The 69,483-nt window shown below is 59.1% G+C and overlaps 1 protein-coding gene across 7 annotated transcripts; it reads right to left on the bottom strand.

Annotated features, from left to right (window-relative positions):
- Positions 1-33,793: 33,793 nt before the first annotated feature.
- On the bottom strand, positions 33,794-63,713 carry TLE3 (TLE family member 3, transcriptional corepressor). 7 transcript variants are annotated; one of them, XM_063413032.1, is made up of 21 exons: positions 63,572-63,713; positions 62,990-63,135; positions 62,747-62,847; positions 62,603-62,666; positions 61,704-61,748; positions 53,551-53,613; positions 53,129-53,233; positions 47,579-47,783; positions 46,339-46,355; positions 43,849-43,968; positions 43,399-43,449; positions 43,118-43,273; positions 42,896-43,028; positions 41,919-42,115; positions 41,023-41,099; positions 40,195-40,444; positions 39,290-39,537; positions 38,368-38,515; positions 37,694-37,844; positions 36,563-36,639; positions 33,794-36,011 (listed from the first exon to the last, which is right to left on the bottom strand). In XM_063413032.1, the coding sequence occupies exons 2-21, from the start codon at positions 63,011-63,013 to the stop codon at positions 35,904-35,906; spliced, it is 2,340 nt and encodes a 779-aa protein (XP_063269102.1). In that variant the 5' UTR covers positions 63,014-63,135; positions 63,572-63,713; the 3' UTR covers positions 33,794-35,903. The 7 variants fall into 7 exon arrangements, with proteins under 7 accessions (XP_063269102.1, XP_063269104.1, XP_063269103.1 ...); XM_063413034.1 differs by having other exon boundaries at positions 41,934-42,115; XM_063413033.1 differs by having other exon boundaries at positions 47,579-47,780.
- Between the last annotated feature and the right edge of the window lie 5,770 nt (positions 63,714-69,483).

Raw genomic sequence — 69,483 nt, 5'->3', positions numbered from 1 at the left:
AGTGTCCAACCTGACCTGGGACACTGCCAGGGATCCAGGGGCAGCCACAGCTGCTCTGGGAATTCCAGCCCAGCCCCTCCCCACCCTCTCGGGGGACAATTCCTGCCCAAATCCCATCCAGCCCTGACTTCTGGCCGTGGGAGCCATTCCCTGTGTCCTGTCCCTTGTCCCCAGCCCCTCTCCAGCTCTCCTGGAGCCCCTTCAGGCCCTGGCAGGGGCTCTGAGCTCTCCCTGGATCCTTCCCCTCTCCAGGTGAACATTCCCAGCTCTCCCAGCCTGGCTCCAGAGGAATTCCAGCCCTGGGAGCAGCTCCGTGGCCTCCTCTGGAATTGCTCCAGCAGCTCCAGCTCCTGCTGGCGTTGGGATCCAGAGCTGGAGGTCTCCCCTGAGGGAGCAGATGGGGACAATCCCCATTCCTGTTTCCCAGACCGTGGGATGATCCCGAGAGATCCCCCGGGGCTCAGCGCTGCTGAGGCTGCTCCTGCTTCCAGCGCCCTCAGGAGTGACGGGGACAGAGGGTTCAGGATGAGCTCGATGCCACCTTGTCCCCTCGGGTGCCACCAAACCGCTGCAGGGGGGACACTGCCACCCTGGGCTCCCCCAGCTCCCCCTCCCGCCGTATCCCGGAGAAACGGCAGGGAAGCGGCTCCCCAGGATCCCTGCTCTGCATTCCCTGGATAAAACCGGGAGGGTGGGACACCTGTGGCTTCAAGGAGCAGCTCCCCCGGCCTCCTCCTGGCACAGCTGCGTTTTTAATCAGCTTTTTTAAAAAAAATTTAATTTTCAGCCTCTTTCTTCTCCTGTTTCTTCTCCTGGCGTTTTTATCTCCACTTTGGATGCACAAATCCCGACTATTTTGTTCCCGGAGTCAGCGGGATGATCAAGGGGTTTGCAGCCTCCTGAATTATTCACGATATCGGAGTTCCTCACTAAATATTTTTGCTTCCAGCCTGTCAGGGAGAAGATCACAGGAATATTTTGTTCATTCCAAGATCCCTCTCCGAGCGCCGGTGATTGGAAAAGCGCTCCTGTCATTTCCAGGGGGGCTCGTTAAGGGAGGGGCTCGTCGTTAATTAGAGCAGGGGCGATGTCATTGTCACCCCCAGGGTGGCTTTGGGGACACGGGGCTGGCTGGGAACTTTCTCCAGGGCTTGGAGAGGGAACGGGGTTGTCCCAGTGCTGTTGGACCGGGGTGGGGCGGTGGGAAGTCACCCCACGTGTCCCTGGGTGAAGGTGGCAGTGCCACCCCGCCAGACAAGGGGACACTGACGGAGTGTCCTGGGCTGGGGACCCTCAGCTCATCCCCCATTCCCGGGAGGGATGAAATCCCAAAATCCTGGAATTGGGGGCTGGAAGCGGCCTCTGCCCAGGCAGGGTCACCCGGAGCAGGTGACACAGGGACACATCCAGGTGGATTTGGAGGGGCTCTGGAGAGGGGGACAATGGTGTGGCCTCGGTGGGACAATGGCGTGGCCTTGGTGGGACAATGGCATGGCCCTGGTGGGACAATGATGTGTCCCCAGTGGGACAATGGCATGTCCCTGGTGGGATAATGGCGTGTCCCTGGAGGGACGGTGGCATCTCCTTGGAGGGATGGTGGCATGTCCTTGATGGGATGGTGCCATGTCCTTGGTGGGACCATGGAATGCCCCTGGTGGGATTTGGTGGGGCAGTGGCACTCTTCTGGTGGGACAATGGAAAGTCCCTGGTGGGACAGTGACATGTTCTTGGTGGGACATTGGAATGTCCTTCATGGGACAATGGAAAGTCCCTGGTGGGACAATGGAATGTCCTTCATGGGACAATGGAAAGTCCCTGGTGGGACAATGGAATGTCCTTCATGGGACAATGGAAAGTCCCTGGTGGGACAATGGAAAGTCCTTCATGGGACAATGGAATGTCCTCGGTGGGACAGTGACACACCCCCGGAGCTGCTGCCACACCCCACCAGTGCCTGGCCCTTCCCCACCGGCATTTTTTGGGATTTGCGGTGGTTCTTCCCAAACTCTCCCATCCCCGACCGCTCCGAGGTCTCCGATGTGGAACCTGCTCCCGTTCCTCCGGAGGGGCACCGCGGCTCCTCCTCCCGCCGTTCCCTTTCCACGCGCGGCGTTCCGGGGCTCCACATTGTCACCGTCACCCGACCTCTTCTTGTGGTTACATCATAAAAATTCCCGGGATCTTGGACGCACCCGGGAATATTTGCATATGCACATCCCTCGTTTTCGCGGCACAGCCTGGCTGCCAGATGGGAAAACCGACGGAGCCTCCAACATTTATCCTCCACTCCGCCGCTTTCCTGCGCCGGGAGCCGCAGCGGGAACGGGGAGGTTTTCCAGCCCTGGGACACTTTCACAGGGATCGGGGAAAAGGGGAGGGAAAACCACACGGAATCAATTAAAGGCTGCTTCCCGACGTTTAACGGTGCGGAAAAGATTCCTTTGTGCGCCCTTGGAAAAACGGGATTGTGGCTGCAGAAATCCCTTTTTCCTTGGATTTCACCCTGTGCCCGGCACACGGATTGGGTGCCCCGAACCCCACGGCCCACGCCAGGATTTATCCCAAAGGACTGGAGAGGTTTTGGGGGGAAAAACAATTTTCCTTGGGAACATGGGACAGGAATTCTGATTTTTAAATATTTTTTCCAAGCCCAGATTTCAGTATTTGGGGTATAATGGTGGTTTTGGGGTATAATGGTGTTTTTTGGGGCATAATGGTGTTTTTTGGGATTTAATGGTGATTTTTAAGTGTATGAAGGTGGGGTGTTAAGAGATAACGATGCTTTTGGGGGTATAATGGTGTTTTTGGGGATATAATGGTATTTTTTGGGATAAGATGATTTTTTGGGGTATAATGATGCTTTTTAGGGCGTAATGATGGGATTTAGGGTACAGTGATGGTTTTTAGGATGCTGTGATTTTTTAGGGGTATAAGGATGAGTTTTAAGATGTGATGGTGATTTTTAGAGTGAAGTTGTGGGGTTTAGGGTACAACGATGTTCTTTGGGCTCCAATGATACTTTTAGGGTGCAATGTTGATATTTTGGAGTGTAGAAATGATTTTTTTTGGCATCTATACAATTTTTTTGAGCCTAATGATGCATTTTAGGACTTTTAGAGGATGAAGCTCCTTTTGGGGTGTCACGGTGCCATTTTGGGGGTGCATTGAAGGGCACAATGAATTTTTTAGGATATAATGATGATTTTTGGGATCTAGAAGTGTTGCCCCACATCCCTAAGACAGTCTGGGATCTCTTCCACGTCGGAGGGCTTGTAAGGGATTAATCACCCACCCTAATTAATTTGGAACATCCCAAATTATCCGGGCGGAACAGCAGGAAAACAACACGGCCTCCAAGCAGAGCCTCATTCCAGGAATCCGTTGTCTGCTCATTCCTTAAAGCTCCGACGGCAAAAACTGGGATCCACATGTCCCTAAACGGTTCCCGATGACGCGCAACGGGAATTTTCCGGCGTTATTCCGGAAATGTCACGACAAGGGCCCTTCCGCTGGGATTAATTGGCTCCTAAGTGGTTGCACGTGTTGTGTTTGGAGTGCTCGGATCCCAGGAATGCTGCTGGAGGCGGGAATTCCGGGCTCAGGGAAGGGATTGATCCGGCTCCGAAGGGCAGAGTGCAGTTTTCAAGGAATGGGATTGGAGCATCCAAAAAATAGGCTGAAAAAAAAGAAAATTAAAAATGTGATTTTAGGGGTAAAAAGGTGGTTTGGTGTTTTTTTCCTAAAAATCCAGCTGGATTTTTAAAGCAAGTTACAGATTTTATTTTGAGTTTTTTTAACTTTTCTAGGATTTTTCAGGATTGTGGAGCCATCCAGGGTCTGGAAATCCAGGAGCACCAGAGTTTTCCTGGAAGGTGGGGAGCTGGGAAGGTTCATGGAGCCAAGAACAGCGACAGGGCCTTGACAGAAATTCTGGGAGCATGAGGAATCCACGATGATCCATGAAATCCTGGAGGACAAATTTAAAAAAAGGGGAAAATGCGTGCATGGAGTGGGATTTGCTCCGTTTTCCACAGGGGTTTGGAAGGTGCTTGTCCCATGCTTGTCCTTCCCTCAGCACTAAAAGGATTTCCAAAGTCTCCAAAGGCTTCCAAAAGTGATGGAAGCTTCCTCTGCCTCCAAAGGTCCGGCTGGGAATTGCTGCATCCCCCAGAAAAAATCAGGAGGAATTCAGGTAAATCTGTGACGCTCACACCGATATTCCCAGAGCTCTGCACATCCCAAACGATCCCAAATGGATCCTCAGCGCTCCCAGCTGGATGTGTTCCCTCTGCCCTGAGGGAATTGTGCCGGGAGGGGGTCCCTGCTCATCCAGGTGCCCTGGGAAGGACGGGAGGAGGCTGCAGCCGCTTCTTCCCGAGCCGGTCGCAGCCGACTGCAGCAATTTTCCAGCTGAAAGGAAAGCTGTGAAAACTCCTCACGGATCACGGGAGGCACGGCTGCAATTCCCGCTCCAGTGCTCCGGGGATTTATCTCTTGTTTTAAAAGGGGAAAAAAAAAAAAAGAGAAAGGCAAAGCTCCCTCTGGAGTTCCAAAGTCAGGAGAGCGCGGACTCAAGGTCGGATTCAGCCTCGGCCCATCCAACCAAAACCTCCCATTATTTCCCTGAGCTGTTTAAAATCAGGAATTCTGCAGGGAAGAGTTCTCCTCTCCCTCAGCCAGGCAAAAACCACGGAACAGAAATAAAGTGGGTGCAGAGTGTCCCTGTTCCCAGCCCTGGGAAGGGCACTGGGATTGCATGGAAAATCCCAGCAGCAGCTCCCGAGGATCCGTAGGGAATGCGGCGGGCACGGAGGGCTCTGGCCGTGGCACTGGGACAGCTCCAGGAGGGTCCTGGCCCCTCAAGGGCACCAGGAGTGGCCCTGTCCCCTGAGCGTTCCCATCCCTGCTGGAAGGGCATGGATGAGCCACCTCCGTGTGTCCCTTCCAGCCTGGAATCTGCCTCTTCCCACAAATCCATCCCTCGGAGCCAGGAATTCCCTGGGCACGGGGACAGCCCATGGACAGAACGAGGCACAGCCAAATTCCCATTTTCCTGTGGGATTGCAGAGAATCCTGGAAGGGTTTGGGATCCTGGAATGTTCCCAAAGCTGATCCTGTCCCCCCCTGCCATGACAGGGACAGCTCCCACTATTCCAGGTTGCTCCAAGCCCCATCCAATCCGGAATATTTCCAGGGATGGGGCATCAGAGTTGATCCACTGCCACATTTCCAGCAGCTTTGGGACCCTCCCAAACTTTCTGACATCCACAGGAAATATTTTTCCCCTAGCTGGAATTCCAGGGGACAAAGCTGGGGGGAGGAATCCCCACCTGAGCTGCCGGGGGGTGACAGGGACACAGATCCTGGAGCCGAGGGATCCCAGCTGGCAGAGCTGAGGGAAACTCCAATTCCAAGGAAACCTCAATTCCAAGGAATACTCCCCTTCCCTGCCCATTCCAGGGGCAATTTCCACCCTGCTCCGGGAAAGCAGTGGCTCAGAGCGAGCCAAATTCCGATTGTTGTTCCTCCTGTGCCAGGAGCTGGAGTTCGGGAGCTATTCCCGGCATTCCAGCCCCTTCCCAGCCTGACAGCCGCTCTTCCTTCCCAGAAATTATCCCTCACTCATGGCTCCAGTCCTCTCCCTGCTCCAGCTTTGGGAAGGAGCGAGCTCTGAGCTGTTCCAATGAAGATCTCCCTGGAGCTGGCGGTGGGAATAGCTGGAATGTGGAGCTGCAGCTCCAGGCCTCAGCTGTTTCTTTTCGAGCTGTCACTGGAAAATTCCAGAGGCTGAAGATGATATTTTTAACGTGGCGGCGCTGAGGGAGAGAGATCCGGATTATCCCGACCCACCTTGGGCTGGGAGCGGGGACGGGACAGGGCTGCTGCTCCGTGTCAGAGGCCTGAGCCATTCCCAGCTCCCAAAAATTGTCCTGCCCCTCCCAAATCCCGGCTGCTCGGGGAGGTGAAGGTCTGGAATGTCTTGAGCAGCTCATCCCGGGCTCATTCCCAGCAGGAAGGAGGGAATTGTCCCCGCTGTGTCCCCCTCAGGTGAGGCCCCACCTGCAGAGCTGCTCCAGCTCTGACCCAACACCAGGACCTGGAGCTGCTGGAGCAATTCCAGAGGAGAATCGCTCCCAGGGCTGGAATTCCTCTGGAGCCAGGCTGGGAGAGCTGGGAATGTTCACCTGGAGAAGGGAAGGATCCAGGGAGAGCTCAGAGCCCCTGCCAGGGCCTGAAGGGGCTCCAGGAGAGGGACTGGGGACAAGGGACAGAGGGACAGGACACAGGGAATGGCTCCCACTGCCAGAGGGCAGGGATGGGTGGGATTTTGGGAAGGGATTCCTGGCTGGGCTGGAATTCCCAGAGCAGCTGTGGCTGCCCCTGGATCCCTGGCAGTGCCCAGGCCAGGCTGGAGCAGCCTGGGGCAGTGGGAGGTGTCCCTGCCATGGCAGGGGTGGGATGGGATGGGGTTTAAGGGTTTAAGGTCCCTTCCCACCCCAAACCCTTCCAGAATTCTGGAATTCCACGCCCAGGCGGGAGGCGGGGCTCGGCCCGGGATTGAGTTGTCTCGGGATCCTTTGGGAGCAGCTCCAGCCCCGCTGCCGTGACCCGACCCGGGGGTGCCGTCAGCGAAAATAAATCTGCCTAATCCCGAGGAATGAGCGGGAGCGGCGGCAGCTCCGGGGAGATTAGAGCCGGGAGTTTTGCGTTACAGCGCTTGGAAGGGCCGGGATTTACTTGGAAACCGAATCCCGTTAATTAGCATTCTGCTAATGGCAGCCCTGGATAAATATAGCGGCCCCTGGTCCCAGCGCCAGGCGCGGGTTGGCAAATTTAGATCGGGATATCGGAGCCATTAACGCCTCTCCGCGGGAAGCTGTTCCCGGCGGGAGCAGGGATTCTCCCGAGCCAATCCCTCTTCCCAGCGCCCTCGGCCACGCGGCTCCCCAGAAACGTGCTCGGATCTGTGAGAATTCCAGCCCAGCCAAGGGTCGGGACAATGGGATATCCTGGGACAAGCGGATCCGTCGGGATGTGCTCCCGGCTCGGGCGTGTCCCGTCCTTCTGGGGTGGATTTGTCCGGAGCGTTCCTCAGGCGATCCTGGAGCTTCTCCAGGGTTCTGTCAACTCTGGGCACATCCAAGGGTGGGAAAGGGAGTTTGGGAATTTTGGAGAGCTCTAATGATGGTTTGGTGCTGATTGACCCCTAATTTAGGGGTGGTTATTGGCCTGATTACCCACCCCCACCCCAGCCGCCAGCAGGAGAAGGGAACACATTCCCATAAAACCTGAGGGGACGGAATTCCAGCATGGAAGGAGCACAGAACTGGGGCCATTCCCGAGAATCCACTGTCTGCATTCTTCCTGGAATTGTGGATGGGATCTCAGAAGGAATTGTTCCCTGTGAGGGTGGGGAGGGGCTGGGATGGAATTCCCAGAGCAGCTGTGGCTGCCCCTGGATCCCTGGAAGTGCCCAAGACCAGGCTGGAGCAGCCTGGGATGGGATGGGATGGGATGGGATGGGATGGGATGGGATGGGATGGGATGGGATGGGATGGGATGGGATGGGATGGGATGGGATGGGATGGGATTTAAGGTCCCTTCCCACCCAAAACCATTCCAGGTTTCCATGAAATGCTGATCCCTCTCCCAGACCAATGAGTGGGACTGGGAGCAGTGGCCCGGCAGGAGCCATTGGCATCCCAGGACAGCATTCCCGTGGTGTTTGGGCCCTGGGATGGAGCCACAAGGAAACCGCACATCCCCTTGGCCTTGGCTCCATCCTGGATTTTCACTGGATCACGGTCACTGGGATTAAAGAGCCTCCCCATTCCCTGGAGCCATTCCAGGCCCGCTGCGGTGTTGGGTCATTCCCACCTCTCCAAGACCCAGCCTGGGAGTGGGAGCATCACTGGACTGGGATAAAAACCTGGGAAAACACCGTGTTTCCCCACAGGGGGTCAGGATCCAGGCAGATCCCACGGGATCCTGGCCTGAGCATCCCTTCCCTGTGGGATAAACCCCGGGGATCCCTCTCTGGGCTCCGAGGGCTCCAAAAACATGGAATAAACTCCGGGAGGAGGGAAAAACACTCGGAGCGCGTGGAGCCAGGAGGGAGAGTTTGGACAGCAAATTCTGGAGGTTTTTTTTGCAGCTGGGAGGTTTCATTCCTCATAAAAGCTGCACTTGGCTCACGGATTGGGAATAACACTTATCTCATGGACGGAGCCAGACGTGTGTCAGCCACATTCCAGGGGCACGGATTGCCCGGCGTTATTCCCACCTCCGATTTTGGGAGTGGGGTTTTTAGCCAGCCTTGAAACCCCAAAGCAGATGCAGGTGGCAGCCAAAGGATTTTGGAATGTTCTCAATCCATGAAATCATAAATTAAATAGGGAAGAGCCTCGGGAGCTGCGGGAAAACTTGGGATCAGCATTGGGAAATGCAGTCGATGGGAGCAAAAATAAACTTTTCTTTTTTGTCTTTTTTTTTCATTCAAAAAGGAGGCATGGGGGTGGAAGGATTCCCGATCCTAAAAATGTCCAGGGTGATTTGTTCCTCAGAGCCGGGCAGCTGGAGGCAGCTTTGGATGGAATCCTCCTCCCAGGAAAGGGAAGCAGAGGGAAAAACCCTCCGAGGAGGAAAGGCTTTAATGAGCTGCGAAGCCCTGATCACCCACGGAGAGCCGAGATTAATTAGGAGCTGCTGAAAGCCGGGCTCAATTAGGAGCCTAAGCCGCTCCCGAGGTGTGCGCAGGCTCCGAGGAGGGCCGGGATTGCCGCTGGATTCCCTCCCTTGGATTCCCGAGATGGAAAACGAGGCCGTGCCCACTAAACCCGGCCCAGCTCCTCCCGGTGTCCCGGCTCCTCCCGGTATTCCCTGTCCCTTTGGAATGCGCTGCCCGGGGGACCGGGAATGAGGCTGGGAATGAGGGATGCTCTGGAGAAGAGCCTGCGTTGGATTCCCGGCTGGATTTCCGCATCTCCAGCATCCTCAGGGGTTCCCTGCCTGCCCGGAGCCCGCCCTGGCTCCATCCTCAGCATCACCCCAGATCCCGGGGTGAGATCCCAGGGATCCATCGGGATCCAGGGTGCAGCAGCCCAGGAGGGAGGAGCGGAGCCCCGATGTCCCCGTGGATCCCGGGGCTCCGGCAGCTCCTGTGCCCAGGTTTCCCTCGGTGGTCCAGGGCTGGGTTTGGGTGGCCACAACATCCCAGACCACAGATTCCCGCTTCTTTGGAGCAGAGGATTATGGAATTCTGGGATGGTTTGGGCTGGGAAGGGAAATTAGAGCTCACCCAGTGCCACCCCTGCCATGGCAGGGACACCTCTCGCTGTCCCAGCCTGCTCCAAGCCTGGCCTTGGACATTCCAGGGATCCAGGGGCAGCCACAGCTCCTCTGGGAATTCTATTCCAGCCCTGCCACCTTCCCAGGGGACAATTCCCTCCCAGTCTCCCACCCATCCCTGCCCCCTGGCAGTGAGAGCCATTCCCTGTGTCCTGTCCCTCCATTCCCTGTCCCCAGCCCCTCTCCAGCCCTGGCAGGGGCTCTGAGGATTCCCTGGATCCTTCCCTTCTCCAGAGCCTCTCCACCCTCCCAGGGAGGAATTCCTTCCCCATTCCCAACCTGAACCTCCCCTCTCTCCCTCTGAACCCACTCCAGCTCCCAAGGAAACTTCCAGGATATTTCCCAACCCATTCCCAGCTCTCCCCCACGTGCACAACCTAATAACGAGCGCTCACCAAACATCCTAAACCCGGGAAATTTATGGAGCATGACCCAAATTGAATTCTCCATTACAGCAGGATAATTGATTTTTTAGAAGAGAGATTAAATTTATTTTCCGCCTCACTAACGAACAGCCGGATTTCCCTTAATTGCTTGGAATGCAGAGTTGGGATGATTCATTAAAGCCGGAACATGCCTGGGTACATTACACTGTGACTAAAGCTTCCCTGCTTGGAGCAATTAAAGCGGAGAAATTCGGGATCTCACAAGGAACTGAATAAAAATTCCAGCTCGGGATGTCTTATTAAGCTCCTCAAGGAAAAACTCACAAATTCCCCCCGTTCTCCAGGGAATCATTTGGTGATTTTTGTGGTTTTTTTTTTCTTTCCCCCTGCCTGGCGTTGTTTTCTCCTCGTGCCAGCCCTAAAAAGAAGTGGTGTCTACGAGACAGATTTCGTGCCTCGCTTCACAGTTTAATTTTATCAATCACAACATTTAGAGCCCGAATTGACAGCAGCGAGGAGACATCCCCGGATTCCAAGGGGAGGAATTTTGGGCGGAATCTCGGAACATTTGGTAATTATAGACACATTGCAAAAATAAAGGTAGCGATTGAGGAAAACAGGAGTGGAGAGGGAGGAGGCTGGGAGCTGGCAGGGATAAATGAGGCTTGTTTGGCACGTTTGGATCCGATCCCACCCAGGCTCCGAGGGCTCGCGGAAAAAGCGGAGATGGATGCGGAGCCCAGGCTGGGATGGACACGGGGAGAGGGCACTGGGAATCCTTGGAAAACTGTTGGGATGCTCATTGCTGGCATCATGGCAGGGTTCTGATTCCCAGTGCCAGAGGGCAGGGGTCAGTGGGATACTGGGAATATTCCACAGAGCAGCTGTGGCTGCCCCTGGATCCCCGGAATGTCCAAGGACAGGGCTTGGAGCAGCCTGGGATAACGGGAGCTGTCCCATGGCATGGGGTGGGATGGGATGGGCTTTAAGGCCCTTTCCAACCCAAACCATCCCAGAACTGCACAGTTCATCCAAACTGGGGGGTCTGGATTTTGGAAGAGCCCTCGGGATGGTGCAGGATGCCACGGGCTGCCGGATCCGCGCCGATGGATGCCGGGAGACATCCCGGGATGTAAGCCATTGGATGGAGGATTGTGGGGATTTAAGGAAACATTCCAGGCCCGGGATGTGCAGGCCCAACGGCAATGAGGCGCCGATGGTGTCCCGAAGAATGGGATATTCCTCACCCATCCCGATCCCAGCCGGCTCCATCCCTCCCTGCTTCCCTTGGATTCCTTAAAAGCTCCTGTGCCACAGGATCCTGGGGGGATTCCTGCTCCAGGAGGGAATAAACTGCTCCAGGAGGAGCTGCAGTGGGATGACAGCAATTCCAGGCTTTTCCTTTAATTTTTTTTTTTTTTCCAGGAGATCAAGGGATGCGTTGGAGGAAGGAGCTGCCCTTTGTGTCCCAGCCCTCCGCATCCCTCGGAGCTGTTCCCGGGAATGGGGAGATCATTAAGGAATAACGGATGGCTCCACCCCACTCTCGGTGCTGGGGTGCCTAATTAGAGATAACGAGGGAGGGAATCCGCAGCCTGCGGAGGCCACAAAGTCATTAATTATGCTAATTAGGGGCGGCTTCTGTCACCGCAGAAGGAGGCTTGGAGCTCCCACCTCAACTTGGGGTGGGCTCAGGCCCGATTCCCTCCCCATCCCTAAGGATTCCTCGTCCCGGTGTTTCTTTGGGATGGGTTTGGGGGGTGTTGAAGGGTCCCAGGGGCGCTCCTGGAGGGGTTTTGAGGGGATGGAGCTGCAGAACATGGCAGGAGCAGGAGTGGGAGCACCGGGATGGGGGCTCTGCTCCCACCCACCGGAGCAGGGAATGCGGGATTTGGGATTCGGAGCGGGGAGAACTCTCTGAGGAGAGTTCAAATCCTCCTCAGATGATCCATCCATGGAAGTGCTCCCATCCCTGGAAGCGTCCAAGGCCAGGCTGGACAGGGCTTGGAGCACCCAGGGATGGTGGAAGATGGCCCTGCCCATGGCAGGGGGGGGATGGGATCGGCTTTAGGGTCCCAACCCATCCCAGGATTCTGAGACTCAAGAACGTTCCCAAAACCCCAGCAGACCCCCCATGGCACCAACAGCTCTGCTCCAGGGAGGGTTTGGGCAGCTGGAGCAGGAAAATGCCCGAGGCGTGGCCGTGGTGCCAAGCTGTGCCCTTCTCCAGCCATTCCATGGCATTCCATGGCATTCCATGGCATTCCATGGCATTCCATGGCATCCCATCCCATCCCATCCCATCCCATCCCATCCCATCCCATCCCATCCCATCCCATCCCATCCCATCCCATCCCATCCCATCCCATCCCATCCCACCCCACCCTCCTCCGTGCGGACGGGAACGGCAGTGGAGCCGCGATGCTCCATGGAGTGCGGATAATGAAAACCTCGGGCCACGAGGCATCCACGGATAATAAAAGGAGATTCCCGAAACACTCCGGAGCATGAACCATCTGCTCGGCCGTGCCGGCCTAACAGCTCCGACTAATTTTTAGTGCCGGTTTTATGTCATCAGCCCGTCCATGCATACGGAAACGCAGGAATTTGTCTCCGGTTTGAGCTCCTTTCCGGACATTAGAGGTGTAGTGGGCCATGGAAGTGCCGTGTCGGCTCCATCCCCTCGCCGGAGCCGCCTCCGCCTCCCCATCCGTGCAGAAAACGGGAGAGGGAAGAGAGCTGCCCAATGCACCGGCAGCAGGCCCGCTCCGTCAGGTTAATTAATTCTTGTTAATTACATCCCCTGAAATTTTCCTCGGGTCGGTGCCGCCCTCCGGGGTTTGTGAGGAGAGCTCGGCCTTGGCTTCCCGGGAAATCAGAGCAGGAGCTGCTGCTGGGAGAGGCTTCGGGCAGCAACCTCGGCCAGGCTCTGCCTCTGTAATGAATTTTTTAACGGCTTTATCGCTTCCGAGCAGATTCGTTTAATTATTTATTTGTTTTATCCATTTCTTGCCACCCAAAAGTGGAGCCGTTTATCCCAGATGTTTGGGATGGCGCTGGAATAGCGTCGGGTTTAGCTGCAGCCAGACCTCGCCAGGGTTTTTGCCCGTTTCTCATGGAATTTGCAGCCTGGCTTGGCTCTGCCCCTCTCCCGATTCCCAGGAGATTTCCAAGGTGAGCATCTCCTTATTTTGGCAAGGTTGAATGCTTTAATTTGAGGGCTCTGCTCCTGTTTCTTTGACTTTTCCCATCTTTTGGGGGAGAAAAAAGGGGAATAACGAAGGAAGCTCAGCCAGGGCTGGCAGGGCCATGACGCCCTGTCACCCCTCTTCCCTTCACGGTGACATTCCTGTCCTTTCCATCCTGTTATCCCTCTCCTCTCCATCGAGTTCTCCCTCTCCCCTTCCACCACGGCGCCTCTGGAACTTCACAGCTCCAAGTGATTTCCTGTCTGGGCCATCGAGAATTCCAGGATTTAATTTATCCATGAAAACCTGCAGCAGGACTTCAGGAAAGAGAGAGGCTTTTCCCGGCTTCCTTTTCTCCTCCCTTCCGTGGAGCCTGGAATGAGCCGGTAATTCCAAAGTCATTATCTGCCGACATCAGGCCTTTGTTTTGTCTGGAATTCTCTCCCGAAGCCATCGGGATCCCTTTCCCTGCCTCATCCCTGGGGATGAATGCATGAGCTTCGCTGTAGTCTGGGAATTTGGCTTGGCCGGGCTTGGTGCTCCCTGTCCTGGTTTTACCCACGGGTTGGCCTTGGAACCTTTTCCATGGGAAAAGCCCAAGGAATGAGTAACCTGTCCCTGGAGCGGGGATCCAGACGGGCCGGATTCCACAAACCTTTCGGGATTCATTGGGATTTGAGCAAACAAACAACCGGTGCTGGACGGAGACGAGGCGAGGAGAGACTGCGGACAAACCGGGATTTTAACAGGAATATCCACAAATCATGGCTCACGTGGAAGCTTCAGCTCCAGTCTCCCTGTAAAAGCAAAGCTAATTAAAAATTCCCTAATGAGCCCGGGCTCGGCGGCTGAGCAGAAGGGAAGCACCTCCGAGCAGCAAATCCGTTGCCAAGGACGGAAAACCCTCCAAGTGCAACGTGTTACAAGGAAAATGTCACTCCATTGGATGTTCCCTCGTCTCGCTAACGAGCTCCCGTGTTAATTTTAGCTCTTCCGCTGCATCCCGGCTCCGCTGTCTCCGGGGATCGTGGATCTCGGCGCCCTGCTTGGTGGGAATTTTCCTTGAACTCCCAGTGGGAATGGGGCTGTTCTCTCCCATTGGATCCCAGTGGGAATGGGGCTGTTCTCTCCCATTGGATCCCAGTGGGAATGGGGCTGTTCTCTCCCATTGGATCCCATTGGGAATGGGGCTGTTCTCTCCCATTGGATCCCGTTGGGAATGGGGCCGTTCTCCCATTGGATCCCGGTGGGAATGGGGCTGTTCTCTCCCATTGAATCCCAGTGGGAATGGGGCTGTTCTCTCCCATTAGATCCCAGTGGGAATGGGGCTGTTCTTTCCCATTAGATCCCAGTGGGAATGGGGCTGTTCTCCCATTGGATCCTGATGGGAACAAGAAAATCAGCTGGGGGAGAAGCAGGGATGGGCAGGGAGGATCAGGAATGGGCAGAGATGGGATTGGGATGGGCAGGGAGGATCAGAAATGGGCAGAGGTGGGATTGGGATGGGCAGGGAGGATCGGGAATGAGCAGAGGTGGGATTGGGATGGGCAGAGCTGGGATTGGGATGGGCAGGGAGGATCAGCACTGCCCGAGGGCTCCGGGATCCCGGCAGTGTCCCTGCGCTGCCCTCGCTCCCGGGGCCATTCCCGCATCCCCGGGAGCCGCGGGATGGCGCTTCCAGCCCCGCCTGGCACCGTGGGCTCTCCTCCTTCCCCGATTCCCTGTGGATTGTTGGCACTCCCGAGGTGTCCTCAATCCATTGGTTGCACTTCCCAGGATCCAAGCCGGCAGTAAATCCTCTGCTGTGCCCGAGGCTGCCGCGCCGCCTTCCAGAGGCTCATCCCGGCGCTAATTCCATCGGAGCAGGCTCAGCCCCGTTCCCGGCGCTCCGGATCCCCCGGGGCCGCTCCTGCAGAGGGCTGATAAGGGAATCGGCTTTGGCGGCCACACCAGAGGTGAAATCCAAAGATCCCGAACATTCCGGGATGTTTATCCCCGGTAATCAGCTCTTCCACTGGATGTCCCCGGGAAAGCCTGGATTGCGCTCCATGCCCGGGGGCAAACAGCTCTCATTAATATTTCACATCATTTTCCTTTTTTTTTTTTTCCATCTCTTATTTTTTTCCCTGCTCCCAGAGCCTCGCAGGAGAGCGCCAGGATATTTTCCCATCTCCCGTGTTTGCCTGCTCCAGTAATCATCGGATTCAATCACTCGGGCGATGTTTTTATGGATTAATAACAGGCACTTTGGAGAGCTGGGAGCTGCAATCTGTACAACCTTAATGAGCACCGTGGGGACCCGGTGCCATGGTTTCCCAAATCCTCTCCGTGCTTCCCTCTAAATCATTCCCTGCTCCGGGTGGTTCTCCTGCCTCCAGCACACCGGGCTCCCTGCTGGAAGTTGTCCCAATTAATTTTTTTTGTTCCTGTTTTCCCATTTTTTCACCCCCCTGCTTTCCTAAAAGCTCAGCTCTGTCAGCACTGACAAAATGTTTGTGTTTGCTGCTGCCTCGTCGGGATGGAGCTGCGGGGTGGGAGATCTCCGCTCCTGGATCTGGGAATGCCGGGATGGAGCTGCGGGGTGGGAAATCTCCACTCCTGGATCTGGGAATGCCGGGATGGAGCTGCGGGGTGGGAAATCTCGGCTCCTGGATCTGGGAATGCCAGGATGGAGCTGCGGGGTGGGAAATCTCCGCTCCTGGATCTGGGAATGCCAGGATGGAGCTGCGGGGTGGGAAATCTCCGCTCCTGGATCTGGGAATGCCGGGATGGAGCTGCGGGGTGGGAAATCTCCGCTCCTGGATCTGGGAATGCCAGGATGGATCTGCAGGGTGGGAAATCTCGGCTCCTGGATCTGGGAATGCCGGGGTGGGAGCGTTCAGCTCTGCAGGTGCACCGGGAGGGGGCACTGGGGACAGGGCTCAGCTTGGGGTGACACAGCTGCAGTGAGGGGACACCGGCAGGGGTGGGCACCTCTCCATAGGATCAGGGGATCAAGGAAAAATTTCTGTTGGAAAAGCCCCCTGAGGTCATCGAGTCCGACCACTCCCAGCACTGCCAAGGCCACCTTGACTGTGTCCCCAAAGCGCCACATCCACAGGGGTTTAAATCCCAAAATTCCACATCCACAGGGGTTTAAATCCCAAAATTCCACATCCACAGGGGTTTAAATCCCCCTAGGGATGGGCACTCCCCATGCCAGGGCTGGATTTCCTCTCATGGAACAAACCCAAGGGATCCTGAGGGACAATTCCATGAGAAAGGGATCCCCTCTCACTGGGATTCCAAAGGGATCCTTGGCAAGCAGCGGGGGATGCAGGGACAGCCCAGTGCCCACCCTGCCCCCAGAATCCCTGGGATCTCCTGGGATCTTTGGGAAGGGATGCTCCCTCCCCTGGATCGTTGGCTGGGTGGGGTCTGTGCTGAGGGCTGGGTTTGTCCCCCAGGCTGGGGACACCGCGGGGACAGGGCTGCTCCAGAGCCTCCGGAACAATCCACACACTCCCACATTCCCGGGGTTTGGAACTGAGGCCTGAACACAAGGAAGGAGCAAAGGACAAGGCCTGGAAAATGTCTCCCCTCTCCAGAGGCACATCCAGGCCCTGCTCTGACAGGGATGGAGCAATCCCTGAATTCCTGTCCTGGCAGGGATGGAGCAATCCCTGAATTCCTGCCCTGGCAGGATTGGAGCAGTCCCTGAATTCCTGTCCTGGCAGGGATGAAGCAATTCCTGAATCCCTGTTTTCTGTGGATGACCCAGGAAGAGCCAGCCCAGGCTGTGCCAAACCCACCTTTCCTGGCATTCCACAGGTGCCCCATTTATTCCCAAACCCCTCCATAGGAAACTTCCCAGAGCTCTGGACCCAGCTCCGGTTTCTCCCCCTCTCTGTTTATTTCCCGGGATTTTTAATGGCTTTTTCAGAGGCCTGTTCTGAGCCTGCAGCAATTCCAGAGCCGTGGGATGCAGCTCTGGGTGACTCATAAGGAATTTATGGAGCCTTGGCTCCAAGATTCCTCCGGCCAGACAGAGGCCCGGGCTCAGACTGGGAGCACTGGGAGGATGAGCAGCCCTGGGTGCTGGGGCGCCTGCATTCCCATGGGAAGCTCACGGGGAAGGAATTTCCCCCAGGCGAGGTCTGGTTATTCATTTTTCCCATCCGGGCAGTGATTCCCGTCTGGATTTGGGGCTGCTGTGACCCAGGCCTGGAGAGGAGGAGGAGAATTCCTGCTGGGATGGGGCTGCAGCGGGGCCTTGGAATCACGGATTGCTGGAAGATCCTGAGCTGTATTTAAATATATATAAAAAATAGAAACACATTTCTGATATAAAAGTATCTATTTTTCTATTTCTATATTTTTCTATCAAAGTTTTCCTATTTTCATATTTCTATTATAAAATTGTAAAAACATACTTTTACAAAAATATATTTATATAATATATTAATATACTATATTTTATATAGTATATATTTAGATATTTTATAATTATATATATATATTTATATATGTGCCTAATCACAGAATTATGGGATGGCCTGGCTGTTTTCTGCCAGGGATGCTCTGAAGGTTTTTCCTTCCTCCCACACCGGCCCGGGTGGGAAAGGAGCTGGGAACACCCAGGAATTGGGAAAAAAAAGGGGGAGACTCAGGGAACTGGGAACAAAAAGGGGAGACTCAGGGAACTGGGAGATGATCCCTTCCCTGTCCCAGCAGGGTGAGGGGAACCGGGAACCGAGGAATGCGGCAAAATGGGGGAGAAATTAATAATTATCCAAAGCTCATCGCTATCACTGCTCATCAAAACATTCCCCAAGTCCATCCCGGGCTCCTTTCTTCTCCCTGCCCGCAGTAAGTGCTTGAACATCCCTTTAAAAATTAAAGGAGGAGGGTTCTGGAAGAGATAAGGGATAATTGCCTGGCTTTGACTGCGGCATTGATGTGAAAATAGGATTGGAATTACTCACTCCGGTTGAAAGGTTAGTTGAAGGTTATTACAGGAAAATTGTTATTCATCCATTTATTTTTTTTTCTCCTGTGCCGCTGGATAGCCCCAAAGATTAAATCCGGGGAGCGCATAATGACCCATCAGGGCGGACAATGGTGGGAATAATCTCCAGAGGCTCCGGAGAGCCTTTCCTGAATAATTCATGGCTCGGAGCCCTCCCTCCCTCCCCGGCAGATTACACGGGAGTTTTCTTTGGGAAGGGATCATTTAAAGGGGCTTTAAAACCCACCGCGCTCTCGGACGGAAGTGGAATTACCGGCAGCATTCCCGAGGTTTGTTTATGCCTTCATAAATCTCCTTTCCCGCTGACCTCGGTGCCACGGGAACAAAACGCCGCGGGATAAAGGGAGCTTTGTTCCGGACGGGGCCGGAGCAGCTCCCGTGGGGCTTTTCCTGCTCCGGGCGGAGCCGGATCGGGGCTGTTCGGGCACCTGGGAGGAGAAATCCCCTCCCGAATCCCGCCGGGAATGATTTCCCTCTCCCCGGGAGGGGATTGATGGAGTTTCCCATCCCCGGGTCTCCCCAGGTCCCCTCCGGTCCCCGCCCTGCTGATCCAGGTTCCATCCCAGCTTCCCAGGAGAGCCCCGGGATGAGGAGGGAGCTCGGGCCACCCCTGGATCCTGCTGGAAATCCGGGAGCAGGGGTGGGATGCGGCTTCCCGGCCCTCCCGCTGCTCCTCCAGCCCCTAAACCCCGGCCTGGCTCCGGTGAATCCTCTGATTTCCTCTCCTGGAAGCACTGTTATGCTGTAAATCTGCTCGTTCGTTAAAAATCCCAGGATTTCTGGAGGTTCAGGGATGTGGGATACACACCCCTGGCATCCTGGGATCCCGGAAAATAATTGAAAAGATATCCTGGATAATAATTGATATTTACTAAACACTTAATCGTTATCAGATGGAAATTAAATCCTAATGAAACCTTCTCTGGGCTTTTCCAGCCGGGAGGAGGAGGAAGGATGGCATTGCTGCTGTGGGATGAGCAGGGAATCCTCTGGATTGGGAATCTGGAGGGGGTTTATCTTCATTTTGGAAAGGTTTATCTTCATTTTGGGCAGGTTTCCATCGATTCTGGGCAGAGTTTCTATCGATTTTGGGTGGATTTATCTTGATTTGGAGCTCGTCTTTAGCAGAAGTGGCTCCTCCAGGCCTGTCCTATCCCAGAATTAATGAGGAGGGATTTTCCCGGAGCAGGGACAGAGCTGCTCCTCCTCTCCAAGGGAGAAGGGATGTTAGAAATAATCCTGCAGTTTAAGGACGTGAGCGAGGACTTTTATGGATTTAACAGGAAGCTCCAACGTAATTTCCCACTAAAGCTTGTGTCAATAAATCATTTTTTAATTATAAGCTCCAATTATCAGCTAAGCTCAGCTTAATGATCTCTGGAGTGGTTCCTCCTTCACAGGCCCGGCGAGAACTTCTCCTCCTTCCTCTGGAGCTGCTGCTATTTTTTCCCAGCTCCTGGAAAATCCTCCCCCCGTGCCCGGGATCCGGGTGAAATCCAAGCCTCTCCTAAATCAGGGGCTGTCCAGAGGCGCATCCAAGGGCGCATCCAAAGGCTGTGGCTCAGTTCCACCCCTGGCTCAGGCCACGAGCCCGGGTTGATTTAGGGCCCTCCGGACGGGGTCACATTCCCAAGCGTGCCTGGGGCAGCTCAGGGGTGCTCAGGTGCCCTGTGGTTTTCCTGGGATTCGGGAATCCCCGGGAGCAGGGGCTGGATGAGTCCCAGCTCCTGGAGGCTCCTTGGGATCCAGCAGATCCCGCGTTCTGTGCTGCTCCTGTCGGTGCTCCCGGATCCACAGAGGGATCCTTCCCTTCTCCGCCGGGTCTGGGCTGGGATAGCAGTGGAGCTCTGGAGGAGGAGGTGGGAAAGGAGAGAAATGGCTCTGGAATGCTCCAGCCCCTTCGTCAATGTGGATGATTCCTGACAGGATTGGGCTGGGAATTGAGCTGGGAATTGAGCCGGGAACTGAGCTGGGAACTGAACTGGGAAGTAAGCTGAGAACTGAGCTGGGAACTGAGCCGGGAATTGAGCTGGGAACTGAGCCGGGATCTGAGCTGTGCTCCGTGGGCCCGCACCGACCCGTGCCTCGGGAAATCAGTCAGGTCTGCCGAAATCCCGGGATTTCCATGCGGGAACGGTGCCTCTGCTCAGGCTGGATCAGGCCCAGGAAGAGACAGATCCCAGGGCATGTCCGGGTGCTTCTCGGCCTCTGCTCCCGGTGCATCCAGCATGGATCCAGGGGTGCATCCAGCATGGATCTGAGTGTGCATCCAGAATGGATCTGAGTGTGCATCCAGCATGGATCTGAGTGTGCATCCAGAATGGATCTGAGTGTGCATCCAGCACGGATCCGGAGTGTCCATCCCACACGTGTACGCTCATTCCAATGGATGCATCCAACACACGTGTCCAGCACGTGCAGCCATGGGAATCCGGTGCGTATTCCCAGAGTTTGCATCCAACCTGTGTCCGACTGTTCATCCATGGGAATCCAATGCAAGGTCTCAGTGGATGTATCCAATGGATGCATCCAACGTGTTCATCCCACCTCCGTGTCCATCACCTGCATTCCCCCCATGTTCCAGCACAGAATCCAAGCCCTGCATCCCACGGGAGCGTGCCCCAGCATTCCCTCCTCATCCACAGGGAATCGCTGCCCTCCTGCCGTTCCCAACCTCCCTCCCACCTTTCCGTGCTCGGATTTCCTCCCTGGCCGCTCTGGAGAAGGATTTCCCACCCTCTGGCAGGGTCGTGCCAGGGGTAACGGGGTTCCAGCCGCTCCAGGATGGATGGGGCTGTTGGAGCAGAGCTTCCCTGCCATTTATCCTCTGGATTTCCCCCCAGTGGATTCATCCCCGCTGCTCCCGGGCCAGGAGACAACACAGATAGATTTTCTAGGATCCTTTCTTTTCCATTAAAAACATGGGATGGCGGCATTGACAGAGCCCCGGGTGTAAAAGGACAAGGAGAAATTTCCACACGGTTCCTCTGGCAGCTGGGAATTCCAGCCCCTGCCGCTTATCGACCTCTAATTGTTTCCAGTAGGAGCGGGAGACAGGAAGATCAATAGGGCTGGGGGAGAGTTAAAACCCTCCCGGTGCACTTAGCCGTGGTCAGGAGCCGCTGGAATCCATCTTCCCGGGAATTCCAGCTGTAATTGGGGCGCTGGGATTGCTCCGTGGGCTGGATTCGGTGCGGAGCGTCCGTGCCCTCCCCAGTCCCGCTCCCAGGGCTCGGAGCAGCCTCGCGGTTCTCCAGCCGCCAGGAGCCCCAAATTCGGGAGGAATTTTAGGGGAGCAGGAGGATTCTGGCAGCTGGAACTGCTCAGGAGAGAAGGGGTGGATGAGCTGAGTGAGGAGAGCGCTGACACACGGAAGAGGATGCGGGAATGACATCCTGGAGAGAGGCCTGGGGATGGGGCTGGATTTTCCCGCAGGGAGGCCGGGAATGCTCGGGGCGATATTGGGGTGGGGACCAGGTGGAGTCGGTCCCGTCCCGGCCACCGGCGATCCCCCGGGAGCTCCCCCGGGCGGTGCCGCAGGTGCCGGCGGCGCTCCCGGCTCCCGCTGGAAGCTCCCGGCTCCCTCTGGAAGCTCCCGGCGCTGCTGTCACCGGGAATCACGGCCCAGCCCTAATCTGTCATTAGCGCATTCAGCACTAATTGCTGGCAGGGTGCCACGCGCCTATTTTCCCGTTTTAACAAAACATTTATGCATGGAAGATTTAATGCCAGGTATCAAGCATATCATTGTAAATTTACCACTAATTAAGCCTAATTAAAATAATTAAATGGCTGCGGAGTCACAATGTGAATGAAAAATCACATTTCCTCTCGTGTGCTCGCCCCTCTCCTGGCTGGCCTCGCTCCGGATTCCCAAAACAAAAATGTTCCCATTTGGATGCGGGAAGAGAGGATTTCATCCCAACATAACGCTGGATCTCGGGGAGGCTCCTCAGTGCCAGGACCTCTGGAGATTTTCCTTTCCGGGAATGAAGGATGGACAATGTGACAAATCTGTTCCTCGAGCTTTTGCATATTCATCACTGCTCGGGTTTTTAATCAAAGCCACGGCCATGAACTATGGATGGGATGGGGATGGGATGGGATGGGATGGGATGGGATGGGATGGGATGGGATGGGATGGGATGGGATGGGATGGGATGGGATGGGATGGGGATGGGATGGGATGGGATGGGATGGGATGGGGATTGGGATTGGGATTGGGATGGAGATGTGGACGGGGTTGGGATGGGATGGGGATTGGGATGGGATCCAAGAGCTCCAGAGGATGCTCTGGGCAGAGGCTCCAGGGAATGCTGTGGCTGGAGATCCAGGAACTCCAGGGAATGCTCTTGGAAGGGCCTCCAGGAGAAACAGGAACTCTGGGGGATGCTCTGGCCAGGGGCTCCAGGAAATCCCGGGGATGCTCCGGGCAGGGATTCCAGGAACTCCAAGGGACGGAAGGAGGGAGGGAGGGAGGGAGGGAGGGAGGAGCCACCGCCGGGCCGGTCCCCGTTCCCCGCTGTCGCCGTCCCCTGTGTGGTCCCATCCGGGCTCACAATGGCCTCAAAGCCCCTTTGTGCTCCGCCTGCGGCCGCGCCGCGTTTTGGGCTCGGCTCATTCAAGGCCAGCCTGGCAAAGCTCCGATTAACCTTTGCTTTCCCAGGCACGGCCTCATTCTCCCTCGCGGCGGGGTCCCAGCACCCTCGGCCCGCCGTGGAGGGCCGGGAATGGCCGGGAAGGGGTCGGGAATGGGCGGGAATGGGCGGGAATGGGTTCGGGTCCCGGCAGATTGACCCCATCCCTGCTCCCTCTAACCCCAAATAAAGTCCCCACAGCTCCTGGGCAGGGGATGAGATCCGGACATTTACCGCTCCAGCAGGATCGGGATCTCCCGGGATACAGCGTGGCAGGGAGAGCCACAGGTTTGACCCTGGGACAGGTGAGGCAGACAGGACAGGTGGGACAGGCGGGACAGGCAGGACAGGCGGGACAGGTGGGACAGGTGGGACAGGTGGGACAGGTGGGACAGGTGGGACAGGCGGGACAGGCGGGACAGGTGGGACAGGTGACCTTTGGGGTTTGGGGACAGGCACTAACCTGCGTTCCAGGGGCTCCCCAAATGTGGGATTTCCTCTCTGTGCCCGCTGGGATGGCGGGAACGCCCCACGTGCCACCTGTTCCTCCTTCTGCGTGGGTCCCGAGCTGAGGGGACATTTCTGCTTTGTTACCCCAGGAAAGAACATCATCCTCCCACCGTGGTGTCATCGTCATCATCATCGTCATCATCGTCGTCATTGTCATCAACATCATCATCATCATCTGGCTGTGACATCATCATGACCCTGCTGTGACATCATCGTTATACTGCTGTGACATCATCATCATTATCCTGCCATGAAATCATCCTCCTGCTGTGACATCATCTTCTTACCGTGACATCACCCCAACATCCTGGCACCGTGACATCATCCTCCCATCATGACATCATCATCCTCCTGTCATGACATCATCATCCTCCCATGACATCATCTTGCTGTGACATCATCCTCCCACCATGACGTCATCCTACACCACATCCTCCTTCTGTGACATCTTTCTGCCATGACATCATCGCACCATGACGTCATCCTTCTGCCATGATGTAATACTCCCCACCATGACGTCATCCCTCTGTGACGTCATCCTCCTGCCATGACATCATCCTTGGTTTCCCATCCCCCGTTTTCTGGGAATCACATCCTTCCCTAAGGGACACCAGCACAGGAGTGCCCAGCTGTGCCCAGACGTGCCCAGGTGTGCCCAGGTGTGCCCAGACGTGCCCAGCTGTGCCCAGGTGTGCCCAGGTGTGCCCAGGTGTGCCCAGGTGTGCCCAGCTGTGCCCAGGAGTGCCCAGGTGTGCCCAGACGTGCCCAGGTGTGCCCAGCTGTGCCCAGCTGTGCCCAGCTGTGCCCAGGTGTGCCCAGGTGTGCCCAGACGTGCCCAGCTGTGCCCCCCTTTGTCCCCGCGCCCCCCGCGCAGCTCCAGCTGCTCCCCCCGGATCACACACCGGCTTTTTCCACGGATTACCTTTTTTATTTTTCTGGGAAATGACCCCTGCGGCATTCCCAGCTCCCTGGGCAAACGGAGCCGTTTGTCTCCGTGTTTGCTCATCTCTTCCCAAATATTTGCCTGCCAAGCGAGCGCCGTCTCCCGGGATGCGCTATTAATGGGATAATTAGGCAGCCGCTAATGAAAAGGATTCCTGGGAATTCTGGCAGGATTTGTTTTGGCATTTGGAGGCTGGAGTGCTCCAATCTACCTGAGAGTTAATTAGTTAATTAGTGCTGGTGGAACACACCTGGAAGAACAGGGCGGCCAATGAAGCCTCCGCTCTGTTTTCCAGGGGCCTGTGGGATGCGCTTTTCCCTGGGATATTTGGGAAGAAAACCAAATCCTCTTTCCTTCAGCTTTCCCCAGACTGGAGAGAGGGATTGGGATCTCCAGGAAAGGCTCAGACCCGGGGATTTGGGGTGTCCTGCTCCTTTCGGGGCTTCTCTGGTGTCACTTTGGGGCTTTGGCCGAGAGCAGCGGGAACGGCCGTGGATTTTCCGGATCTTTCCCGGTTATGTAACCTCTCCCTGGCTGCCGCTGGGCTCCGGGTGCCGCTGCTGGTGACAAACCCCGCGTGGGGCTGGCCCCGCGCTGATTAATTAGGAAATTACATTTATATAACCCCTAATCCCTGGCTGGGCCCGGGAATTACATCCAGATTAGCTCCGAGCCCGAGAAAACCCCGGGCTGGAACGGCTGCCCGGGCACACATCAGCAAATTGGACCAATCTGGGGGAAAACGGCCAAAATTCGGCTTTTTTGGGCTTTATTTCCCTTAATTCCCTCCTCCCACGGGGCCTGCGAGGGGTGAGAGCTCCGCGCAGCCGGGGCTGATCCCGGCTGAACGTGGCCTTCGGTTTTCCCAACAAAATTGCTTTTATCCTTCCCAACATGTGTTCCCAGGGATTACGGGGCTGTAATCCCGCACGGCTCAGCCGGGGCAGGGATTCGGGAGAGCTCCGGGAATGGAATCCCACCCCTGCCCTGGCTGGGCCGGGATTGGGAATCCTGGTTATGGAATTAGAAAGAACCTTAAGGGATAAAGGGAGGGATTGGAATTCCTGGGGGGATTTGGGGGGAGCCGGGCGGTCACAGCAGATCAGTTCCGAAGCGTTTGCCTGGATTTGGGGTTGTTTTTTTGGCGGGTTGGTTGGAAAATAGGCCACGGCTGGGATCCGGATCCGAGCATTACGAAGGGCGAATGTTCCCTGTAATTGTTGGGACAAATCCAGGAGGAAGCCTGGGGGCTTTGGGAATGCTCCATTAATGCACAAAGAGCCCTGAGTGGGTTCCCTGCTCCGAGGGAATTTGGGGATTGATCCAGCCTGGAAGGCACAGGGAGCCGGGAATATCCTTGGGAATGCCCATCAGGAGGGGTGAAACTCCTGGCAGATTTGGGATAGGCAGGAAAGCAGGGAAAGGGCTGAAATCCCAGGAATTCCCTCTGCTCCAGGGGGTTTGGGGTGATCCAGCGGGGCTGGAGCTGCACCCTCCCCATCCTGTCCTGGTGATGGGATCTGGCAGGAGCGGGATTCATTCCAGGCCTGGGAGAAGGAGGAGGAGAAGGAAGAGGAGGGGAAAGAGGAGGAGGAAGAGGAGGAGGAAGAGGAGGAAGAGGAGGAGGAAGAGGAGAAGGAAGAGGAGGAGGAAGAGGAGGAGGAAGAGGAGGAGGAAGAGGAGGAGGAGGAGGAAGAAAAGAAGGAAAAGGAAAAGGAAAAGGAAAAGGAAAAGGAAAAGGAAAAGGAAAAGGAAAAGGAAAAGGAAAAGGAAAAGGAAAAGGAAAAGGAAAAGGAAAAGGAAAAGGAAAAGGAAAAGGAAAAGGAAAAGGAAAAGGAAAAGGAAAAGGAAAAGGAAAAGGAAAAGGAAAAGGAAAAGGAAAAGGAAAAGGAAAAGGAAAAGGAAAAGGACTGACCAGGGCTCAGGGGGCTCAGCAGGATCTGGGACCAGCCCTGGTGGAGCAGGGATCTCCCCTCGGACCCCACAGAGGCCACGGGGACCCCGCGGGCCGGGCCCACCCAGCCCGGGGCTGCCCCGGGATCCATCTCCTCCCTCCCTCCCTGCAGGAAGCTCGGGGGAGGTTTTCCCTTTGTTTTCCTCTCCCTTTCCCGGGCCGCAGCCCCATGGAAGCCCCAGGGATTTATGGCCTCTCCAGTTTTATTGTTGATACAGATCTTTATCTGCCCCGGGCTCATAACTGACATTTAAATTACACTGCAAACAATGAATCAATATTTATGGATTAGCGCGCCCATGCGAGCTGGCCCGGGATTGTGGCTCCCGGCAAGCGGGACAACGAGGTCAAGGTCAAGGCTTGGATGGGGATGGGCACAGGCGGGGGCTGCCAGGCGGGCACTGAGCTCGGCCCCGGCCCCGCTCCCGCCTCCAGCCCCGGCCCTGGACCCCGAGGGTTCCCCCGTGCCTGGGAAATCCCGGGGGCAGCAGCCGGCCCCTCACACCTCCGGCTTTTCCAGCCCTGATTCCCTGGGGAAAGACCCCGAGCTCCTCGGAGGGGGATCAGCGGCTGGGAAATTCATCCTGGACCCTGAGAACCCAGAGCAGGCTGGATCAATCCTGCACCCCCTAAAAACCTCCTGGGCTGGAGCTGGGGTCATCCCTGCACCCCTTAAAAACCTCCTGGGCTGGAGCTGGGGTCATCCCTGCACCCCTTAAAAACCTCCTGGGCTGGAGCTGGGGTCATCCCTGCACCCCTTAAAAACTTCCCAGCTTGGATTTGGGATCTTCCCTGCATCCCTCAACCCCTTCCTGACGTTCACCTTCCAATGGGAGCTTGCTTCCTTTTCCTACCTGCAGTCAGGAGTCAAGCTGGCCCCAAACCCGAGATTTTTTAATAATTATTATTTCTTTTTTAGCTTTTCCCCGCCCTGTTCCTGTCTAATTCCAGCAGCAGCCCCGGGGATGCGGCGCTGGGGCCGTGCCCCGGTGATGGGCTGGAATCGAGGCTCACTGAGGCCTTCCCAGCCCAAATAATTCCCAAATTCTGCGATTTTAGCCACTCCTCACAGCGCCCGCTGCTCGCTGCTCTCACAATTCCCGGGGCGCTCCCGCCGGGATTTTCCAGTCCCTGCAGAGCCGCACCCCGAGCGCGAAATGGGGCGAAAAGGAGCGATTTGGGGGAATTTTTTTTTTTTTTTGGCGCTGTTTTTGAAGCCGCGTTTCTCCCCCCTCGTTAAAACCCAGCTGAAAACTCTCAGCGCCGAGCGAGCCGCGTTTATTTACATTATAATCGCCCCGAGCCCGCGAATTGTGTCAATTATTCTTTCCTCGGGGCGAGCCGAGGACTCTTTGTTCCTCGCTGGTTTACAAAAGTGAAATATAGGTGAGGTTTCGGACCTTTTAATCCCCCGATGTAATTACTGCTCCCCGCGGGCTCGGGGAGCTGCCGGGCCCAGATTAGACACACAAAGTCCCTGCTCTCCATCAAAGCCTTCCTTATCTGCCCGAGACAGCCCGACAACAAACCGGCCCCAAACCTCGCCGGCCGCGCTGTTTATTTGGCCAGGCCCGAAATAAATAAACGCGCCGCAGCCGAGCAGGCGCTTTTCCCCCGGGTGGGAATTTCCAGGAGCGTCCAGAGGGCCCGGGACCACAGTGGCGCTTTTGAAGTGCTTTTTTCCACTTTTTAGGAGCCCAAAACGAGGATGAAACTAAAACGACACGAAGAAATAATCCCCCATTCAGACCTGAAAGGATTATTCTAATTACTTTGATTATTAAAGATCAGACAGATTTTTTTTTTTACCCCTCCTCCTCCTCCTCTTTTTTTTTTTAGGTTTTTTTTTTCCCTCCCTGCCAACAGAAAAGTAAACCAAGGCCCGAAATCCAAATCCTCGCTGGGAATTGAGGAACGTCTTAAGTAAACAGCGGGAACAAACGGGGCAGTGTGAGGGTCCGGGGGGGCCCCTTTGTGCCGCTCAATGGGGGCCGAGCGCCCCCCGCGCCGGGGGCCGCGTCTCGCCCCTTTCTCATGCAAATCGCGGGGGGCTCGCCTTTATCCGCGCTCCGCGGTGCCGCCGCCAAGCTGCGCCCGCCTGAATGAACCGGGAATTCTGCCCTCGGTGGGATCGCCGCGGGTTCCTCCCCGCGCCGGGAGGGGCCGCGCAGATGGTGCCGCCGAGCCCCCCCCGGCCCCGCTCCCTTTCGGGGCCGCGATTCGTTTAAGGAGTCTGTTTGTTTCTGCTGATGAGGGCTGTTAATTTGCGCAGCGGTCTCATTAGGCCTAAACCACCAATTAATTCCTTTTGTTCTCATTAAACGGCCGATTCCGAAACATTTCGGCGGCCACAATGGATGGCTCCGAGCCGCTGGCAGCGCTCCGGCGGCCCCGGCGGCCTCCCCGAGAGCCCGGCACCGGCCCCGGGTACCTCAGCATCCCCGGAGCTTCCCCGGGTACCCCAAAATCATCCCCGGGTACCCCCAAAATCATCCCCAGCAGCCCCGGCACCGGCCCCAGCAGCCCAGAATCATCCCTGGGTACCCCAAAATCATCTCCAGTCACCCTGGTACTGGTCCCAGCAGTCCCAAATCTTCCCTGGGTACCCCAACGCCCACCCCAGCAGTGCCAGCATCTTCCCTGGGTACTCCACGTCCTACCCAGGTGCCCCAGCACGCTCCTGACAGCCCTGGCGTCCTCCCCTGGCACCGTCTCCAGCCCTGGCACCCTCCCCTGGAGCCCCAGCGCCAGCCCCTGGTGCCCTGGCACCCTCGCCAGGTGCCCTGACGCTGTCCCAAGACACTCCCTGGGTGTCCTGGTGTCTTTCCCAGGTACCCCAGCATCTCTTCTGGGTACCCCGGCACCTTCCCCAGCTGCTCCAGCATCCTTCCAACACCTCTGGCACTGTCCCTGGCAGCCCTGGCATCTTCCTTGGCAATCCTGGCTTCTCCCTTGGCAATCCTGGCATCCTCCCTGGCAGCCTTGGCATCTCCCTTGGCAGTCCTGGTATCCTCCTTGGCAATCCTGGCATCTCTGGCAGTCCTGGCATCTCCCTTGGCAGTCCTGGCATCTCCCTGGAGCACCCTGGGCCCGCGGGGGGTGTCCCTGCCCCTCAGGGGTGGCACTGGATGAGCTTTAAGGTCCCTCCCCACCCAACCCATGCTGGGATTCTGTGACAAACAAATCCCAGCCCTGTCCATGAGCCTGGAATCCTCCGGGAACGCTCCCAGCCCCTCCAACCCCGGAGTGGGGCGAGGGGTCCCTGCCTGTCCTGCCAGGCTGGAGCTGGGAATGGCTGGAGCAGGCTGGGATAATGTCCCTGTCCCCGGGGGAAAGGCGGGAAGGAGCCGCGTGGGGCCCTGCAGGGAGCCCTTCCCAAGGGTCACTGGGCCAGGGAATGGAGATGAACGGGAAATGCTCCGGGCTGGGGATGGCACTGCTGCTCCCTGCCCGTGGAGAACCCTCACTGTCCATGGAAACCCTCCTTGTCCATGGAAAACCCTTATGGTCCATGGAAAACCCTCATTGTCCATGGAAAACCTTCATTGTCCATGGAGAACCCTCATTGACCATGGAGAACCCTCACTGTCCATGGAAATCCCTCATTGTCCATGGAAAACCTTCCCTGCCCATGGAAATCCCTCCTTGACCATGGAAATCCCTTCTTGACCATGGAAAACCCTTCCTGTCCACAGAAAACCTTTCCTGTCCACGGAAAACCCTTCCTGCTGGTGTCCCTCTGTCCCCAGCAGCTCCTCCCTGATGGGGAGATCTGAGAATGGGGATTTGGGAATGTTTGGGGTGGGGACAGGCAGGGACTGGCTCGTCCCAGCCTGGAGCTCTCTGTCCCTGTGTGTCCGCACGTGTCCCCACGTGTCCCCACGCCCGGGATGGCTCTGGGGTCCTGGGGTCCCAGGTGAGGAACGGGAATGCTGCTGCTCCAGCTCCTGCTGCTCCAGCTCCTGCTGCCCCAGCCCCTGCCGCCCTTCTGGGAGATCCTTTCCTTCCCTTCCGAGCCTCGGGCGGGTTCTGGAAGCGTCCCTGGTGTCACCAGCTCCTCTGGTGCTCTGTGAATGCCATGAAAAATTTATAGTCCGGACAGAAAGGAAAAAGGGGAAAAAACAACAAAAAACCCAACCCGAAACAAAACAAACAACCCAGCCGGGCTGCTCTCGGCTGAGCCTCTCCATAAATTACCGGGATTTGCTTCCCAGGGTGGTCCTGGAGCGCGGATCCAAGGGGAGGATCCGGGTTAAGTGTGGGGAAAGGGGAAAGGGGAAAGGGGAAAGGGGAAAGGGGAAAGGGGAAAGGGGAAAGGGGAAGGGAAAAGGGGAAGGGAAAAGGGAGGTGCTGCAGGGAGCGGGGACAGATCCCTGCGGCCCCGGGGCTCCGGGCAGCTCCCGGCTCGGGAATTCCGGGCTGGGATGGCTCCCAGGGCCCTCCATTCGCATGCGGAGCTCGGGAACTCTCCAAGGGATTTTTGAGCTGCTTTTGGGGATTGTGGGGAGTCAGGGCAGGGGATGGAGCTGCAGAGGGATCCAGGGCAGGACCTGCGAGGCAGCACCGGGACGGGGCCGCTCCAAACCCTGGCTCTGAACATTCCAGAGATCCAGGGGCACTCGCAGCTGGTCTGGGAATTCCAGGCCAGCCCCATCCCAAAGATTCCTGCCCAATCTCCCATCCATACCTGTCCCCTGGCAGTGTGAGACATTCCCTGTGTCCTGTCCCTCCATCCCCTGTCCCCTGTCCCCTGGCACGGCCCCTGGCACCGGCTGTGCCCCCCAGGGGGGAGCTACCACTGCCCTCAGCCCTTCCACAGGAGCCAAAGGGGCCTGAAAAGAGGGAATTTCATGGAAAGGGAGCCCAAAACATCTGTGGGAGCAGCCCCGCTCCCACCCAGCCCAGCCCCTCCCGGGGTGAGCCCCAGGGAGGGCTCAGAGCCCCTGGCAGGGCCTGCAGGGGCTCCGAGAGAGCCGGGGAGGGACAGGGAGGGACAGGGGGGGACAGGGAGGGACAGGGAGGGACAGGGACGGACAGGGGGGTGCTCCCTGGGGCTCTCCCTTCCCTGCCAGCTCCCAGGGAACCTCTGCCCTCCAGCCCTCCTCCCTTCCCAAAGCCCTCCCCAAACCCGGACCCACCGACCCCGGGCTGCTCCCTCCCTCCGGCCCTCTGCTGCCGGTCTGGAATGTTCCCCGTGCCCCCGGAGCCGAGGGGACACAGCGGGGACGCGGTGCCAGCGAGTGCCACCGGCACCCCCGGAATGCCCCGAAAGTTCTGCCAGAGGACCCAAATCTCCCAGCTCCGGTGGAGCCCCGGCAGAGCTTTAATGCCATTTTAAATCTTTCCCGATTCCCACCGAGGCGCTGGGCCCGGGACAGCCCCGGGGGTGACACGGGCGCGCAGCGGGGACGCTCCGGGATCCCCGCGGGCTCCGGCTGCTCCTGCCCGTCCCGAGGATCGCTGTGCGCTCCCGGGTTCTGTCTGGGGCTGGATCTGGCTCGGCAGGGAAGTGTTGTGGGAGGTGTTGTGGAAAAGCCTCGGCTCCATCTGGGAGCTGTCAGGAAAAGGCTGAGCTCAGTCACACGTTGTTATGAATAGCAGCGTTTGAACCTTTAAAACCTGCGCTTTTTTTCCCTTCTCTTTTTATTCATTTCCTTTTTTTTTTTTTCTTTCCTCCTTTTTTAAAATATTTTTCTTCCCCCCCTGAGGTAAATTCCAGCTGGGATCAACACTCCCCAGGAATTCCCCTGGAGGAAGTTGGCCGTTCACCAACTCATCTTGTAAAAAAAAAAATAAAAAAAAGGGAAGAAATAATAATAATAATAATAAAAGATTCATTATTCCTGTTGAGCTGAGATGAAACAATTCCCTGGAATTAACGAGGCTCCTTTTGGCCAGCCGAGGTTCTGCTCCAATGAAAGTTTTTATTGTTACCCAGAAAAGCCAAAAATCCCTGGCTCTGCCGAGGGGTGAGGACGGGGCTGCGTTTGGGGCTCTCTTGGCCAAGAGGTGCCCCCAAACCCATCCCGATCATCCCAGAGTCCCCAAATCCTGCATGGGCTTTTCCAGACTGAAACCAGGGGTGCTCCGGGCTGAGCAGGGTGAGGGTGGCGGGTCCCACAGGGGGACACAGGAGGGGATTTTAGGGAAATCCAGCAAATACCGAGCAGGGCTGGCCATGGGACAGGAGCCTGGGGTGTCAGGGGACAGCCCTGGGGACAGCAGTGGCAATGGCAGGGACAGGAATCCCGGGAAAAGGGGGATTGGGGCGGGTGGATCACGGGATCCTGGGATGGTTTGTAGGAAGGGACATTGGCCGAGGGGCAGGGACACCTCCCACGTCCCGGGGTGCCCCAGCCCGGCCTGGCACTGCCAGGGCTCCGGGGCAGCTCTGGGAGCTCCAGCCCAGCCCCTCACACCCTCCCGGGAGCGATCCCTTCCCAAAATCCCACCCATCCCCGCCCTGTCCGCGGTGCCACCCGCCGCGGGCACCCTGTGCCAGCCCCAGGACGGATTTTTCCAAGCCCGGAGCTCGGCAGGGTTGGGATTTTTGCTGCTGGGCTGTTCGGCTTTCCTTGGCTCGGGCTGTCGATGTTTTATTTATTTTATTTTTTTTCCAGAGGGGATTAAGCCAAACGAGTTTTCCTCCGCTGCTGCCGCTCTCCCGCGGGCTCCGGGAGAGGAGCACGGTGAGAGCCGGGGGTCGGTGCCAGCCCCGGGAAGGGAACAAAGCGCGGGCAGGGGCCGCCCCTGGCCCGGCACAATGGCCCGGCACAATCGCTCATTAGAGCTCAATTACGGTAATTAAAGCTGCTGCGCTGCCGAGGCAGGGCCGCCGAAGGGAGCGGTGCCAGCGGAATTCACACGCGGCGGCGGCCGGGGGTGGCCCCGAGAGCCGACACCATCTGTCCCCAGCCCGGGGGTGGCACCTGGGAACCGGCTGGGATAACGGGATAACGGCATGGGATGACGAGATGGGATGGGATGGGATGGGACAATGGGATGGGACGGGATAACGGGATGGGATAGGATGGGATGGGATAACGGGATGGGATGGGATAATGGATTGGATGGGATGGGATAATGGGATGGGATGGGATAACGGAATGGGATGGGCAGCAGTTTGGAAGGGTTGGAAGCGCAGCTGGAGCCGCTCTGGTGCCCAAGGGGGTCTGGGGGTCCTTTCCCCTCCCCGGGCTCTCCCGATCTCCCAGCAAAGCATTCCTTGCAATCCCGGCCTTGTCCTGGTCCCCCGTGCCAGCCCCTGGCCGCATCCAGCCTCCAAGGCGCGGGAAGAGCCCTCCCGAGCGCTTCGGGCCCATCATCGGGCAGAGCTGCTACTGCCTTGCTTCCCTCCCATTCCCAGCTCGGGAATGCCACTGGGAACGCGGCTGCTCCATCCCCGGGGATTGGGAGCTGCCCGGTGCCGGTGCCGAGGCGCAGCCTGGGGTAGGATGCCCTGATCCCGGCCCTTGCCCTGATCCCAACCCTTGCCCTGATCCCAACCCTTGCCCTGATCCCCGGGGATGGATGCCCTGATCCCGGCCCTTGCCCTGATCCCCAAATCCCGGCGGGAGCGGCGCTGCCTTGGGGCCGGGGATGGCCCGGGGGGAGCGCAGCCCCCAGCACATCCCACGGGATGGGGGAGATGCCGAGGGCTGGGAACCCCTCCCATCAATCCCGGGCTCCATCGCAGCCCCAGCACCGCCCTCAGCTCCGGGGCCCTGGCAGGGCTGCCCGTGCCCCCCACCCTCCCTGCTCCTGCCTTTCCCCCCGCTCCGTGAAATCCCGTGGATCACAGGGGTTACAGACACTTGGCTTGCGGTTGAGCTTCAGTACATTGACTTTTTATTCTTTTTTTTTTTCTCTTTTTGGCCCTTTTTTACAAAAACCAGTGGTAGTTATTAACAGCTGTACAGGTTCTGCTACATACTTTGGTGTGAAGTGGAGAGCCCGGCTGCGGGAGGCTCCGCCGGCTCCGGAACGCGCAACTCCTGCGTTCCCATCCCGGAATTTCGGGGAGAACACCCAGGCAGAGCCGAGCTGCAGCCCTGGGAGCCCAGGGGACGCCAGCTGGGGGTGACCCCGCGGCCGGGGGACCCTGGGGACAGGGCAGAGCCCCCCAGCCCTTCCCAGCACACAGCGCCGCGGAGCCGGGAATGCCGTGCCCAGGGTCAGGGGCAGAGCTGCCCCCACAGATCCCAAAAACCGCCCCCAAAACAGCCCTGGGACAGCCCTGGGACAGCCCCGGAGCCCTCCAAGGCTCTGCTGGCCCCGGAGGTGTCGATCTGAGCCAAACCACCCTAAAATGCCTTTCCCTAAAAGCAGCTTTAGAGAACTTTCCCTTCCTTGGATCATCAGTGCCCTGAACCAATGCCAGCGTCCCACGGAGCCCCCCGCGCCTGGAACATTCCCTCAGCTCAGCCCAGAGCCCTCTCGTTCCGATGGAAACACAGGAATTCCCAGGAGAGAGCTCTCCTGCTCTCCCTGCTCCTATGGGAGCAGCCGGAGGGACGGGATGGATCCATCAGGGGGACAGGATGGATCCCTGGGAGGGACAGGATGGATCCCTGGGAGGGACAGGACGGGATGGATCCCTGGGAGGATCCAGCTCCTGGCAGGGCTGCAATTCCAGGTCCCACCTCTCCATCCTTTCCTCCTCTCCCAACCCTTCTCCCCTCAACCCTAAACTTTTTTTTTTTCCTTTTGGACCAGATCCAATTCACCAAAAATACTCCTTAAAAACGCTGTATAAAAATCCTCTGCCGTGTGCTACGATACAGGTGAGCACTTCTGCTACACAAATACTTTTATTTTCCCGTTAGGTCTTCGGGTTTTGTCTTTTTTTTTTTTTTGTTGGTTTTTTTTTTGTCCTTTTTGGAACCCTTTAGTACAAAAGGCCTGTGGGGGGAGGGAGTTGCTCCATAAAACCAGAAGACACAAGACCATAAAGCCCACAAGGACCACAAGCAGCCCCCCACCACACACAAACCCTACTGGTTAGTAAACTTTTCGCTTTTAAAAAAAAAAAAACTGTATTTTTTTTTTGTCTTTTTTTTTTTCCAAGGTTATCAATTCTAATTCTTTACTTTTCATTTGAATACAAAACACATAAGTTTGCTATTATCTTTCGTGGCTCCCTGAGCTGAATTTTCTAAGCTTTCTTTGAAATCACTCCTCATTTTGCTTCTGTCCGAAGACCAAGAAGGGCTTGCGTGGGCTTCCCCTTTTCTTCAAACATCCAAGCACAGAAAAAAAAAAAATAAAAAGGATAAATCCATAAATCCATCTATAAAAAAACAACCCCCAAGGTGATTGTGTTGATGTCCCGTCAGTAGCTGAGGATCCGAGCGATTCCCCACCATCACTAACACACGACGCACGACAGGAGGAACAACTTTTCACCAGTGGACATCTCTGCTCAGCCCGGATGGCAAAAGTCCCCACGGAATCTTCCGGAGGGAGGGAAGGAAAAAGGGAAAAAAAAAAAAAAATCCAACCAAAAAACCCCCAGAATAAAATTGCCACCACCAAAACCATCAGTGGAATACAATTACAGCAGACAAAAATACACAACTAAGTGTACTGGGAGGGTCCCCCCTTCCCACGCTATTTCCTAGTCCAGTATTTACATTTTTCACAAGTCTTATGCGGGATGCACAAAAAAAAATTAAAATGTCCCAATAAAAAAGGAGTCCTTTATAGTGCCACCAAAGCCAGATGGAAAGAACCGGAAAACCAAAAAAAAAAAAAAAAAAAAAAAAAATCAAAAGAAACCCCAAAACCTTAAAACCAAATAAAAATCCGTTTAGGGCTTCCATGTGTGCCAGAGTTGCAGATCTCCAAATAAATCCGAGGGCGGCGGAGCTGGGCCGGGCGCGGGGCCCCGCGGCGTTCCCGGAGCGTTCCCGGTGCTGGGAGGGCCAGGATCAGTAGATGACCTCATAGACCGTGGCCTTCTTGTCCCCAGAGCCCGTGACGATGTACTTGTCATCCGCTGAGATGTCACAGCTCAGCACGGACGAGGACTCCTTGGACTGGGGAAAGCAGGAGGGGAGAGAGCCCGTCAGGAACGGGGAGGAATCCCGGCAGGGATGGGGGGGAGATCCCAGCAGGAATGGGGGGAGATCCCGGCAGGAACAGGGGAGGAATCCCGTCAGGAATGGGGAGAGGAATCCCCTTAGGTTTGGGGGAGGAATCCCGGCAGGTTTGTGGAGAGAAAACCCATCAGACTGGGAGTAATTCCATCAGGTTTGGGGAGAAAAACCCACCAGGAATGGGGAGAGAACCCATTAGGTTCAGGGACAGAAATCCCGTCAGGAATGGGGAGAAATCCCGTCAGGAATGGGGAGAAATCCCGTCAGGAATGGGGAGAAATCCCGTCAGGAATGGGGAGAAATCCTGTCAGGAATGGGGAGAAATCCCGTCAGGCTGGGATTTCAGGATGTCCCAGCAGTCTCCATGCTGGGGGCACCCCCACACCCCGACACCGACCCGGCCATCCCAAGGGATCTCCCGTCCCTCCGGGATAATCCGGAATGAGAACATGGGAGGAGTCCCCAGCCCTGCCCTCCCCACGCTCTCCCACCTGGAAGATGCTGGCTCCGTAGGGCGTCCTCCAGGCATTGAGCAGGTTGTCCTTCCCAGTGCTCACAAACCACTTCCCTGCATCGGGAATTGGGGATCAGCAGCCGAACGCTGCCCGTGCCACCTCCCTGTCCCCACAGGCTGCCCGATCCCAGGGATTTGGGAGAAACGGGAAAACCTGGAGCTTCCCTGGGGAGCCCTGCCCAGCCCTGCCCGGCTGGGACAATCCAAGCGCTGCTTCCCACCTCCCGTGCCGCTGTTTGCAGCCACAGCCAGGATGGGGTGATGGGGATTAATCCACCACAGCCGGGATGGGATTGTGGGAATAACCACAGCCACAACTGGGATGGGATTATGGGGATAAACCCTGTCAAAACCAGGATGGGATTGTGGGAATAACCCCACCACAGCCGGGATGGGATTGTGGGAATAAACCCTGCCAAAATGAGGATGGTTTTCTGGGAATAATCCCTACCACAGACAGGATGGTTTTCTGGGAATAACCTCAGCCACAGCTGGGATTAGATTATGGAATTAACCCCACCACAGCCAGGATGGGGTTATGGGAATAAACCCTGCCAAAACCAGGATGGGGTTATGGGAATAACCCCACCACAGCCAGGAGGGGTTTATGGGGATAACCCCATCACAGCCAGGAGGGGTTATGGGGATAAACCCCAAGTGCAGCACCCATGGGATGGATCCTGCTGGAAATGTCCGTGCCCAGCCCCCGGTGCTGTGCTGAACACCGTCCCCTCCTGCAGGCCGTGGACATCCCTGTCTCCCAGCCCTGGAGGTGCCCATGGCCAGGCTGGACCGGGCTTGGAGCACCCTGGGACAGCGGGAGGTGTCCCAGTTTAAGGTTCCCTCCAACCCAACAATTCCATGATCCCCATCCATCAGTGAGGTGTCCTGCAGGGTGGTGAGGTGGTAGACACCCCAGAGATGAGCTTTAAGGTCTCTCCCAACCCAACCATTCCACGATTCCACAATCCCCATCCATGAACAAGGGGTCCCAGGGTGGGGGATCAGGTGGAAGATGCTCCAGAGATGAGCTTTAATGTCTCTCCCCACCCACCCATGCCACGATTCCCCCGTGCCCACCCCGCCAGCCCCGGCGGGAGCCGCTCACCGCAGTAGGCGAATTTGAGGGAGAGCACGCAGCTCTCGTGCAGGTGCAGCTGGTACTTGTCGGGCTTGGTGTGGTGCAGCACCTCCACGTTGCTGCTCTCCATGCCCACGGCCAGCCACTCGCCCGTGGGGCAGTACCCCAGGGAGAAGATCTGCGGGGACACGGGGGGATTGGTGGGGATCCCCAGGAGGGATCCTCAAGGTGCCTCCCAGCCCGACTGTTCCGTGACTGTGGCACTGCTGGAGCTGCTGGCCAGCCCCACACGGGTGGGGCAGGTGTGGAGGGGCAGACCCAAGGAGAGGCAGACCCGTGGGTTTGGATGGCTCCATCCCCAGGGATACCTCTGGGTGTCAGCCCTGGGGTCAGGCTGGTGTTTTGGGAGGCTGATCCCTGCTCCCTGCTCTCATCCCACCCACAGGGCACCCAGAGAACCCCGTCACATCCACAGGCACCCCACGAGAGGAGCTGCCTCCTCAACAGCAGCCTCACCCTGCAGGGACGGCAAAGAGGAGCTGGCACCAGACCCAGGGATCCCCGCGGCTCTGGCATTCCCGGGCCACACCGAATCCAGCGGGAACAGCCACGGGGAGCCCCCGGGGCCATTTCCCAGCAGAGGAGCCCCTCCCGCAGCCCCGTTCCCCACGGGGATGGTGGGGATGGGGGTCCCCTCGTACCTGGGAGGTGAAGTCGTGCTGCTGCAGCTGCCGGCCCTCCCGCAGGTCCCAGGAGCGCACTGTGTTGTCCAGGCCCCCCGTCCACAGCTTGGTACCGTCGTGGGAAATGTCTATGCAGCTGGCCCCGTCCGTGTGCCCTTGGAATTGCCTTGGGAGTGGGAAAAAAAGGGTGGAACTCTGCGGGGGAGCGGCGGGAAAAGCCAGGGCTGTGCTCGAGGTGCTCGAGGCTATGTTTGTGTGGCACATCCACACTAAACGTGCCTGGAAACCACCCAGGAGCAGCCTGAGCCCGGGAGCAGCAGCCTGGCCAAGGACTGGGCTGGGCCAGGATCAGCACCAGGAGCTGGGGCGGCATCACCAGGGGCACCAGCCCGGAGAGCACGGGGGGCTCACCACCCCTGGGGTGTGTAAGGCCAGGCTGGACAGGGCTCGGAGCAGCCCGGGATAGTGGGAGGTGTTTTCACCCAAGGAAAAGAGGAAAGGGAATGATGGGGGGAAGAGGAAAAGGGACAGTGAAGAGGGGAAGAGGAAAATAAACATTGATGGAAGGAAGAAGAAAAGGGACATTGATGGAAGGAAGAGGGACATTGACAAAAGAAGAGGAAGAAGGACATCGACAAAAGGAAGAGGAAAAGGGACACTGATAAAAGGAAGAGGAAAAGGGACACTGACAAAAGGAAGAGAAAGAGAGACATTAATGAAGAGGAAAAGGGACACTGACAAAAGGAAGAGGAAAAGGGAGGTTAACAAAAGGAAGAGGAAAAGGGACATTAATGAAGAGGAAAAAGGACGTTGTGGGGGACAAGGACAAGGAGCACTGACAGAAGACAAAAAGGAACGTGACAAGGTAAACCAGCCTTCGAGGCCCTTCCCACGCCAGAACCCCCCAGTCCCAACACCCCCAGCCCGCGGCAGGGCTCACCTGACCAGGGTCTGGTTGTGCAGGTCCCACACGGCGATGTTGCCGTCGCTGCAGCACGAGAAGCACACCTTGGCGTCGGGGCTGATGGCCAGCGCGTAGCATGCCGGCGCCGACGACGTCAGCTCGGCCTTGATGCGCGGTGTGGGCGACGCCAGGTCCCAGATGGTCAGCGTGCTGGCCTCGCCCCCCACGATCAGCGTGCGGCCGTCCGGCAGCAGCTTGCAGGAGCGGATGTAGTTATCCCTGTTCTGGGGAACCACGGCACCGTCACACACCGGCACGGGCATGGGAGGGGATGGGAGGGGAAAAGGGGTGAGGAGAGGGAAGAGGAAAGGGAGTGCAAGGGGTGGGAGAAGGGGAGAAGGGATGGTGAGGGGGAAAGAGGGAAAGAGATGGTGAGGGGGAAAGAGGAGAAGGGATGGGGAGGGGAAAAGAGGAAAAGGGATGGTGAGGGGAAAAGAGGAAAAGGGATGGTGAGGGGAAAAGAGGAAAAGGGACATAGACGGTGAGAAGAGGAAAAGGGACCATGATGGAGCAAGAGGAAAAACAACAATGGAGAAAGAGGAAAAAGAACGTTGATGGGGAAAGAGGAAAAAGAACGTTGATGGGGAAAGAGGAAAAGGACATCAACAGGGAGAAGAGAAAAAGGGAAATTTAAGGAGGGAAAAGAGAGATAACAGGAAGAGGAAAAAGACAGTAATGGAAGACAAAGAGTTGGTGATGGAGAAGCAACAGGATGTTAGGGGGTGAGAGGAAAGGGAGGGCAGGGGGGAAGAGGAAACACAGACGGCCACGTGGGGAAGAGGTGCTGATGTTAATGGGGAGAAAACAACACCCCCAGGGCGGGTGGGGCAGGGGACGCAGCCCGGGGCCAGCAGCAGCCCCTGGGCGGGCGCAGCCCTCACCAGGCAGTCCAGCTGGGAGATGGGGCTCTTGCTGCCGGGCTGGCTGATGTCCCAGATCTTGACGCAGCCCTTGCCGCCGGTGTAGACGTGGCGCGTGGGGTTGCTGATGGTGACGGCGCACACCACCTCGCCGTGGCTCAGCGTGTTGATCTGCCGCGCGTGCCGCGGGATGCCGGGCCCCGCCAGCGCGTCGTGCGGGAACGGCACCGGCTGCATCTGCCCGTCGGCGCTCACGTGGAACGAGTACGCCCTGCCGGGGGGGAGAGGGCTTGAGGGGACAGCCCCGCTGCCACAGCCTGTCCCCAGCGCCAGCCCAAAGCCCTCCCTCCTCTCCTGATGCCTTCAGTTTTCTCTTCCCTGTGTTTCAGGCTCTGTGCTGCCCAGGGTGCAGCTCTGAGCTCACACTCAGGGTCACTCAGCTCTGCACACAGCACAGACACAAAACAAATCCTTCTCCTGCTGCACACCAAGGACAACTTTCAGCCCCAAAGCACAAACAAGAGGGGCTGCAGGGAGGAACAAGGATGGGACCTCACAGCCTGGAGCTGGAATTGGACAATTAAACCCCAATGTGCAAATGGACCACAAGTTATAGAAATGTAAAACCTCATGACTGATCAGTCATTTTGTGACCATTCTAACTCCACCTTGGGTGTAGCCCTGGCCAGGCCCTGTCCTGCTCAAGGTGTATCCTGCACACCTTTCAATAAATCCCTGCTTTATTCTCCAGCTCTGTCTGGTCTCTGTTCCAGGTCAGCCCTCCCAAGGCATCGCTCCCTCCCGGCCGCTCACCCCCTCCAATCCCACCAGAATCCCAGCAGCGCTTACGGTTTCCCTCCGGGGATGGAGGCCAGGCTGGAGGGCAGCCCCGGGGCTCGCATGGGCGGGTGTGGGTCAAACCCGACCTGCCGAGAGACGCACGGACACGGCTGAGGCCAGACACGGGCCAGGAAGGGCGCACAGCTCCCCATCCCTCACCCCTGGGAACACCGGGCAGCTCCCGCTTCCCCTCCTGCTCAAAGCTGCCTGCTGTTTGCCCTGGCAGCAAGGGGAACCAGCCAAAGGTCTGGGGTCTGCAAGAACCGGGTGGGACACGCTCCCTTCTCCCCGTGTCGTTCCCAAACCCCAGGGACGGGATCAGCCACGTTGTGCCCAGCGCCCCGAGGGCAGAAACCCCAATCTCTGCTCCAACGGCAGCGTTTGACTCCTTGTTCTGCCTTAAAACAGGAGTTCAGTGAAAGGAACGGGATATGGGGTTGAGGAGTGGGGTAAGGCGCCGAGGAACTGGATAAGGGACTGAGGAATGGGATAATGGGGCTGAGGAATGGGATAATGGGGCCGAGGAATGGGATAAGGGACCAAGGAATGGGATAACAGGGCTGAGGAATGGGATAATGGGGCCGAGGAATGGGATAAGGAGCTGAGGAATGGGATAACAGGGCCGAGGAATGGGATAACAGGGCTGAGGAACGGGATAAGGGACCAAGGAATGGGATAACGGGGCTGAGGAATGGGATAATGGGGCTGAGGAATACGGGGCATGGGGCTGAGGAACAAGATGGAGAACCCCCAATCCAGTGGCACACGCACATCACCCCACGGGGGAGCACCTCCATCCCCACCCCTTCAGTCCAAACCCCGGCTGGCTGCAGGGAGAAGGAGCCCCAGCCCCCAGCCGCCCCCCAGCCCTCCCCCAGGAGAAAGGAGCTAAAAGTGCTACGTACAGCTCCAAAGCTCACCATTGGCGACCGGCCGTAGGCGGCGGCAGCGGCGGCGGCGGCGCTCATCTGCGGGGGGAGGTTGTGCAGCCCCGCGTAGGCGCCGGGGCTGGTCAGGGAGCCGTTCATCTCGTGGTGCCCCATCATGGCAAAGGGCGCCGCGTACGAGCCCGCGATGGAGATGGGCGTGCGCAGGGCCGAGGCTGCGGGCGGGGGGACAGCGTCAGCGAGGGGACAGGGCTGGGGACACGGGCAGGGAGGGGACAGGGCTGGGGACAGGGCTGGGGACACTGTCAGGGTGGGAACAGGGCTGGGGACACCATCAGGGAGGGGACAGGGCTGGGGACAGGGCTGGGGACACTGTCAGGGTGGGAACAGGGCTGGGGACACCATCAGGGAGGGGACAGGGCTGGGGACAGGGGCAGGGAGGGGACAGGGCTGGGACAGGGCTGGGGACACTGTGAGGGTGGGAACAGGGCTGGGGACACCATCAGGGAGGGGACAGGGCTGGGGACACCGTCAGGGACGGGACAGGGCAGGGACAAGGCTGGGGACACGGGCAAGGCTGGGGACACGGGCAAGGCTGGGGACATGGGCAGGGCTGGGGAGCACAGCACAGCCATGGAAAAACCCAACACCATGGAGTCCAAGCCCATGGCCAACAGCACTTTGTCCCCAGCCCAGAGCACTGAGTGCCACATTCAGGGGCTCCTTGGACACCTCCAGGGATGGGGTCTCCACCACCTCTCCCTGGGCACCCCTGCCAAGGCCTGCCCACCCTCTCCGTGAGGAAATCCCTCCCGATGCCCAGCCTGAACTCCCTCTGGCACAGCTCGAGGCTGCGTCCCCTCACCCCAACCCCGCTCGCTCCATGACTGCACCTCCCTCCTCAGCTGTCACACCTGCATTAGGTCCCCATAAACCCGATCCTCCACAAATGCAGCCCCCCAAGCCCCCCGTGCTGGGGGTGACCCCGTACCCACCCAGGGGGTCCATGCCGCTGGGTTTGCCGGGCATGGGCCGCAGCCCCGGGGTGCTGCTGGTGCCCGGGGTGGGAGCGTCGTTCCGGGGCGTCGGAGTGTTGGACTTGAGGCCGGGCGTGGAGGATTTGTCGTTCTGGGGGGAGAAGGGAGGGAAGGCAAGGGATGAGCCCCCTCCGGCTGCCGGGACGCAGAGCCCGGCCCTGCCCCGCAGGAGGGACGTACGTGGCCCAGGTCCTTGGTCTTGGAGGAGGGAGTGCTGCTGGAGGAGGCCACCGAGGCCGGGCTGTTGGGAGCGTCCCCTTTCTTCAGCCCACGCGCCTTGTCCAGGCCGTTCTCCGGGGGGGAATGGGCCGGGCTCACCCGGGGCGTGGCGGGGTCCTGCGGGATGGGAAAAGCCTTGGAATTCCCATGGTGGGCAGGGCTCCCTCCGGCTTCTCCCTCAGGCCGGGGTGGGGAGGTCCCAAGGGAATCCCAAACCCACACCAGAGCCACCCAGACCTCACCTCATTGGAGACGTCGACCACCAGGTCGTCGCTCTTGTCACCATCGCTGTCCTGGAACACAGAACGTGTCACACCCCGCAGAGAGCCCCAAAAACCGGGGGGGGATCAGCCCCCCGAGGAGCCAAACACCCCCACCAGCTGCAGCACGCCCAGGCTGGAGCTCAGGGGAAGTTTCTCCATGGGAAAGGTGGCCAGGCATTGGAAGGGGCTGCCCAGGGCAGGGGCAGTGTCAGTCAGGGGAGTGGATGTGGCACTTGGGGACACGGATCACGGTGGCCTTGGCAGTGCTGGGCGATGGTTGGCTCCACAGACTCCAAGGCCTTTTCCAGCCTGAGCCATTCCACGGCTCTCTGCCCCAGCTCACCCACATCACATCTGGATAATACCACCCAGAGCTCACAGCCCGTCCCTGTCCCTGTCCCTGTCACTGTCCCTGTCCCTGTCACTCACATATCGGCTCATGCTGTCCTTCTCCTCCGCTTTCCTCTTCTTGGAGTCCAGGCTGTAGTCCGTGGAGCTGCGGTGCTTCTCGCTGGCCCGCAGGCTCTCCGAGGGGGACACGGAGTTATTCTGGGGAAGATATTTTGGAATATCTCTGGAATATCTTTGGAATAATCCAAAGCTGGAGAGGCGTTGGAGGGGCACTGGATGGAAACGGGATCCCACGAGCGGCAGGTCCCAGGGACACGCACAACCCCACGGTCACCCCCCAATCCCACAGGATCCAACACCGGCCTGGCTGATGGGAGCACTGGGAATGCTGTGAGGATGCCCACGGACACCCTCTGCCCTTTGCTGCAATAGCAGGGAAATGCAGGAGGAGGTTGTTGTCCATAAAAACACCTGGGAAATCCCACATGGGCAGGAGTGGCAGAGCCCAGCGCCCACGGCACAGCTCTGCTCGTTGGGAATTCTGTCCCTGCCTCGAGCAGCAAAGCCCAGGACATGCTGGCATTCCCAGGAAAGCTCCAGAGGCCAGGAGCTCTCCCTCCGGCAGAGCTGGGAGCCTCACCCAGGAGGAGCAAAGGAATGGCTGCATCCTTGCCCCGGAGCCACAGGACAGCCACTGAACATTCTGGAAAACCCACGTGACCGGGAATGGCAGAGCCCGGTGGCACAGGGGGAATTCAAGCGGCAGAGCCCAGGGGATGCCGGCATTCCCAGGAAAGGCTGGCAGCAAACACGGCAGCACAACCAGGAAGATGCCTGGCCCTGACCCCACATCCCCATCCTGGCACAGCCTGACCTCGATCCTGCATCCCCATCCCAGCACAGCCTGGCCCTGACCCCACATCCTGCCGGGATCCAGCCCCTTCCCACCCCGCAGTCCCGGGATCCAGCCCCTTCCCACCCCGCAGTCCCGGGATCCAGCCCCTTCCCACCCCGCAGTCCCGGGATCCAGCCCGGCTCCCCGCGCCGCCAGCGCCGCCGCCGAGCCGTGCCCGCCTCCCCTCCCTGCCTGGAAGGGAGAACCAAAGCGGTTCATGTTTCTCCCCGGTCCCCACTAAGCAGCTTTGGATAACACGGAGCTCTTTCTTCCCAGGCAGTCATGCTGAAAACCCTCGCAGCTCCCAGAGAATCATGTCAGGCATTTAGAGGCATCGATCCATTCAGCCCCGCTCCTGGCCCGCCGCCAAGGAACTAAATATTTTTTATTGCACAGGCAAAGGCTGGGGAAAATATGAATGACTAACGCTGATTATCGCACACATTAAACCTCCGTGGGGAATACCCCGGCTCGCCGTTTACGGCTTGGGAGGCTGCCCGGCCCCGCGGCCCCCTGCCCGCCGCAGCGGCGGCTGCGCCCTGCCCGGCTCCCCCCTCGCAGAGCCCTTCCCCTCCCGCTCCCCCAGCGCCGTTTGCGGGCTCGGGGCTGGCAGGGGAGCGCTGCCAAGCCGCGGCTCTGCCGGGCTTTGTCCCGGCGGCTCTGCACAGGGAACGGCTCGGGAAACACCTCAGGAAACACCTCCGGGAGCTCCACCGAGCCCGGCCTGGGAGCCAGCCCCGCCCTGTCACCCGCAGGGAGATCAGGGACACGTCCAGGCCTGCCCCGGACACCTCCAGAGCCTCCCTGTGCTGCCCATTCCCGTGTTTGACCCTTTCCATGGAGAAATTCCTCCCGCTGTCCCGTTTGCCCTGAGCACTGGGGCGGGAGGTGCTGGCAGGGCAGCCCTCACTGGCTCCTGCCACCCTTGATATCCCCTTTCCATCCCTGCTCCCAGGGAACCCATCCCAAGGGAATTTCAGCCCCCACTGGATCCTGCCACCCTCAACATCCTCTCCCATCCCTGCTCCAATGGAACCCATCCCAAGGGAATGCCAACCTCACCTGCCTCCTGCCACCCTGAGTGTCCTCTCCCCATCCCTGCTCTGATGGAACCCATCCCAAGGGAATGCCAGCCCCTACTGGATCCTGCCACCCTCAACATCCTCTCTCCATCCCTGCTCCCAGGGAATCCCTCCCAAGGGCAGCCCCCGAGGTGTCACAGACCTCCAAAATCCAGGGATATCCCTGCCTAGGAATTGCTTGAGCTTCCAGGTCCTGCTTAACAGGGCGTGATAACCAAACCCACCCCGGATCAGGTGACCCCAGGTAAAGGGGAGTGATCAGGAATGAAGCAGCTTCCCCGACCTCCGAAGGGTTTGGGGTCTGAGCAGGCTCGTTCAGCCAAAACGCTGGAATTTCCTGACACTCTGCCGCAGGCAGAGGGATTTAAATCAAATTTCCAAACCACCACCACGGAGGAGGTGGCTCCTCTCATCCCAGCACAGCTCCTCCAGGCAGGATGAGGGATTTTATTGCCTGGTTTATTATTTAATAAGACCTGTGCCAAAGGCAGCCCTGCAGCTCCCACCACCAGGTGGGTTTTTTTAAGGGATAAATAAAACTCAGCCATGCAGCCACCAAAAACGGGAGCAGAAGGAAGGAATGGGACTTACTGCACTTGAGTCTCGCTCTTCAGGAGATGCCAGGGCAGAGCCAAAACAGAGACAGGAAAAATAAAGCAAGTTAGGATAAGTCTTAAAGCAGGAAAATAAACCCAGAACCTCCTCATGCTCTTAACTCAAGCCCTGTCTGGGCTCTCTCCAGCTTTAAAATCTGCCTCCATCCACCTCTCCCATCCAATTCCTGCCCGTTTGTCCATGTGATTTACCTGGCTGTGATTTATCTGGGCAAACACAGCTGGAGATGCCCTGAATGCCCAGGGAAGGGCAGCAGCCCCAGGTGTGTCCCCGAGGTCACCCCGCAGCCCTGGGGGCACAGCTCCACACCCAGGACGGGTTCAGCCACATCTGTCCCCAGATGTGCTCATTTTCCCTGGAATCTCTGGCCAGCTGAACCCACACAGGAAAAGGAATGGAACTGGATCACTGCTACCAATAGTTTTGTGTCACTGCTGTTCCTCCCCACCCCAAATCAGCTCAGGGAGGCTCTGGGAACCTGCCCTGCCAACGGGAAAGCCGAGGGGAGACATCCCAACCCCTCCTGTGCTGGGATCTGCTGGGACAATCCCACACTGCTGCTCTGCAGGGATCACAGACCCTTCATCTTACAGATGGCTGGACCCCAATAATGGGAAAAACCATCCCAGTGCACAGAGCTGGGTCCCTGACCATGGGAGGGCTCTGATGTGATGGAGAGGAGGAGGAGGGTGAAGGCTGCTTTCCCACTAAGGCACAGCACAGGAACTGCAGCCAAATGCTCCATCATTTAGGGGACTCTGCATCCCTAAAAGCTCAGACCTGACTGCAGCTGACCCAAGGGATGGGAAATGAGTCGTGACAGGACCAGGGCGTTCTCCCAACATCAGAGGGACCGGGGGCTGCTGGAGAAACTCCAGGAGCTGCTCCCAGGGCTGGAGCCAGGCTGGGAGAGCTGGGGGTGCTCACCTGGAGAAGGGAAGGCTCCAGGGAGAGCTCAGAGCCCCTGCCAGGGCCTAATGGAGCTCCAGGAGAGCTGGAGAGGGACAGGACACAGGGAATGGCTTCAGGGTGGAAAAGTGGAGGTTTGGGTGGGAGATTGGGAAGGAACTGCTCCCTGTGAAGTGGTGAGGCCCTGGCACAGAGTGCCCAGAGCTGGATCTCTGGAGGTGCCCAAACTCAGCTCGGAGCACCGGGCGCTGTCTTTAACGCTTCTCTCACTCCGAACCGAACCAGCAGGAGCAGCAGCCCCCCTCACCTCTGTGGTCCAGGTCGTGGTGGTTCTTCTCGTCCTTGACGGCCAGGTGTGCCTGGCTGCCCAGCGCGCCGAGCGCCAGCAGCCCCGAGCTGGTGCCGGTGACGGGCGGGAGGCCGGGCGGCTGGAGCCCCGAGGGGTGCGGCGGCAGCTGGACCGGGGGCCCGTGGGCGGCGTGCGAGAGGTGCTGAGCCTGGAGCTGCTGCTGCTGCAAGGAGAGCGCCGGTGAGGCGGGCGGGGAGGGAGCTCCCGCGCAGGGACCGCCGGCCCCGCCGCACCGGCGCCCGCGGGGATCCGCGGGACGAGCCCGCGGCAGCGCCGTGCTCCCCGAAGGCTCGGCCCTGTGGATGTGGTTAGTTTGGCTCGTCCGGCAGTAGAAGGGGGAAAAAAACCCCACCCAGCAGGCAGAGAGACTCCATGGCTGGAGGGCAGCAGCTGAAGCGGTCAGAGAGAGAACTGCAGCAAGCAGGAGCCTCCCCAGCACAGGGAAGCTGTGCTCACTGCTCGGGAGCAGCCTCCAGGGGCTTCACGGGGAGGAGAAAATTCCACACCACGTCCTGGTCCCATCCCAGGATCCTGCTGCTCCCAAGCCCTTCTGACACCACCACCAATCCCTCCTGGCACTGGATAAATCCTGCAGGGATGCTCCATTCCCACCACGGGGTTGGACACAACCCCTGTGTTCCCCAGAGCTCTGGCCCAGCCAGGATGGCAGAGGGCCCCCAGCTGCTCCCAGGGGTTTTTTGGGAGTGAATCCCGGCCATCCCAGCATTCCTCCAGCCATGGAGACTCCCTGCCCACCCCAGCTCAGCTGGAAAAAGCAGAACTGCAGCCCTGGGCAGAGGAAGGGAGAACCAGACACATTCTCTACTTCAAACACAATCCTGGAAGAAAACCAGCTGAAATCCAAGGAACCCTTCCCAGAGTGCCCAGGCCAGCCCTGGTGCAGCCAGGAGGGTCCTGGAGCTGCCTGGAACCCTCCTGCCTGCACCCACAGCCCCTCCAGCAGCTCCCAGGGAGGGCACTGGGCAGCTGAGCACAACGGGAATCACGGGCTGGGGACACCCGGAGCGAGGGGACACCCAGGCTGCAGCAGAGCCCCCCAGGCCACTCCAGGGCTGTCCCCACAAGCAGCTTGGATCAGGATTTGTCCCAGGGCACTCCGAGGGGCAGGGATGGGCAGCAGGACGTGCTGGCACCAGGGCACCCCCAGGGATGGAGGGCTCCACGTTCCCATCGGTTCCACCAAGGAAATCTCCAGCACATCCCAGAGCTGTGGAAGGTGCTCCCAGGTGCCCCTGGATCCCTGGCAGTGCCCAAGGCCAGGCTGGATGGGCTTGGGGCACCCTGGGACAGTGGGAGGTGTCCCTGCCATGGCAGGGGTGGCACTGGGTGGGATTTAAAGTCCTCCCAACCCAAACCATTCCAGGATTCCATGGTTCCCCCACATCCAGTCCAAGTTTTGGGGGAGCAGCTGTGGCCCGTGCCCGGCGTAAGGTCCATTTTGGGCAGCAGAAGGTGCCACCCTGTCCCATGCCGGGGACACAGCAGGACACACGGACACAGCAGGACACACGGACACAGCAGGACAGAGCAGGGCCTGGCTGGCTCAGCCGCCCCTCCCAGAGCTGCTTCCTCATCCCTGTGGGATGCAGAGGGAAATCCCCATCCACAACAAGATCCCAGGCAGGAGCTGAGGGCAGAGGCCGCATCCCAGGCACAGGAGATCCACGAGAGCAGCTCCTTCCAGGCAGCTCCGATATCCCAGCTGGAGCCACACGGAGAAGGAAATCCATAAATCCCTGAGAAAGCGGGAGCTGGGTCTGCCAGCAGGGCGGGAAGCATCCTCAGGATGGACATTCCAGAGTGTCCCCAAGGCAGGGCTGGGGGTGACGGGTACAAGGTCGGTGCCTCGGCAGCTCCTCAGTGCCAGGATCAATCCTCCAGCACCAAAACAAATGGAACAGATCCTTGGCTCTTCCCAGTCCCAATTCCACAGGATTTCCACCCCTCTGAGTGAGAGGCAGGGCTGGCCATGGCAGCAGAGCATCATCCCAGAGAACGGCCCCGGGTGGTTTTCCAGCACCTCCAACCATTCCCACATTCCTCTCCTGGGAGCTCTCCATGGGTGCCAATCCTTGGAATCCACCAAGATCCAGTGTTTGATCCTCAGCTTCCAGAAACATCTGCAGGCTGTAGCTCATCCCAGCAGCTCTCCAGCCAAACAAGGGACAGCACCACTCCAATCGCCAGGGTGTCCATGGGAATTCCAACCTGGAACAGCCCCGGGGACAGCACGGCCCCAGGGCACAGGAATCAGCTCCTGGAGTTGCTCCAGCAGAGAAGAAAAAACCTGGGATTTCTTCCTGGATTTTAGGATGCCAACAGATAAATCCATCCATGGTGAGCAGCAGGAACAGCCCTGCACAGGGCAGGGGCACCAAGGTCAGGACACAACATCCCAGTGGCCCACGGCAGCATCCCCAGGGCTCCTGGTTTTCCTCTCTCAGGAAGCCGAGAGCAGAATCCACGTGGGACATCCTGAAGCCAAGATCCCAGAGCAGGGCTGCAGAGCCAGGTCCAGGCAGGTCATTCCCGTGGCAAGGAGAGGATGAGGAGGATGAGGCCGATGCACACCCCGGGCTGGGGCATCCCCAGGGCAGCATCCTTCCAGTGCCGGTGGCAGCCACGGGGCACATCCCTGGGAATGACGCCCTGAGGGCTCCGTGCAGGGACAATCCCCAGCTGGCTCCGAGTGTCCCCTGCTGGAAATGCCCCTTTCCCCCGCCCATCCCTGCAAAAGCCTGTGCTCAAACTGCTCCACAGGGTGAGGATTTCCTGCAGCATCCCAGGGAGGGGGAGGCTCTTTGGGAATTCCCCTGCGCAGGGAGGGAGGTCCTGGCACACAGGTGACACAGAGGGGACAAGGAACTGGAGCAGCATTCCCGGGCTGTGGAGAGGCTGAGCCCATCCACGACTCCGATCCCTCGGGATGCTGCACTGGGGCTCCAGTTGAAGCTGGGCTGGCAGGACCCCAGCAGGGAGTGATGCCCCAAAATCCCCGGGGAACAGGAAGCTGGGACAGCACCCTGCAGACCCACAGCAGGGAGTGATGGCCCCAAAATCCCCCAAATCCCAGGAGAATGGGAGAGGCTGGGACTGCAGCCCTGCAGACCCCAGCAGGGAGTGATGGCCCCAAGATTCCCAAAATCCCAGGGGAACAGGAGAGGCTGGGACAGCAGCCCTGCAGACCCCAGCAGGGAGTGATGCCCCAAAATCCCCCAAATCCCAGGGGAACAGGAGAGACTGGGACTGCAGCCCTGCAGACCCCAGCAGGTAGTGATGGCCCCAAGATTCCCAAAATCCCAGGGGAACAGGAGAGGCTGGGACTGCAGCCCTGCAGACCCCAGCAGGGAGTGATGGCCCCAAGATTCCCAAAATCCCAGGGGAACAGGAGAGGCTGGGACTGCAGCCCTGCAGCCCTGCCGCAGCTCTGGGTCCCTCCGGTGCCACACCGGGATGGGGACAGGGAGCAGGACCCCAGTTTGGGAGGAGGGCTGGCAGGGAGTGTCTGCTGGTGGAGTGGCTTTAATTGGATTATGTCCATCACGCTCCGTGCCTTTGTTCCCGATTTAATGGTTCAGCACTTCAGTTCAGCGCCGGCGTTAAATTTAGTGACGGAGTTTAATCATTTCCAGGGAAATCATTTCCAGGGCTACAACCAAACCAAGGCTCCATTTCAGCCCAGCCTGGAGCGCAGGAGCTGTGAGACAATGGCCCAGATGCATAAAATTAATGGTTCTTGACCTCAAAAGGGGCAAAAAAAAAGAGCTTTGCACCATTTGGGGGGGTTTGGGGTGCTGGGGCAGGCTGGGGACAGTGGGGCCAGCCAGTGCTGGGACACTGGGACACCCCAGAGCAGAGCAAACCAACCCAGGGACGTGCCCACGTGGGCAACCCTACAAAAACAACCCCACTGGGGGCAGGGCCAAACAAATCCCCCGTGTTAGGGGGCTCAGGGGCTGGAGCTGCCACCCAAAGCAGATCCAGGCTCTGGGATGAGCCTGGAACCACCTCTGAAAGCCATGGGAGGCCACGGAATCACCAACCCTACAGTAAAACACCACTCCATGCACAGAGGGGAGGGAGAAAAACCCAAATTCTTTGGATTCTGTGTCTCTGGGGGCACCAGAGCAGGTGCAGAAGCACAAATCCTCCACCCAAAGTGGCTCCAAACCATCTCTGAAAGCCATGGAAGGCCATGGAATCACCACCCCTGCTGCCAGCAGCAACCCTACACAGTAACAAACCACCCCATGCACAGAGGGGAGGGAAAAAAATCCCCAAATCCTTTGGATTTTCTGCCCTGGGAAGCTCTGGAGCAGCCCCCAAAGCAGCTCCACGTCTCTGGACAAGCCATGGAAGGCCATGGGATCTCTGGTCAGCTCCTGTCCCTCCCTGCTGGCCCCCTCCAGGAGATGTCTGTAATTCCCGCTGGAAGTTCGTCAGGGAAGCGATTAACGGGCTGGGCTGGCTGTTAATGACAGCAGGGCTGCTGAGATCCAGGGAAGCAATCTCCCAGGGAATGGGGGTCACGCTCATCCACCCTAATTGAATTCCAAGAGCTGCTGCCTGCAGCCCCTCCTGCCCCGTGCCCCTCGGGGCGGGTGGGGGCAGCAGGAGGGTGCGGGGTCACCCCAGGGCTCAGCTCTGCCCCTGGGACACCTCCCCACCCCTCCACCAGGGATCCAGCTGATTCCTCACTCCCAAAAATCCCAGGAGCCCAGAGCACCAGCCCACAGTTGGTGATGCCCATAAAAACGGATGGAAGAGCAGGTTAAACACAGGGAGTGATGAAGATCCCTGAAGCTGAAGAAGTGTAAATAGATTTTTAGAAAATAAAGATAATTGTGAGTATTTCCTGGGAAACAAAGCCAGAGGAGCTCTGGAGCCGCCTGCCCAGGACGTGGATTGGGAATTCAGATATCCTGGGGCTTGCTGCAGGACCAAGACAGTGACAGCAATTAAAGAAACCATTAAAATCGTTAATTTTCAGCCAGAACCCCTCGATCTGCGCAGGGAAAGGGTCAATGCATGGAACAACAACTCCGCCAGGGCACAGCACATTCCACACCAACAGCCCGGCAGAGACAAGCCTGGCCTCAGGGGCGGGGGGCTCCCACCCCAAAGCCAGCCCGGGAACATTCCCAGCCCCGGAACATCCAATTGGGACCCTGCAGCTCCAGCCCTGCCCTGCTGGGCCCCCAAATTGGGGCAGTTTTGGGATTTTGGGACAGCCAGGAACTGGGGGATCGGGGCAGTTTTGGGATTTTGGGACAGCCAGGAACTGGGGGATCGGGGCAGTTTTGGGACAGCCAGGAGCTGTGGGATCGGGGCAGTTTTGGGGTTTTTGGGACAGCCAGGAGCTGTGGGATCGGGGCAGTTTTGGGGTTTTTGGGCTGGCTGGGGCCTGGGAGCCACCCTGTGTGCCCTCCTGAGCGCAGGGTTGCCTCTGGATATGGTAAATGATAGGAATAAAAGGGGAATACACACGGTGAGAGGCAGATTGGGAAGTCCACGTACCCCGATGATAGCATTCAACTCCGTCATTGTCACTTGCTTGGCACGTTCAACAGCCTGGGCCACCTGCTGTTGGTGCTGTGGGGACACAGGGGCCGGGTCAGCCCAGGGGCAGGACCCCAGGCATGGTTCCCCTTCTTTTGGGCCCTATTTTGCCTGGTTTTCCCTAATTTTTTGCCCTATTTTGTGTGCAGCAGCCCGGGGACACCTCCCAGCTCCTCAGGGAACAGGGGAAGCCCCCCCAGGCTGAGCAGAGCCCTGCAGGGTCCTGCCCTGCCCATCCCCAGGGTTTTCCAGGCAGGATTTAAATCCCATTCCTCACACCCCCCCCAGGGACCCAGCACTGCCTGTGAGGGAGGGGAAACCCCCTGGGAGAAGCTGCACGCCCTCCTTACCTCTTGTGACAGAAAAGGCATGATCTGGGCTAAAATCGTGTTCAGTCTCTTAGCAATTTCTGTCTGAAAAAAGGGAAGAGGGAAAAGCAACAGTCAGCACCCGGCAGCCTCCCACGGCTGGCACGAGGCTTCCTGGCAGCAGCGCTGCGTGCCCTCCCTGCCCCTTCCCAAAATCCCCTCCCTGTCCCCTGCCCCTTCCCAAAATCCCCTCCTCAAATCCCCTCCCCGTCCCCTGCCCCTGTCCCTTCCCAAAATCCCCTCCTCAAATCCCCTCCCTGTCCCACACTCTGTCTGCAGGGACACTCCTGGCAGGATGGCACGGCCGTGTCCCACTGCAGGGACACTCCTGAGGGATGTCACAGCCGTGTCCCAAAGCAGGGACATTCCTGACAGGATGGCACGGCCGTGTCCCACTGCAGGGACACTCCTGAGGGATGGCACGGCCGTGTCCCACTGCAGGGACACTCCTGAGGGATGGCACGGCCGTGTCCCACTGCAGGGACACTCCTGAGGGATGTCACAGCCGTGTCCCACTGCAGGGACACTTCTGAGGGATGGCACAGCCGTGTCCCGGCTCCCAGGGGTTAATTCCTGCTGCTCCTGGCCAAGGCAGCTGTGAAAACAGCTCCAGCTCCAAGTCAAACAAGGCTGAGCGGCCGCGAGGATCCAGCGCCACAACAATGGCCGGAGCCGAGCGCTGGCACGGAATCAAACGCCCCGAAATTCCTTCCGCCAGCCCCGGCAGCTCGTTATCAATAACACAAGTGATTAACCGGGAGAGCTCCGGCCTCCTGCTGGCAAGGAGCCTCCTTCCCGGGGCAGCCCCAGCCAGCCCTGCTCCCCACGGCCGCCCCACGGCCAGCCCTGCTCCCCACGGCCGCCCCACGGCCGCCCCTCTGATCCCACAGCTCACAGCTTTCCACCCTGGAAAGCTCCCACAGCACCTCTGGGTTTTAAGCCCAGCCAACCCAACGGAGCCCTCAGCTCCCTCTGCTCTCGAGCACCCCAAGGAAGACCCCAAATATCCTAAATTGGAGGAAAGATCCCAGCCCTTGCTGTGGGTGGCTGGGACACGCTGCTCCTGCCACAGAACAAGCCACAAGAACAAAAAACACTGCCAGCGCCACCACGGGCAAGGAGACACCAGGAAAATAATCCTGATCTGCCCCTGCCTGGAGCCACCCCCGAGGGGGAACAACCCACAGAGCCCAGAGCTGGGTCCTGCCCTGAGGGGTCCCCACAGAGCTGAGCTGGGCTGCAAAGCCACGGGAACATTCCCGGCCATCCCCTTCTCCAGCAGCACCCCGGTGATTGGGTTACACCTGATGCTTTTCTTAGCAATTCCAGAGGAAGGGATCGTGCTGGCACCCCGTGCCAAGGCAGGGACGGCGGGAAGTGACCACGGCCTGGACTCAGGTCCCCTGGGCACGGCCACCAAGTCAGCGGGATCATCGCGGCCCCGAGCGTGAGGACGCAGCAGCCAGCGGGGGGATCAGGAATCCTGGAATGGTTCGCTTGGAAGGGACTTCAAAGCTCAGCCAGTTCCCCTCCCTGCACCTTCCAGGAGCCCAGGTTGCTCCAGCCTGGCTTTGACACTTCCAGGAAGGGGCAGTCACAGGCAGCAGGGTCCCAGCAGCCTCCCAGGGAAGGATTCCTGCCCATCCCTGCCCTGGGCAGTGGGAAGCCATCCCCGTGTCCCGTCACTGCAGGGACACCGGGATGAGGTGACCCCTGTCCCCAGCAGCAGGCTCTGGTCACCAGCAGCTCCTCAGGACCCACACCACACCCAGCAGCTCCCCCAGAACCAGGCTGGACAGCCCCGGGGCAGCCGGGCTGGCACCGCCTGTGCCACCAGCAGTGCCACCAGCCACAGGAGCAGCTCCTTCCTGCCGGGCTCTTTGGCACTGGCAAAGCTTTGATCAGATTATATTTAGCCGCACTCCATTAAAGATTTATCCCTGCAGCTCCGGCCGTGGGGATGCAGCGAGCTCCAGCAGCTCTGCCCCGGCAGCTCCCGGGTTCCAGAACAAACCCGACCCACGCCCGAGGGGCGCCAGCAGCAGCCCCAAGGAAGGACACAGCTCACAGGGTGATCGCAGGCAGCAGGAGGGGAAGGAGCTGGGGTTTCCCTGACCAGCAGCACTCGTGATGCTTCCACCTTTAAATGCCAAACTCCCCACTCCGCACAGGGAGAGGCTCCCCACGTGGGACCCGGCGAGCACAGAGATATTGGATGTCCCAAATATTATGTTTACAGCCGTGAGGTTTCCTGTGAACATGAGACTCAACAGTCTTTAAATATTTGCTCACTTTCCCTTTTCCCACTCCCTGGCACACTAAACTCCAGCTGTCCCCATATAAAACTTTAACCGGGAGGGAAAGGGATTCTCTGGAACGCCGGGAGCAGGGGAGGGCTCCGTGCCCGACACCTTCCCCCTCACAGGGCTCATTCATCCCCTTGCCCAGAGCCCCCGAGCCGCTCCTGCCAAGGAAAGCTCCATTCCCACCGTGGGTTGCCATGGCAATCCCAGCTCCACATCCCCTTCCGCTGCCCTGCATCTTCCCTGGACCGGGGCGGCTCCAGCACCGTGGAGGGGCACGGGGAGAGGCTCCCAACACCCCTGGCAGCCAATCCCGGGACGCTCCTGCTCGTTAAAAAAAGGGCAAGGAGGGGGGAGAAGCTGAAATCCCAGCTAATCCCCCCTCGCTGCGTGCCCCTGCCAGGAACCAGCCCTGCTCCCTGCCCAGCACCTCCCGGCGTGGGGTTTCAGCGAAACCAGAGAGAACATCTGCCCCGGTGATAAATCACCACCGGCACCGCCTGGCCCCGGCCCGGGCTCCTGTCACCTGCTCTTAAAATGGCCCGAGCCACCAGCAGCATCCCCGGCGCTCGGGGACACGGGAGCTGCTCCTGGCACGGGCCGGGCTGGGCGTTACACACCGGGGCTGGCTCTGCCCGCTGCCCCGGCTCCCTGCACTCCCCTCCCCACACCGGGATGGGGCAGAAGGAGTTTAAAACCAATCCCCTGGGTGTCAGTCACGGGAGAGGCAGAGCAGCCTTAAACCGAGCCCAAATCGGGAGTGCAGAGCTCCAGGCTGGGTCTGGGGGGGACACCCCAGAAAGGGGGGATGCTCCTTGTGCCAAACTGTCTCAGCTTTGGGTGTCCACAGGGCAAAGGGGGCTGCAGGGGTGTCCCAGCCCCGGGGTGACCCCCGAGGTGGATCCCAGCATCCCCCCCAGGGCACAGGACAGCTCACAGATCCCTCCTGGGCTCCCTGCTCCCGGGAGGACAGAGCTGCCTGCAGGAACAGACCCCACAGGCATTGCTCAGCACCCCAAAAAACCCAAACAGCAACACCAAACCTGCAGAGAACACTCCAAAATACCCTGCACAGGACATCCCAAAAAACCCTGCACAGGACACCTCCAAAACACCCTGCACAGGACACCCCAAAAAAACCCCAAACAGCAACACCAAACCTGCAGAGAACACCCCAAAACACTGCACAGGAAAACAAAAAAAACACCAACCTCAAACAACAACACCAAACCTGCAGAGAACAGCCCAAAACACTGCACAGGAAAACCCCAAAACACCCTGCACAGGACACCCCAAAAAAACCCCTAAGCAACAACACCAAACCGACAGAGAACACCCCAAACCCCCTGCACACATCTCACACCCCTCAGTCTGTCCCCCACATGGAAATATTCCCCACGGGAAGGGGATCCCACCAGGCCATGGCAGGTGGAGCCCCAGGACAGACCTCGGGCCACACCAGCCCCAGGTGCAGCCTTGCTCCTGGGTTTATGCGGGGGATGAAGGATGGGAGGAGGTGCTGGACAGGGAGCACTGCCCCCCCCTGCTCCGGGAAAACACCCCAGAACAGCCACATCAAATCCAGGAACCCCCGGAGGTGGAGGGAACACCGGGATTACCCAAGGCCCTGCACTGACACCCCACCAATGTCACTCTTAGCCTTGTCCCAACGCTCCCGGAGCTCCGGCAGCCTGGGGAACGCGACCATTCCCTGGGAAAGAACAAATCCAGCCCCACACACACTCACGGCACCCCTGAACCCCTGGAAACGGGGCTGCAGGAACACGGCACTGCCACCCCACACCCCCACTGCAAAGCCCCAAATTCCTGCTCCTCCTCTGCAGGGCGCAGCTCCCTCTCCACGCACACCCCGCCGGGATTCTCCAAAGGCCCTGCACCCCCGAGCCCCTCCAGGCACTCCAGAGCCCCCCAGACCCTCCTCCCCGGCCGGGAGGAGGAGTAAATCACACGAGGCGTGAAGCACCAGCAGCATTTGTTGAAACCAGGATATTGTCTCTTTAAGCACATGAAAATCAGGCCCTTGAGCAGTGTGGTTCTCACTCGGGCGCACAATTACGGGTACTTTCAGCTGTCTACCACTATTTCAAGTGCTCTCTCCAAGCGGGCTGTCAATGGCATGTTGAAAGCTATTTGTGGCTGCTATCGTTATTAGCAAAGTGGAGAGCCTGGCTGATGAGAATTAAATTCAGGGCGGGGGTGTGGAGGGGCAGGACACAACCCCTCATTAGGGAATTACCACCGGCACCGGGCTGAGGCTGGCCCAGACCCCCCAAACTCTGCCAGGAGCCCCCCAGATCCAGCAGGGAGGGCAGAATTCCCCTCTGCCCGGGGAGCACAGAGAGCGCAGCTCACAAATTACTCGGCTTCTGAAGCATTTAGCAAATTATTACCTGGCACTCCTTGCTAACGAGCGCGACAGAAAGGATATTGTGTTCCCTGGAATATTCTAGAAAGGCGCACACAAAAAGCTGCCTCTCTTCCCTGGAAGTGTCGGGGGCTTTAGGTTTGTTCCAGGCATTAGGCAGGAAAACAAGAAGCGCTTCTGTGGAGCGTTCTCAGCCAGAACAAGAAATCAAAGGCTGCACAAAGGTTCTGTCCTCCGAGGTGTCCCGTTTCCCCACGCAAAATGAGTTTTCCTTTTGGAATGGTTATTGCCCTCGGCGATTATCCACGGAGATCTGCACAGAAACAATGCGAGGCCGGCAGGGGAGGCGAAGTTTCTTTTGGAAAAATCAATTAAGCCGAACAAAAAAAAAAAAAAAAAAAAAAAAAAAGGAAAAAAGGAGAAAAAAAGTTTTGCCGGGGTTTCAAAAGAAAACTCCTGATTGGAGTCGGGTTTAGGAAAGCTGAGCCCGGGGAAGGAGTCGAGTTCAGCAGGAAGACTGATGTAAGGAACGACTCACTGCAACCGGCTGGGGAATCACTTCCTAAATATTTCCTTGCATATGGAGTTGTTTATGAAACTCCATTTTTTTCCTAACGAGAAACAAAACGAGAAGAAAGGGGGGGAGAGAAGGCACAAAAAAAAAACCCCAACCAAACCAACAAACCCAAACCCCACACGCAGCCACATATGCACACACTTAATATTCAGCGTGGAAGAGATAATCTGTTATATAAGCCCACAGACAGACAATCCCCTTTTGCTTAAAGATGAAGTATCCATCAATGTTTGTCTGGAGCAGATGTAATCACAAGCAGTCAAGTCTGGAGGGCAGGACACCGCATGAATAATTCAAGCACTTCAGTCTACTTGATTGTGTGCAGATAAACACAAGTCAACCGCTAAACAGGTCAGCTGATAAACTTGTTTGTTCAGGACCAGCCACCCTCAGCCAGATGCCGGCAGGACCACGCCGCAATTAGCGGGATGCCTTGCGGGATGCCTGCCGGGGGATGCTGCCCGGGGATGCCTTTCAGGGGATGCCGCGGCCGGGGAAGGGGGCACGGCGCTCCCCGGTGCCCCCCGCTCGCCCCATTTTCGCAGCCGGGGCCGCTTTGTTCGCTGCTGTCAATTAGGGGAGGAGGCGGCCCCGGCTCCCCCCGCGCTCCCGGCGGGGACACGCAGCAGATGTCCCCGCCGAGGGCCGCGCTCGCACGGGAGGGATGCTGCTGGCACCGCCCGCACGGCTCCCGGGAGGAGAGACCGGGACAGGCAGGGACCGGACCCAACCGGGAGTTCTGGGGCTCCTCAGGCACCCCGAGACCCCCCCAGGGCACACGGAGGACGGGGATGCTCCATCCGCACCTCCCGACGCTCATCCCGCGCTGCCAAACCTCGGGATGCAGCCACGGAGCCCTGGAAAAACACTGGGCACGTCCTGGGAACAGCATCTCCAGGAAGGGATCAACACAAATTCCTGGGGTGTCATCCCAGCATCTCCCAGGAAGGGAAGCAACACAAATTCCTGGGTGTGATCCTAGCAAGGGAATGAACCCAACATCCCAGAGCACCATTGCAGCATCTCCCAGGAAGGGAATCAACCCAAATTCCCGGGGTGTCATCCCAGAAAGGGAACAACCCAACATCCCAGAGCACCATTGCAGCATCTCCCAGGAAGGGAATCAACCCAACATCCTGGGGTGTGATCCTAGCAAGGGAATCAGCCCAAATTCCCAGGGTGTCATCCCAGCATCTTCCAGCATGGGAATCAACCCAACATCCTAGGGCATCATCCCAGCAACAGAATCAACTCAACATCCTGGGGTGTCATCCCAGCAAAGGAATCAACCCAAATTCCTGGGGACTCATCCTAGCAAAGGAATCAACCCAACAATCCCTGGTGTCATCCCAGCATTTCCCAGCAAGGGAATCAACTCAAATTCCCGGGGTGTCATCCCAGCATCTCCCAGCACCGAGCGGAGCCGTCCAACACCCAGCAACCAGGCAGGAGGAGGGTGGGCACAGGAGAGACCCTCTGCCCCAGAGCCTGGGCTCGGGTCCCCTCATCGAGACCCTCTGCCCCAGAGCCCGGGCTCGGGTCCCCTCATCGAGACCCTCTGCCCCAGAGCCCGGGCTCGGGTCCCCTCATCGAGACCCTCTGCCCCAGAGCCCGGGCTCGGGTCCCCTCATCGAGACCCTCTGCCCCAGAGCCCGGGCTCGGGCCCCCCCAGTCCCCCCAGTCCCTGCCCAGGTGGCCGCAGGCTCTGTGTCCCTCCGGCCACACCAGACCCGTCCCCTGCTCGCAGGGGGCCGCCCCGGGCCCGCCCCCGATCCCGAATTTTGGGGCACTCCCGAGCACCCAGCACGAACCCGGCCGAGCTCCCCCAGCCCGGGGGTCCCCGCACCAGGAGCGGGAATTCGGGATTATCCGCGTGCAGGGAGATATTTATACAAAACTGAGGAGTAAGCAGGAATTATTTTGGCTGCCCCGTGACTGGGGCGCGGAAAGGCAGGGAAGGAGAGGCGCGTTCAGAGCCGCTGCTTTGCATCTCATCAGCGCCCGGCCAGGGCCACGCCGCTGTTAAAGCCCAACCACTCCGGAGCTGAATGGGGCTGATTTGCGAGCGGCAAAGTTGATGTCAACTTCTATCTGCCTTAAGTTCTTAATTAGAACTCCTTCTAAAACCAGTAAGCAGCAGCAGCACAAATAATCAGGTCTAATCTCAATAATAACTTTATTCCTTTAAGTTTTACCATCATGTGCGCAGCCTTTAGGCTCTTTACCGATAATCTTATCAAGGTAGCACACCACATTCTGCTCGGGCCTTCTCTATTTTTTCCTTCAGGCAAGTTACACATTAGAGAAGACTGGAAGGGAGGGGAAAACAAAACACAAAACAACAAAAAAAAAAAACCCCAACCAACCAAAAAACCGAAACCCCAAGCAGCCCCAAACATTGCTTCATTTCCCAGATGCAAAGACAGCTCGGTGACATTGAGCAACACACGGTGAGCTCTGAGATAATTCCCGGCTCGGTCTCACGCTCCGGGAGCAGGGGGTGACCTTACAAACAGCCCTGCCGTCCCCACAGCAGCAGCGAGGCCAGCGCAGCCCTATCAGTGTTTTCCCAGCCTCGGGAACGCGCTATTCCAGGTGCTGACCTGCCCGCACGGGAGGAGAGGCTGTTCTCACCTCTCCGCATAAACACTCTGCCTAAACACCGAAATTCCTCGTGAATATCGACCAAACAACCCCAACCTGCGGCTGCCACTGGAGCAGCCAGGCCGCGGGATCCCGCCTGGAGTCACAGCCCTGCCTCCAGCACTTATTCCCCATTTAGTGCAATCAGGGCCGATTTTACCTCGGGTGGAGGAAAAGGGCAACGGGAGATCAATCAATCGCAACTTCCCCGCTCGAAATTACTCACCTGTTTGTGCATTTCAATATTCAAACCGTACGACATTTCGTAGTACTGGGGAAGGAGGAAAAAAAAAAGAAATAAATTCAATTAACCACGAGAGCCAAGCAGAATTTAAATTCAATTCACAGGAGGTATTTGCATAAGGTCATTACCAAAAAGCATCCTGGGCAAAACTGGGCTTAAAACACGGGTAGCCAAGGAAATTACACCTTATAATAAGCAGATGTTTATGGGTTTAACTGGCAGGCACTTAACGAGGGGACACTCCTTTTGACTCCTGTTTTCTCCTCCTAAGCTACTTAGAAAAACAAAGAGGCGCAGAGCCGGGTGACAGGCGTCTGCTCAGCCCTGGCAGAACAGGTACAGCCCGGAGTCTGGCCAAAAATCCAGCTTCTCACCGGGGGGGGCATTTGTTCCCCCCAGGGCCCAGGGGAGCTGCCGGGAGCCCCGGGAAGGGGGTGCTGGATCCTGCCGAGCCCATCAGAGCCCCCAGCGAGCCCACCCGGGGGCCCGCCACGCGAATTTAGCTTTAAAACGAGCGTTTTGAGGCAACAAAAGTGCCCATTTCCCTGGGGAAGGATGGGCTGGGGGGGAGAGCTGGGATGGCTCCCGGGGGCAGCCAGGGGGGGACCCCCACCAGCACCAGGGACCCCTCCCCGAGCTCGGGGTCGCCGCTGCAGCCCCCCCGGACCCCCCCGCGGCCGCGGGACCGCTCCAAAGGGGTTAACAGGAAACTTGGGATGGCGCCGCAGCCGTGCGGGGCTCGGAGCGCCGGCACCGCCGCCCCCCGCCCGGGGCTCCCCGGGCTGCCCGTGCCGGGGGGGTCCCCCCGGTTCCCCCCCGTTCGCAGGCTCGCAGCTAATGACATTTGCAGGCTGATCCGAAATCTGATTAAAGTCTCTCACCATAACGTAATGGCGCTGCATTTCGGTCTTCTCGTTCGCCAGCTTGTCATATTCCACTTTGAGGCTGGGGGGGGAGAGCGCACCGTGAGACCCCGCGGCACCGGGGGGCGCGGGGCGGGGGCGGCCGGGGGTCCCCGGGCTCACCTGTGGTACTGGGCCTGCAGGAACTGGAACTCGTCCTTGATCCGGTCGCAGGACTCGGCCACGGTGAATTTGAAGCCCGGTTGGCCCGGCTGGTGCGGAGCCTGCGGGAAGCGGCCGCGGGGGTTACCGGGGGGGGCACCGGGGAGGCACCGGGGGGCGGGAGGGCGGCGGGAGGGGGGGCACCGGGGCACAACGGAGGGAGGGGAGCGGGTGGGGGGGTCGGGAGGGGGTACCGGGACTCACCGGGTGCCGGCCCTGGGGGTACATGGCCGGGCTGGGGCGCGGTCACTGGAAGCCGCCGCGCCGAGCCTCGCTGCTACGGCGATCGCGACGTGCGGAGCTGCCGCTGCTGCCCGCCGGCCTCGGAGCGCTCCCGGAGAGGCCGAGAACTGAACAAAGGGACGAGAGGAAAGTCCGTGCGGGGGGCGGAGGAGGGAGGGCGGAGGGGTGGGGGGGGGAGCGGGCCCGGCCGGTTCCCCCCCGCACGTTCCCCCTTCCCCCCCGGCCCCGCACGGCCGGGGAGGCGCCCGCGGAGCCGAGCCCGGCCCCGCAGCGCCGGGGCCAGGTGCCGACCCCCCCGGCCGCCGCGCTCCGCAGGCCTCCGCTTCCTCACCCCCCCCCCTCCGCTCCTTCCGGCACTCGCTGGCGGAAAAAAAAAAAAAAGAAAAAAAAAAATCACCACCCCCCCCTCCACGAAAAAATCAAAAGGAAAAAGAAATAGATCAAAAAGCCACAGCGACGACAACAACAACAACGCGGCGGCGGGAGGAGGGTCCCGCGGTATTCCTGCGGCCGGGAGAAGGGGAAGCAAAGCCAGGAACTAACGCCGGAGCACGACGGCCATGGAGGAGAGGAGGAGGGGGAGGAAGGCCGTACACATCCGACTTCCCGGGCGCCGCGGACATGCGAGGTGCGAGCGCGTCCCCCGCCCGGGGGCGGCCGTTCAGCTGCGTCCAGCGGCGATCGCCGTAACTCCGGGAGCCATCGCGGAGCGGGCGCGGAGCGGGGCAGCGGCGCCCGAGCACGCGGTGCCGCCACAGCGCCCGGGCGGAGCGGGGCGGCGGGCGGGGGACAAAACCCGGGCGGCCTCTCCGCCGCCGCCCAATCACGGCCCGCCGCGCCCACGTGGGGCCGCCGCCGGCGGGCGCAGATTGGGCGGCGGCGGAGCGACGTCACAATGGCAGCTTGTGTCTGACGGAGGGGCGGCCGCCGGCCACGCCCCCCACCGGGCCCCGCCCACCGCCGGGCCCCGCCCCGGCCCGGCCGTGACTCGGGCCCGGCCGTGACTCGGGCCCGGCGCTGCCGTAGCCCCGGTCCCGGGCCCGCTTCGGGCCGTGACACAAACACGGGCGCCTTGGCACCGCGACGCCTCCGCCGCGCCGGGAAAGCGCTCGGTGCGAGCCCCCCGCACCGGCAAGGCCGCCCGGCCTTCCCCGGCGGCCGCGCGGCCCCTTTGATGTGCGGTGAGGGCCGCGCCGCTCCCCCTCCGCGCCTCCCTCACGCCCGAGGGGCTTTAACGAGGAACACGGGTAATGGCGTTAACGTCAGGCCCTCCCGCCGCGCACGGGGGACACCCGGCTGTGCCCCGGGGGGGGATGCCGAGCCCGCCGCAGCACAGTGGGAGCAGCCCTGGTCCCGGCGGGCCGGGGGGGAGCGGGCCCGGGGCGGCCGCGGCCCCACGGGCGGGCCGGGCCCGGCCCAGCGCACAAAATGGCCGCTCGCCCGCGCGTCAGACGGAGCCTCCGCCCCACGTGGGGCCGCGCGCCGCTCACCGCCGCCCCGCCAATCACGGCGCGGAGCGGGCCCCGCTCAACCGCTATTGGCCGGGGGGAGCGGCGCTGTCAATCAAAGCCACGCGGGGCCGGCGGCGCTCAGCCCCCGCCCGCCGCCCGCCCGCCATGGCGGCGTAATTAGCCCGGGCCGGCGCTTCCTCCAGCTCAAACAATCTGTCACCGCCGAGCCGGGCGGGCCCGCCGCGATCGCTGCGGCACCGCGCGCCTCGCCGCTTTCTCGACACGAGTGAAGCGCCGCCGCTTCCATAATAAACACTTGGGCAAAGCGCCCCGAAACGCCGCCCGTTCCCGTTGTGGGGGTGCGAGCGCCCCGCTGACCCCCGGGTGCGGGGTGGGGGTGCCCCGGCCCCCCCCCGCCCGCTGCTAATTGGGCGCGTTCCGGTTGTTGACGTGACGAGCGCTGTCAGCGCCCGGCGCCGCTCATTGGCTGCCGCCGCCCGGCCACGCCCCTGCCCCACGTGGGGCGCGGCCGGAGCGCCGCAAAATGTGGTGTGGATCCAGCGCGGAGCGGAGTCACGGCCGGGCCGCTGCCCCCGCGCCCTCCCCGCCTCTTCCGCCATTCCCTGCTCTCCCTAATTCCCTCATTCTGCCGCCTTTCGGCTTTTTTTGCCTTTGGCTTTTCCTCTGTCGAGGCAGCAGCTCTTTGGGAATGCCCTGCCCTGCATGGGATCCGTCGGGGTGAAGCTGGGGGATCCACTGGGGTGTCCACAGGAGCACCCATCGGGATGGACATTGGGTGTCCACAGGAGCACCCATCGGGATGGACATTGGGTGTCCACAGGAACACCCATCGGGATGGACATTGGGTGACCACAGAGGTGCCCATTGGGGTCCCCATTGGGATGGACATTGGGTGCCCATTGGGGCGTCCATCGGGATGGACATTGGGTGCCCACAGATGGGGCCCGTTGGGGTGTCCATCCCTTGGGGTATCCACAGGAAAACCCATCGGGATGGACATTGGGTGACCACAGAGGTGCCCATTGGGGCATCCATCAGGATGGATATTGGGTGCCCATTGGGGTCCCCATCGGGATGGACATTGAGTGCCCATTGGGGCATCCATCGGGATGTCCATTGGCGTCTCCCCAGGGTATCCATTGAGTGACCTGTCGGGATCCCCATCGTGGCACCCATCAGGAGTGAATCCCCCCGGCAGGCAGATCCTGAGAGATGGGATAATGTGGGATAGTGTGGGATAATGTGGGATCCTGGGATAATGTGGGAGCACGGCTCTCCGAAGCACTCAGAGCAGGAGCAGCTCCTGGAACCGCCGGTGCCGGAGAAACAACAAAAATTACTGACAAGGAGCGAGCCTGGAAATCTTGCTGGTGGAACTGGTCCCTGCTCCTCCTGCGAAGGGCTCTGTCCCGGGTGAGGGCAGCCAGGGTGGCGGAGGCTCAGTGGAGGAGCGTGGCCGGAGCTCCCGGTGTCACACGCTGCCCTCGCTCCCAGAGATCCCACAGCAAAGGGAGCAGCTCCTGGAAACCCTCCCTTGGGAGGAGGGGCTGGCAGTGGGACATGCTGCCCCTCCCCAGCACTCTGCCCTTCTTCCCGGCTTATCCGGGCTCATTCCCAGCAGGAAAAGGGGGAATTGTCCCCCTGTGCCCCCCCAGGTGAGATCCCGCATGATCCCGGCAGCAGAAGGACCTGGAGCTGCTGGAGCAGTTCCAGAGCAGGGCCCAGAGATGCTCCAGGGCTGGAGCTGGGCTGGGAGAGCTGGGAATGTTCCCCTGGAGAAGGGAAGGCTCCAGGAAGAGCTCAGAGCCCCTGCCAGGGCCTGAAGGGGCTCCAGGAGAGCTGCAGAGGGACTGGGGACAAGGGATGGAGGGACAGGACACAGGGACTGGCTTCAGAGCAGAAAAGTGGAGATTTGGATGGGATATTGGGAAGGAATTCCTGGCTGGGAGGGTGGGCAGGGGCTGGGCTGGAATTCCCCGAGAAGCTGTGGCTGCCTCTGGATCCCTGGCAGTGCCCAAGGCCGGGTTGGAGCCTGGGACAGTGGGAGGTGTCCCTGCCATGGCAGGGGTGGCACTGGAGGGGCTTCAAGGTCCCTTCCAAACAACTCCAGGATTCAGGGACTCTGTCCAGTCCTCACTCTGCTCCCACTGGGCTGGAAAATGTGGAAAAGGGGGAGATTCCCGTGGTGGGGCTGGGCCAGGCTCCATCCCAGGGACTCTCCAGGGCCAGACTCGGGGGACGTGAGGCCACAGGGAGAGGAACAGAAAGCGGCGATTTCGCACTGAAAATTCACTTTATTGCTGAAAATAGAAGCCATTAGCTGGGCTGTGCCCCTCCCCCGGTGGTACTTATGGACAAATTCTGATTTTTACTTAATGGTTTCCCTGAAAAGGTTGTAATTTTCTTCCCATTCCCATCGAGCCGCGGCTCGAGCGCTGTTGTGGTGAGCTCCAGCGGCCGAGGATGGCTCTCGTTAATTGATATTCCTCACGCTGGGACTGCGCTGGAACAGGAGACGTTTTATTTTAGCTTATTAAAACTCACCTGGTTGGGGGAAAAAAAAAAAAAAGAAAAAGAATCAAAAGAACGATTAGGGGTGAAAGGAAACGTTCTGGTTCATATTGATTTAAGGCCTGCTTGAATTGATATTTGCACATCCCAATTAGAAAACCGTGATCTTTTCCCAGAAGTTCTTTTTCTTGCTCCGAGTTGGGTTTTCTCTTTCTGGAGGATCTTAGGAAAAGCCTCGGTGGGAGAAGGCGCTGTGTCCTCTCCCAGCTGGCCACAGGTGGGGACACCGGGGGGGACACCAGGGGGACATCAGGGGGGACATCGGGGGGACACCAGGAGGACACGGTGTCCCTCCTCTCCAGGAGGATGGAGGAACTTCCAGGTGAGGCTGAGGCTGAGGACGAGGCTGAGGGTGAGGCTGAGGATGAGGATGATGAGGGTGAGGCTGAGGGCTTTGAGGACATCCAGTGGCGCTCCGTGTCATTGTCACAGGGCCCTGTGAAGGGCAGCCTCCCCCGGGATGGTGTCCCCTGGGGGTTGGGGTTTTTCGGGACCGTGTGGCGCTGCCCCCAGGGATGTCCCGGCTCCGGGGGTGGCTTTGCCGCCCGTGCCCCTTTCCTGGCGCCCTCTGAGGTGGCACAGCCGGGAAGGGAAGCTGGGGATGTTCCCTGCCCACATCCGCGGAGAAACTTCGGGCTCAGCTTCTGGGCACGGGGTGTTGTGACACTCGGTGACACCGTTCTGTCCCCAGCAGCCTTTCGGGGAAACCCTCAGAGCTGCCCTTCCTTCCCCTTCCCCTTCCTGCGGGGCCAGCCGCTGTCCCCATCCTCCCGCCGCCCCTTCCTGGCACTGCCACCCCCGCTGGCCCCGGTGACCCCTCGGGGTGTCCCCGGTGACCCCTCGGGGTGTCTCCGGTGACCCCTCGGGGTGTCCCCAGCGCCCCCCAAACCGCCGCGGGGCAGCTGTGGGACACCAAGGCAGGGAGAATCCCTCGGGATGGGGGCAGGGACTTCTGGAAGGGTCTGAGCATCCGCACAGCCCCCGCCACCCCCGGCTCCTGCGGGACGCGGCTCGGGGACCCCCGACACGGTGTCCCCGTGTCCCCCCGCCCTTCCCACGCCGTGCGGGTTCGCTGCGGGGCCCGAGGCGGTTCCCGGCCGCACACACGTGTGCGCACGGGTGCCACACACGGCCGCACCCACGCGTGTCCCCGTGTCCCCTCCTCCGCTCCCAGAGGTGACTTTGGCGCTGGCAGGGCGGTGCCAGCGCGGCCGGTGGCGGTGTTTGCGCTGCAGGGACATTCCCTGCCCTCCGCCGCGCTCCCTGCGCTCCCGGGTTTATCCAAACAGGGATTGCGGAGCGGGAATTGCAAAGCCCCGTCCAGGCAGTCGGGACTGCAGGGACGCGGATCCTGCCCAGGGCTCGCTGCCGGGGCTCGGCTGCAGCCCGGGTCCAACCCAGCAGCTCCAGTTTGGGGTGGAAGGGACCCCAAAGCCCGCCCAGCGCCACCCCGAGCACGGGCAGGGACAGCTCCCACCGTCCCAGGGTGCTGCAAGCCCCGGGACGCCCGGCCTGGGACACTGCCAGGGGTGGGAATGTCCAAGGATGGTAAATGCTCCGGAGGATGTGGCAGAGGAAAGCACATCCAGGTTTTGTCCCCTGGACATCCCCCTCATGCCCCGCGGCTGGAGCCAGGTGGCTCTAGGATCCTCCTGGAAGCTTCTGGGTGCTCCTGGATGCTCCTGAGTTCTCCTGGATGCTCCTGAGTTCTCCTGGCTGCTCCTGGGTGTTCTTAGGTGCTCCTGGATCCTCCTGGAAGCTCCTAGATGCTCTTGGGATGCTTCTGGATGCTCCTAGGTGCTCCTGGATGCTTCTGGGTGCTCCTAGGTGGTCCTGGGTATTCCTGGGTTCTCCTGGATTATCTTGGATGTTCCTGAGTTCCGCTGGGTTCCCCTGGGTGCTTCCGGGTGCTGTCCCGTGTCCCCGTGTCCCCGCGTCCCCGGGCTCGGTCCCACAAGCTTCACCTGCCCTCCCCTGCCCATCCCAGCCCCGGCTTCTGCCGAGCCCCGTCTAATTATAGATATTAAATTGCAAATGGCTTTTGGGCCTGCTAATGGCATTACTGGTGTTATTCTTCTCCTTGTTAATTATAACCAATTTGTTTGGGATGCCTTCCCAGTTTTCGGCTGTAATTGCTCTCCGCGCTCCCCGGTGGCCGTGACTCAGCAGAAACTCCGCAGTTTCGCTCAGGGATGAGGTTTCTCTGTCTCTGCTGCCAAGCGTGGCTGCAGACGCTGCCCGGGCGGCGGGGCCGGGCCCGGGCGGGGCCGGGCTCGGGTTTGGGATGCTCCGGATCGGGGCTGCGACCCGCGGGCCGTCCCAGGAGCCCGCCCGTGAAACCCCAGCGAGGCCGAGGGCTCAGCCCGGGCATTGTTTTCTTTTTCTTATTGCTAAATTCTTAAGGAGTTTGCT

The sequence above is a fragment of the Prinia subflava genome, chromosome 15, assembly GCF_021018805.1.
Source record: "Prinia subflava isolate CZ2003 ecotype Zambia chromosome 15, Cam_Psub_1.2, whole genome shotgun sequence".
Lineage (NCBI taxonomy): Eukaryota > Metazoa > Chordata > Aves > Passeriformes > Cisticolidae > Prinia > Prinia subflava.
Note: the sequence above shows the minus strand (reverse complement) of the source record. Positions and strands in the feature narration are given on the sequence as shown.

What these genes read in the sequence shown, in the direction of transcription:
- TLE3 (XM_063413032.1), bottom strand. Translation starts at nt 63,013, where the DNA reads ATGTACCCCCAGGGCCGGCACCCG. An exon ending in CAATGGTGAGCTTTGGAGCT is followed by an intron (nt 41,100 to 41,918) that starts GTACGTAGCACT and finishes GTCTCTCGGCAG; the next exon opens with GTCGGGTTTGACCCACACCC. An exon ending in CACAACCAGACCCTGGTCAG is followed by an intron (nt 38,516 to 39,289) that starts GTGAGCCCTGCC and finishes CCCACTCCCAAG; the next exon opens with GCAATTCCAAGGGCACACGG.